The following is a 68,372-nucleotide window of genomic DNA, read 5'->3' on the forward strand; positions in this document are numbered from 1 at the left end:
TTTGACATTTCATCCGGGCTAGCTAAATAGGTTCCCGGTGTTGTAACATAAACTCCCTTTGACAGTAGAAGGGTCTCTCCAGTACCCCTCCCCTGTTAAAATATGAAGATCTAAATATGGGATCCAGGATGTTAGCCAGCCCCCCGGGCAATGTACTCTTATTATTATAGTATTGTACGTTTTTTCCAATTTTGATCGGACTAGCTAAATAGGTGTCCGGTCTTGTAACATAAATTTCTTTTGAGGTTTGAAAGGTCTCTCCCATACTCCTCCCTTGTAAAAATATAAGAGTCGAAATATGGGATCCAGGATATTAGCCTGCCCCCGGGTAATTTACTCTTATGTACAAATACTTATAATAGTATTTAACGGGTTATTTTTCCAATTTTGACCGGGCTAGCTAAATATTCATCATTTTGGTCAGGCAAGCTGCATTGGTTTGGGGTCCTCACTCTTCTTCTTTAAGTGATGTCTTTGCTTTTCTTCTTAAACATGGATTATAATGCGTTATTAAGGTTTTTTGAAAAAAAAAATTATTAGGACATTTACGGTAATTTGAATAGCGAACGGCAGACAGCCTGCGGTTCGCCAGTCGAAAGGCGAATAGCGAATAACCTTCCAACTTCTGATTGCCCAACAGGGTTAATGATCACAAATACAAATGCCATCATTTATTTTCATTTAAAGACTAGAAAATGACGTGAATTGTGTCTTTTAAAAAATTGGGAGGATAGGTGCTTTTTTAGAATATTTTTAATGTGTTTGTCTTTTTCATTCTAAGAAGAAATACACTTTAAGACGTGACGTTTAGTTGTAACGCGGCGACACCCCCTATGCTCTATGTTTTAAACATCTATAAAATAAATTCAAATACACATCATTAAATGAAAATTTCGATGTTAATTAGATTCGTATTTGTGAATCATTTGGTATATTGTATTTGATAATATAACGCAAAATATGAAAGATATTGACACTATGACATTACTTTTGGATCAACCCTCGTACATTTAAACTAACTGCCTACAGCAATTTATACTTTTTCAATCACTTCTGCTTAATTCAGTTCATGGTTGCGAAAATAAAATAACATAATGTTTTTTATCCTTTATTGTGCTTGTATCTAAGAGTAAATGAAGCTCGCTTTTATTCACATGTTTTTCCTGTGTTGTTTCTTCCTGTAAAACCGTTTCAATAAGTCTTTGTTTTTGTTATGTTCTTTGATGTGCTTCATTTGCAGTTGTTCATTGTTAATAAAAGTTGTTTAAGACATTCAAACCCCAGTTGTCGTCGTTATTGTATGGGTCGTTATTGTTGTCGCCGAAAAAGTAAGCCTGGCGAGACGGTCTAGGGAGAGGACGTCCACGGAACCGAAAGTAGTCGTTGAATTGATTATAGTGATCTACAAAAAAGTAGTAGCAATATATAAAATGAATATGTTTCCGTAACCATAGAATTATATTCATGGTCTATGAGTCAGTATATTTTTCCAGATATTTTCAAAAAAATGCCACACGGTATAATTGTAAAGTTGCACCTTCCTATTCTCGTATCAATTTTTTTTTATTTCATTCTATGAAATAACTCTTTTTCGAGGGGTCCATTTTCGTAATAACTAATAACTCATTTTAAAGGGGTTTAATTTTCGTAGGTAAAGAGAAAAATGACTGGTTCTGGGGATTTGAATTTGTGGTTAAAGAAGGTCCACTGTACTGTAGCATTTCCTAACTTAAACCCTAACGATAACAGTATATATATTTACTCGAATCCCTAAAAAATCCAGATACTTTTTTTGAATATATTTTATGAATAATCTCACTAGAAAAAAAATGAAAAACAAATGATAAATAATATATATATATATATATATATATATATATATATATATATATATATATATATATATATATATATATATATATATAATGATAATAAGAGGAATTACAGATAATTTTTTGGGGGTCAAGTGTCAGGTCTTTCATTTAAATGCTTTATATATAATATCAAAATTTAACCGAACGGAATGCATGTATACAGTGGCTGCAACTTTTTTGTTGACAACTTACACGAACAACTTACACGTTACATGAACGATTCCGCACGATTAACGCATGATTAAACCTGTTACAGGAACGGTCCTTAACTTCGATTCTTCACACGATTCTGCACTTATACGACCTTTCACGATTGCTAACGCTAACGCACAATTCATCACGAACGAATACGCACGCTACACGAATGATTCTACACGATTTTTTTTGTCAACAATAACGTTGCAGCCAAAGTATAAGTAAAAAAAAGTTGAAACTTATTCGGTAAAAAGGTATTTTATAAAGATTAACTTACAGGACAAGGCAACAGTGAAGCACAGAGCAAGGATCAACAAAAGACGCAGCATCATGAGAACTTCTCGATGAGGCTTTACACAACAGTTGGTATACCAGAATGTGTTTTAATCATTACCCTACTTCAAATTTCTTGGTATTTATAGACAGTTGTTTTTCAGTCATGCATGCTGCGTTTCAACTTTTGTCATGTTGTAATAAATCATTGAAAAAAAAAACATTGATTGTTCTTGTGTCATGGCTTAAAAATTCAAATAATACGTGATATGCTCATTTGATTTCATGCTAATTATTGGATAAGATGCGAGTTTTTAACGAGGCTCAATCGAAATTACGAAAACGGATTGATAAAAATGTTTAATTCTTGGAAATATATTTGTATGCATTATCAGGTCTGGACTATATCCAACTAAGGAAGTCAAGAATGATGACCGTGAATTGCTTTTAAAAAATACACAGAATAAACAAGGTGCTAGTCCTCCTGAACAATCAGATAACTGCATTTAAACAAACCCATGAGAAAATAAATAAAACACATGGTTCTAAAGTTCTTTGCTCAAAAGATTTTTTTAGAACAAACTTTTTGTAAACTTAAGCACATTTAGAATAATTTAATATTTATGACAAAACTACCGTGAACAAACAGGACTTGAAAGCTTAGAATACGTTTTAAGGATTAAAAGTCCGTCACTAGGAAGTTAAACTAACCTTAAAAATTTGATATAAATATTTTTAGATTTTTAGAATATGCCATTAATTTTTCACTATTTCAAAATTATCTCCCCTTTGAAAAGGGCATGGCCCTTAATTTAAACAAACTTGAATCCTATTCACCCAAGGATACTTTGTAACAAGTATGCTTGAAATTGGCCCAGTGGTTCTTCAGAAGAAGATGAAAATGTGAAAAGTTTACAGCGACGACGAAGACTTAATAAATGGTTTTACAGGAAGAAACAATACAGGAAAAATCAATGTGAATAGAAGCGAGTTTAATTTACTCTTAGATACAAGCACAATAAAGGATTAAAAATATTATGTGTTATTTTATTTTCATGGATTAAATTAAGCAGAATTAATTGAATAAGTATAAATTGCTGTATGCATTTTGTTTAAATGTATATGTAAATTAAAAATTCCGTTTGTGAATTTTTTAAGGACTTTGGTCTATATTATTCCGCAATACAATCTAATACAACAGTTGTTCATCTTTCGGCGGATGTTGATATGTTTAAACAGAAAAAAATTTAATTGTTGATTTCGCCTTACAAAAGTTACGTTTAATGTTAACACGATTGATTGATTGTATGTTGTTTTACGTCCCTCTCGATAATTTTTCATTCACCACCACTTGCCGATGCAATGTTTGTTCTATGCTCGGCACTCAGGACTCAGGGCTATTGAGCAGTGAGTGATCTATTTCGTGCCAGCACTTACTGTGAATCGGGACCCCAGTTTATGCGGTCTGATCCGAAGGACAGGTATCCTCGTCCCATAGTGGGATTCGAACCCGCGACGTAGTCTCTACGTCTAGTAGTGAATTTGAACCAGCAAGGTAAGGATAATCTCCTACCACTACGCCACGCATACAGCAGATAATATTTGCAGACGTTTATGATATATAAGACGATTTATAGCATTAAATGGATTTTTAATCCTTCCATTCATATTATTGTTGAAAGGACAAATTTTATTATTTCCAATATTATAAACGATATCTAATTTCGATAGAAAAACCTTTTATTTCAGATTCCCTATAAACCAAACAAACAATAAAGATGTTATTTTGCTTGTTTAATAGCATTTGACTCAATGACAATTTGTATTTGCTGACAAGTATCGACCATAAAAATTACAAGGAAAGGATAAAGTTTAATTTAAGAAAATCATATTCCCTACGATCAGCACCAGCAAAGGACGTCAACTAAAAGAGAAAGAGAAAAAATAACTGTTTGCTGTTGTGAATATATTTAGTATTTCTAAAATTGAGCAAAACTGCTGGCAGCATTGAAAATCAAATTAAATAACTAACATGATTTGTTAAGGTCTTCCGTTTCCAACGGAAGACCTTCTACTGATTCTTTTGGTAAAGATTATTAAGGTCTTCCGTTTCCAACGGAAGACCTTCTACTGATTCTGTTGGTAAAGATTATTATTCTTTTTTTTTCTTCTGCTTCCTAGACCGCAACTTTGAGGCCTCGTATCTAGCTCATTTCTCAACGGATTTCGCTCAAATTTTTAGACGCTATAGACGTTAATAAACTCTATCAGAATGATGTATAAAATTTCAAAAAGCCACTTCCGGTTTATTTTCCTTTAAAGGAAAATTTATAGGCTTTCGTTTCCAGACAAAGGCTCAGAGACGGCTAAAGCTGGAGCAGAAATTCTACTGATTTTAGATAATAGAAGGATTGAAGTTGTGCACATCGGTTTTTGTTTTTCGATTTCTCTATTCAAAATGGCGCTATATAGGGGTTAAAAATTAGAACGCTTAAAAGAACCAAAAATTACTCATATTTTTCTTTTTATCTTCTAAACTAAAAGTATTTTGTTAAAATATATAGGACATAATTTGTGCAGAATTAGAAGATCTTTCAAATGATATGTCGAAAAAAGGGCTGACCCCTAAATTAAGGGACCTAGAGGGGCCAAAAGTTTTTTCCAGATATCTCAAAAAGTATTGAGAATTTGTTATGCATCAAAGAAGCAAAGTTGTTCAAAATATCAAGCTCTATCTAATGGGTTCGTCAAAATACGTCCGGTGACGTCACTTCCGGTCGAACCGGAAGTAGTCAGAAAATGCATATTTTTGCCGTTTTTGACAGGTTTTTGGGTAACATGTCTCACTTGAAGCTTAAATATTAATTTTCCGTCCGTCGTCGTCACTTCCGGTCAAACCGGAAGTACCAAAGAATGGCTTAAGTTTGCTATACTTAACATAGATTTGGAGGATTAACCCATTTTTGGACTTCATTACTCCTTTTTTTTTAAAATGAAAGTTACTTCCGGTCAAACAGGACGGAAGACCTACTCGTTGCTTTGCAACGAGCTCGGCTCTAGTTATTCTTTTTTTTTTCTTCTGCTTCCTAGACCGCAACTTTGAGGCCTCATATCTCACTCATTTCTCAACAGATTTCGCTCAAATTTTCAAAGGTTATAGACGTTTATAAACTCTATCAGAATGCTTACTAAAATTTCAAAAAGTCACTACCGGTTTTGAGTTATTTCTCGTTAAACGAAAATTTATAGCCTTTCGTTTCCAGACAAAGGCTCAGAGACGGCTAAAGCTGGAGCAGAAATTCTACTGATTTTAGATAATAGAAGGACTGAAGTTGTGCACATCGGTTTTTGTTTTTCGATTTCTCTATTCAAAATGGCGCTATATAGGGGTCAAAAATTAGAACGCTTAAAAGAACCAAAAATTACTAATTTTTTGCTTTTTATCTACTAAACTAAAAATATTTTGTTAAAATATATAGAATATAATTTGTGCAGAATTAGAAGATCTTTCAAATGATATGTTGGAAAAAGGGCGGACCCCTAAATTAAGGGATCTAGAGGGGCCAAAAGTTTTTTCCAGATATCTCAAAAAGTATTGAGAATTTGATATACATCAAAGAAGCAAAGTTGTTGAAAATGTCAAGCTTAATCTAATGGAGTCGTTAAAATACGTCCAGCTTCCGGCCAAACCAGAAGTATTCGGAAAACGCGTATTTTTGCCGTTTTTGACAAGTTTTTGGGTAACATATGTTTCTGGGAGCTTAAAAAGTAATTTTCCGTACGTCGTCGTCACTTCCGGTCAAACCGGAAGTAGCAAAAAATGGCTTATTTTTCTCATTAATTAACATAGCTTTAGAGGATTCAAAGCATTTTTGGGCGTTTTTTCTCATTTTTGTTAAAAATGAAAGCTACTTCCGGTCAAACAGGACGGAAGACTTACTCGTTGCTTTGCAACGAGCTTTGCTCTAGTTTTATCCTATTCTACAAATTAATTTATACTTAAGAACCCTCTATACACTGACGAAAAATGTTTTTTGGACTTTTTGAGAAAATTGTGTAGTGTAAAGGAGGCTATTTTGAAATAAACTAATCCATTTCTAATATAGGGAGTGCACCTTCTTTATCCAGGAAAAATCTTTGAAGACCATGAAGTAATGACAAAGAAAAATTGCTTTTCAGAATTTAAATGGAGAAAATACATGCAAATAAAGTTTTCATTTACTCTATCTTGGTCTAACATAATATTTAGAATACATGGATTTATTTAAAATTTTGTCATACAGTGCAGATTACAATTTATTCTTTTTTATGTCAAATGCTGGGTGAGTCTAACTACACGCAAGTACCCTGAAAGTATGGTGCAGTGTAGAGAGGGTCCTTAAAAGCTATGGAAATAATAACATATCTTTAAGACTGTTATTGGTTTAAATCGAAGACATCTTACTATTTTGGTGCGGTATGAGCTTTATTAGTAGCCTCCCTTTCCACCTATTCCTCCTCCTCCTTTTATTCCTCCTCCTATACCCCCACCGCCACCAATGAATCCGCCTCCTCGCATACCACCGAATCCTCCAAATCCTCCTATAAAGCCGTGTCCACCATAACCCCCCATTCCGCCGTACATTCCTCCTGTGTCATCAATAAAACATGGTTTAATAAACCTTTTTAAAATCTCGAAGAAATATTATTTGTACAATTTCAAATTATATTTTGTATTAAATGCAGATAAAAAAACCATGTCTTTATTGCATGACTCGTGGTTCCTATTTGTTCATGGTGGAGCATAATGCCTCAAAATTTGTATAATTCAACCTTTCTTCAACATACCTATAAGTAAATCTATTACGAGAAATATTTTTCAAAATACGCGCAAAATTTGTTTCCTCTTATATCAATATTAATATGAACATTCTATTGTCTTTCTTATGACACAAATCTTAGTGTGCAATAAGAACATTTTTATGACTTGTTTTAAAGAGTTTGAGATAAGATAAAATCAAAAATTAAGGGGGGATCTTCCTTACCTCCGCCGCCATAATACCCACTGGCATGTACTGCTAGAGAAAAAAAAAAGATTTTACATACATGTCTAAGTCGACAAAGATTATATTTGCTTATATTTTAAACGAATGTTTTACTTCTTCGTAATTTTTTCTTTTTTTTTTTAAATTTATAAAACTGAATAAATATCTTACCAAAAACGAGCAAAGCAAGGAAAAGGAGAGTGCGGATCATGGTCACAATCTCAGGTTCTTGACCAGTGTGTAGAATTACAGGTTTTTATATAGGGTGCCCAGTGAAACATCGAACATTAAATAATTTGTAATAAAAGGTATCAAAAGGTTATGTCTTGGATTTAATGATGTCAAAGCCCTTTTTTATTATCAAATAGGACATGTAAAAATCATGGATTCCGTTTGAGCTTAAATTTGAACAAGGAGGAACATGTAAGTTCTTATGCTCAATAAAGATATAGAAAAGTTATTAAAATATTTTTATCCGGTACTTTGACACCTTCAAAATTACCTTGCTTTCATCTTCATACTTTTTTGGAAGAAAATAATATTAAAAGAACAAATATGTACCTTATTCAAGACAAGTTCACATAGGTACGTTAAAACGAAAATCAATTTTTTGGGGTATGCGTCGATTATAAAACATAACTTGGTTAATGAAATGAACAAATAGAGAAATTACTTTTCAAATTACAAAACCAGTTCAAACTGGTTACTTTAGTTGTAACTGATTGTGACAGTCATAATTTTCACATGATGTAGTTTAAAAAAATAATTTTTTAGACAAATATATAGCAGGATTGAAGTGTATGAAAAATAAACTTATCAACAAGAATGCCTACGAATAACGCAATTATTTTCCAATTCTCGGATACAGGATAAGAAGAGCATGCAATCCAAAATGTTATAGTACTTTGAAATAAGATTACACACTAAATAAAAATATAGGGAAGCCCGTTGAGGCCAGTTCATGGAAAGAAATATTTTGTATTGTGTTTTAATCGCAATAATTATTGCCTTTAATCACAAAAGATTGCGTTTTATCACAAAAGATTGCGTTAAAACGCAATAAGTTTGTGATTAAACGCAATACTTTTTTCATTTAATCATTCTTGCAAAAAATATTGCATTTAAACGCAATACTCTTTGCATTTTAACGCAATTATCCTTCCTTTTAAGGATTCATTTTGCATTTAAACACAATGATAAAGTGCTGTAGTTTGAAATCAGACTTCGAGTAGTTACAGATTATAATAAATATTATGGTCTGATGCTTTAAAAAAAGAACTGTTTTGTTCTGTGTCTTTTTGCAAAATGTTGCAGTTTTTGAGAATTGAAGTTAAACAATGACATTCTAACAACCAGAGTTTCTTAAACCTACTGGAATCCAACATTTTATACGAAGCCTTTAATCAATTGCTTACGTATGACAGCTAATTAAGAATGTTTAAGTGGTATTGATAGGCATATCTATTTAGTAGTACACATCGATCAATCTGTTTTCAATTGATTTTAATTTTGATTTTATATGATTCCATTTTGTAAGTTCTCGTGTTTACTGTATGTGATCAAAGGAAAGATTGTGAATATAGTGAATATACATATATACATGATACATACATATACACAAGTCTAAACATTTAATCAGTCGTTTCCTTAACACTTTTTACATGGTTTAAACTTTGTGACCGCAACGTGAGGTGATATTTTTTCAATAATTCTTTCTTCTTCAGTCTTTTATTTCGAAAGTCTTTTAAAATGATAGTATAGTTTTAAAGTTTAAAAGTAGAAAAAAAAACATCAATAAAGGAAGTGTAATTTGTGTTTTAAGCAACTGACCAAATCTTTAACAGGAATATAGAGGTTTGTGTTTAAACGCAATCTTATGAGATTAAACTCAAAGTGCTTTGTGTTTAAAAGCAAAGATTATTGCGATTATTCGCAATGTTTTGCGTTTAAACGCAATCTTTTTTTCTTCTCTGAACTGGCCTCAACGGGCTTCCGTAAAAATTACAGAAAAAAATAAATATCATTTTAAAGATAGAGTGAGTAACATAATTTTGACAATTTGCATCGCTTAATTTTTTTGTACTGTTTTCAGGACAAGGTAATATTTCATCTGAAATAACCTTACTTTGAATATTGTCTCTCGACTGTCTCATTAAAGATCACATTTATGGTTGTCAAATCACAAAACCACACAATTGACGTTAATAGCTGTAAAACATTTAATAAATCATCTCATTTTCCTTTTGCTGTGTTCAGTAAGAAATTGAACAAGATGAAAATTAGAAGGACCTTTTACTGGAAAATTAATTCAGAATAATGTTTCTTTTCATTTTTTTTTCCAAAGTGAATATCTGAAATTATCTATACACTGTCTTATATTTGGGAAAACTGTCTGGCAAGGTGCAAACCGATTTTTGCATGTTTATAACATTTTTATATGTCAGGGTTCCACGGGAAATGCTTGCATCAATATCATCTTTGTACGGCTTATTGTGATAAATGTAAATAAAATATTTTGCTTTTAATTATTTTTACTTTAACTTTGTTGATATTTTTAAAACGGTTAAAGAAATATAGAGAAAACGAACAGTGTTCAAGCATAAAAAACCATTAACAAGATACACGTACTTACAGAGATGAATAAACACGGACCTGAAAAACATCAGAGAGAGAGAGAGAAAGAGAGAGAGAGAATCAGGTGCCATGAAGGAGAGAACATCACCTTCCGACTATTCTGATAAGTTTTTCTTCTACATGTATTTGTATTTCGCCTTACGTCTTGCTTTATCATCGTCAAAATTTATAATAGTAAAGCTCTGTGGTCACCTAAAAGTTCAGATTTTGTTTTTATGACCCTGAAGAGTTTTTGCTATTAACGTTTCATTTTCGACTATATTATCGAAAACGAATTCAACGGGACGAGTGTAGTAAAAAAGAATAAAAACATCTTACGACGATTTCGTTTTCAATCTTCAGTATTTAAGTCCTGTAAAGTTTGTTTACAATTGAAATGTAAATAGCTGCTTTGGACTTTCTGTAGGTTATGCAGGTTTATACGTCAACTGAATTTTTCTAAAATTAGATAGATAACATTATAAGTACGTACTGATCCCTGTTGACAGAGCAGGTAACAACATTGTCTTTGTTTGTATGGCTCCTTATTTAAATTGTATTCTAGAAGAACTTTAATTCTAGAAGAACTTTTTAACTCTTCAAGTGGCAATCCTATACTCATAGTTCCCTTTCTAAGGATGAAATTCTGCAATATTTACATGTCAGTTTTGAATATATTTAATATCCCAAAGAACCAAAATGAATTTTGAACTACTATACATATATTGGATTTCGAAACTTCATAAGAATCCTTACAAAAAAAGATACATAGCGGGTTCCAGTGATGAAAGATATGGAGATGACGAACATTATATTCAATATCAAAGTCCGTAAAAGAATACAAAACAGGAGCAGAGCAATCACGGACCTCCGAAATATCAGAGGTGGGATCAGGTGCCATGGAGGAGTGAGTATCCCCTGCCGACTGGTCACACCTGTGCTCCTTGTCATGATCGGGAAATAACGCAAAAATCGGTCGTCAATTCAGTGTAATATATAATGGAATAACAATTAGTATGAAAAATGCCAGTCAGCAGTCAACTCAATGATCAACTGTATTTGTTGGTAAGGTCATTGTATCGACATAGAACTTACGAAATGATTACCATGTTCAATTGTTCAACCAAGCCTCTTTCTTTACTCCTCACTAAGATATTAACAATGGTAAATAAGGAGCTTAAAGAGTACTGTATAATAATGTTCAAGAAGTGGTGTAAATCAAATGTGGATAATTAAAAATTCCAATGAACGTTTGGTCAATTTGAAATCACAAGGTTTTACCAAAATCAACAGCGTAAAACATTACGACTTTTCAACTTTATACACAACCATTCCCGACGATAAATTAAAGTCCAGGCTTTTTGATATCATTGACAGAGAACTCTGCTTTTTAAATAAAAACGGAACTCAGAAATTTACTTACCTTGTCACTGGTCATTTGCAAAATTATTTTGTTCAAAAGCATTCTGATTGTACACACAAGTGCTCTGAAGTCGACACCAAAAAGATATTTCAGTTTCTGATTGACAATATCTATGTTTATTTTGGAGACCATATCTTCCAACAATCTATTGGAATTCCCATAGATACTAATTGCTCCCCGTTCGAGGGAGACCTATATTTGTATTCACTTGAAGAAGAATTTGTGCAGAATTGTATGCATGAAAAGAAGAAAACACTCGCTGTGGTCTTCAACTCGATATTTACATATATCGACGACGTACTGTCAATTAACACTGGTAATTTCCATTCTTATGTCGATACAGTATATCCTGGTTAGCTTGAGATAAAAGATACCACAGAGTCTGACACATCTGTTTCATAATTCGATATTTTACTTGAATCAGACGTTAATGGTAATCTAACAACCAAGCTCTATGATTAACATGTTGACTTAAACTTTTCTATCGTCAACTTCCCTTACTTAAGCAGCAATCTACCATCATCACCTGCATACGGACTTTACAAATCTCAGTTGATTAGATACTCAAAGCATGCTTTGTGCAATATCAAAATATTCACAGTGTATTTTAATAGTTATTCTCATGATTAAAACATGATTAACATTTCCCATCTTCTTTTCCACATAAACTTCTATTGAAATGTCCTGCCATTTAATTATTCCACCATCCATTATTGTTCCATCCGTTATTATTGTTCCACCAGTCATTATTGCCCCACCATCCGTTATTATTATTGCCCCACCATCCGTTATTATTGCCCCACGGTCCGTTGTCATTGTTCCACCAGTCATTATTTCCCAAGGGAGACCACCTTCTTCTCCCTTTAGATTTATAGAGAATGTGACATGAATTTGTTCAAATTACACTATTTTATACACTTGCCATTTTCTTGCATTTGAATAAAAATATAAAAAGAAAATTTAAAATCCTAGCAAGTAGAAATAGAGAATAAACAAAAACATTACTGGTTGTATTAATAGATGCTTTTTTAAAAAAAAAATTCACGGTTTTATAAACTTTTCACTTAATTTTAACTTAGTTCAAAGGTTGTTTATTGTCTAAATTGAGGTTTTTTTTTTCCATTGTATACCTTTGTTATGGAAAGTATTTATGGGTTTTTTAAATTGATTTACAAAATTAAATATTCTTAATGACTTAATCTTAATGACAACTTAAGGGCCTGGTATTTGCATGGACATAGAGGCATTCAAAAGATCAAATTGTTTATGTAATTAAAAAAAATTATATACGAAGTTTTAAATGAATGATACTTACATCCCTGAGACAACACAGCAGTGAAGCAGAAGGCTAGGATGAGAAACAATCGCAGCATTCTGAGAAGCTCTGCGTGAGTCTACTATAAAAGCGCCTTTCTAGACCAGAACATCTGTATTTATACGGATACTGCTTAATTATGCATATCAAATTTCTACTTTAGACAAACCTCTAATAATAATTAAGAATAAAATTAAAATACGTCATCATCAATCATTTTATAGAAAAAAAAAACAATTTTGAGATATCCTCCTTTCTTTTCTATCTATTAATTAATAGACTATGTGATACGCATATTTGATTTCTGTGTCTTTTTATATATTAAACAGTTTTGGGATAAAATTTTGCAAATGCATATTGTTAAGGATGCATGCAAAGTAAAAACTTGATGTATTTTCATCAGGTTTTAATGTGTTGGCATATATTTAAGACAAAACAGAATGTTTTGTATTTACCGGAAGCAAAGATAAGACACATGGTAGTTTGACAAAATATGATATACTATTTTGAAGTTTTGTTCCTTTATTTGAGAAAAATAAAATTTAATGGATATTAGAGAATAAAGAAATCATTGAGTCATCAATAGTAGTTTATAATCTGAAAATTCCAAAGACATGGTTTGCTACGGTTTTTTGTTCCTCATTTGGTATACAATCTGTTTTATCATAATACGAAATTTTATTTTTTTACAGATTCTTTTTCTTCAGAGAGAGAGAGAGAGAGAGAGAGAGAGAGAGAGAGAGAGAGAGAGAGAGAGAGAGAGAGAGAGAGAGAAGGAGAGAGAGGAGGGAGTTATTATTTCATTTTCATGAATAAGAGTTTTATTTTATAACATTTTATAAAAAAAAATAAACAATTGATTCCAACATTTCCAGTTGCTGTAAAAAACCTCTGAAAAGAGGTAAACTATTGACAGACAGGTTGATGGGGCAGGAGTGTCGACAGTCTCGTTTGGAGTCGTCATTTCGTAAGTTCTATGGTCGATGCAGTGGCCGTGTCGGCGAATGCGGTTTGTTGTTGGGTCAAATTCTGATATTTTCGTACTAATTGTTGGTCTATTATTATCTATACACTGAATTGACGATCCATTTTTTTGTTTTTTTTCCGATCATGACAAGGAGCATACGGCGGGTGTGACCGGTCGGTAGGGGATGTCTACTCCTCCATTGCAGGTGATCCAACCTCTGATGTTTTGGAGTTTCATGTTTGCTCTGCTCCTTTTTTGTATTGTTTTATGGACTTTTGATCTTGAATACAGTTCGTTATCTCCATATGTTTCATTGTCACCATATATATATTCTAAATATTTTTGAGTTTCATTAAATAGTTTAGGATGTGAAGTCGCAAGTCTGACATCTAATTTTGGTTGCTATTGAATACCAGGATCTGACATTTAGGTAATGTATACAGATAAATCATAATACTTTCGTTCAATTAAATATTTGTCAAACATATTGAACAGAACCATTTTTCGACATATTGGATCCGTGTCTTTTAATATGTCAGAAGAAAATGGTAATCTTGTTTAAATACGACCGTACAATGTATCAGGATGACCGTTTGATGGGTCTTCAAAAACATCATCCTACAGATTAATTAACAATATTTGATATACAGATCTCATAAAGGTCTGTAAGATACTTTTTCATTCTTGATTATTTAATTAATAAATCTATTTTAAATGTTGATAATAGAGCGTATAAGCTTCATTTAGGGTATGTCATTCGTGAAATGAGCTATAACGATGAATTTTTTTTAGAAGTTTATTTTAGATAGGTACTCATATAGCGTGACTCAAAATCGCAAATAAAATGGGGCGAAGGGGGGAGGGGGTCAGTGTACATCTTTACTGAGCTACGGTACAATTAAATTGACATTTTGCACTTAAATTGTCACTCTTGTTACTCACTTTAATTTCTATTACATATATTTTATCAGATGTAATTATGGCAATAATATAATCTTATATTTACGTAAAAAACATTGAATAATATTTGTCATTGAACAAAGTGTGCAAATTAATGCGAGTAAAGTATGCAACCCTTTTGCACTAAAAAGTACCAGATTTTGGGCATAAAAATCTAAATAGGGAATAAAATATTTTCTTATATCAAACTTTTTATGACTTAAGCGTTGATCGCTTGGAAGTATAAAGTTGTTCAAAATAATTGAAGAAAAATTTAGTTTCAGTCATGTCAATTTTTAGATATTTGTCAAAATGTGCGATTTTCAGGCCAAAAAAAAAAAAAGATATAATTTTTTTTGTCTCGACTTCTAAAACAGATCTTCATTTCTTGGCAAAATTTCTTAAGTTAAAGTATGAATTTCTTCTTAAAATGTAAATTGAGACCTATATTCAATATGCCTATCAAATCATTACGCAAAATATTCTCTGGGTTAAAAATATGTAGGACTAAAGTTCCTTAATGTTAAATTTTAAAAATATGCAGATTTGAAGAATTTTCTTCTAAATATCTTTCAACCACAAGAAAAAATCCCTAATTTAATTTGCTTCTTTATGATTTTGTGAGCAGTATTTTTATAGAATGTTAAAAAAATTCGCATTACTTAATTTTAATATGTCACAAAAAATTGAATTGTAATAAATAGTTTTGAAGTTAAGAACTATTCTAAAAGGTTGTTGAGTGACATACCTTAATTTGTCTTGGTCAGGATATTCATAATTCGGACAGATCTTTCATAAACGATGCAATTAACATTTCCTGATCAAAAAACCACATTTAGATGTCTTCAAAACAGTGCTTTTATTTCTATTTATATAAAGTTATCATTACCAAAAGTTTGTAATTAAGTGTTGGTTACTATTTTAAACAAGAATGATGTTTGACATTTATCCCAGAAATATTTAAAACAACGAAGTTGAAGGAAATTTTTCTAGATAAGATAAAAAAGAACAAAGAACGTATTCTCGACCATATACTTATTTCTAAGTGCAATCCCTTCATTTTAAGTTAATACTTTCAGGATATTTCACACTATTCCGTTCACTTTTGTGCATTTCATATTCTTTCGTTCATTTCTTCTGATGTTCCTGTTTAGACTGCTATTCAAACTCTTCATCGTTAAGCTAAAATAGGAAAAATAGAAATGATTGATTGATTGTATGTTGTTTACGTCTCTCTCGAAAATTTTTCACTCATATGGAGTCGCAACTACTTGCCGGTAGAGAGCTGTAAATTTTGTCCTATACTCGGCACTCAAGGCCATTGAGCAGGAAAGGATCTTTTTTCATGCCGGCACCTACTGCGACACGGGACCTCGGTTTATACGGTCTCATCCGAAAGACCGGTCTCTATGTCCCACGGTGGGATTCGAACCTGCAACGTTAGGATCACCTCCTTACTTTGCCACTCTAGAGCCGACGCTCTATCCACTGCGCCAAGCGGGCGACTGATAGAAATGAAATTAAGGTAATTAAGATTAGTTTCTGTCTCTTTTAGTTAAAGATTAAAGTCCATACACAGATCTAATTAAAAATTAAACTGGTATCATTTAATTAAAATAGACCAGCCAATTTATTAAGTTTCAGTCTTTTAATTTGGTCAAATTAGAGTTTTTAAAAAATGAAAAATGGTCGGTAGGAGAAAATATAATAGAAGGAATGTAAACAAAAAAAGACTTTTATTTAAAATACATACATCTTTTTCAATCGTATATCATAAATTTGTCTATTCTGATAAATAAGAACGATTATGGCTTAAATCAATGGGAGAATTATAACTCTCAGTTTATTCGATATGCAAAGTTCTGCTCTACAAGTGAGGTAAATTATTGACAACCAAGAAAAAACTAGAATATCAACAATCTCGTTTAAAGTCATCATTTCTTACGTTCTTTAATCGATACAATGACCTTGACAGAAAAAACAATTTATCATCAAATCAAATGCTGACTGACAATTTTCATACTTATTGATAAACCATTATATACACACTGAATTGACGACGAATTTTTCCGTTATTTCCTGGTCATGACAAGGAGAACACGGCGGGTGTGACCGATCGGCAGAGTATGGTCACTTTTCCATGGAACGTAATTCCACCTCTGTTGTTTTGAAGATCCGTTGCTCTGCTCCTGTTTTGTATTGTTTAATGGAATTTTGAGCTTAAATCACGTTTTGTCCTCTCCATCGGCTGCATGGGGGAATGGTTAGAGCGTCTGCTCTAGAGTCGCGAAGTAAGGAGTAAATCCTTACGTCACAGGTTCGAATCCCACTGTCGGACGTGGTCCTTCAGATGAGACCGTATAAATCGAGGTCCCGTGTCGCAGTAAGTGTTGGCACGAAAAAGATCCCTCCCTGCTCAAATGCCCTGAGTGCCGAGTATAGGACAAAATTTGCAGCTCTCGGTGGCGTCTCCATATGAGTGAAAAATTCGTTTAACAATATACAATCAATCAATCAATCGCCCTTTCCATATATTTCATTTGAAAGGTCCTATATCAAAAATATTTTGAAAATCAATACAATGAATTGTCGAATGTGCAATAAAGATTTTTTTTTTCATTCGTAACTAATAAACTAACATGAAAACATTGATGTAACCATGGAAAGAAATGAAGTAAACAATGGAAATGACTCTTGATCATCAAACCGCTTTGATATTTGAGAAAAAGACATGCATCTAAATGATGGAGACGATGGTCGAGAAGATTTTGAAAACTTGTAGTCGGATGAAAATCTAACAGAAACGATATCCTTTTAAACTTTATCAATTCCTCCAGCAAATGTTGGCTGCATAAAAAATAAAAAAAAAAATCAGACACATGCATCACCTACATGTATTTTCAAAAATGCATTCCACTTTAAGAATATAAAACAAGAAACCGTGTAACGTACATTTTTATGCGATAAGTAAAATTCTATGTTCTAAAAAAGGGACCTGTCGTTTTTTCCCACCAAAATCCGATACACCAACACTTAAACTTTTATGTACAGAGCAGCCCGGTCCTCCGGGCTGCAATAAATAACTAATTTTATCTGTTACATGTATTACAAATTTGTTACGTTTGGTATAATGAATTCCAAACAATGTTGTAACGAATTATACGATGCGTCGAATTAGACACATCTGTTTCATATTTGGATTTTTTACATGAAACAGACTTAATTGGTAATCTATCAACCAAGCCCTATGATAAACGTAATGACTTTATCTTTTCTATCTTCAACTTCCCTTACTTATGCAGCAATATACATTCATCACCTGCATACGGAGTTTATGTATCTCAGTTGATACATATGAATATCAGCATTCTCGTTTAAAATCATCATTCCGTAAGTTCTATGGTCTATACAATGACCTTGTCAGCAAATACAATTTATCATTGAGTCAAATGCTGACTAACGTTTTTCATACTAATTGTTAGTCCATTATTTAATAACCTAATCATTGTTATTTCCCAATCATGACAAAGAGCACGTGGCGGGTGTGACCGGACGGCAGGGAATGCTCAATCCTCCGTGGCACCTGATCATCTGATGTTTTGGAGGTCCGTGTTTTCTCTGCTCCAATTTTTTTTTATGTAGTTTTATGGACTTTTGATCTCGAAGAATGTTTGTTATGTCCATATGTTTCATTTTAGCGAATGTTTTAACCTCAATGTTTTATCTAGAAATGTGCGAAAAGACTTTGATGGGATTATATATGTACAATACGTAGGCCCATGGTCATTCCGTAATTACGAGTAGAACTTGTCGTTCAATTATTTCAATTATTACTCTTTGCTTTAACTCAAATAAGCAGCTAATAATATGTGTTAATTGTTTAAAAGGCTGTTTTAGTATGCAACGCTACATATTTCATCAGTCAAATCACGTGTCATGGATTTGATTACCAGTACCATATGTATATATTTCTAACCTGCAAGACAAGTAAGGTAACTTTAAATATATACTGATTTCTAACCTGCAAGACAAGTGAAGTAACTTTGAATATATACTGATTCCGCGAATTCAACAAAACGCGATCATGTGGGAGGAAAGAAAAACATGAAAATTACAACCCGTGAAATACAGATCCCCTATACCGTCATAACAAATTCAAAAAACTAATATAACGAGAAAATACTTTTTTTTTTAAAAATTGACAATTCGTTATATTGAATTCAAAAATATTTTGAGAGGTCCTAAATGGTCTTCCATAAAATTTCTACAAGGCCTGATTGTTGAATTTGTGGTTCATTATTTAAATTCATAAATTGTTATTTAGACGAATTGGATTTAATTCTACTAGTGAATATTCAGTTTAAAGCCATAACATCATTTCTAAGGAAAGAATTTTTAAAAATCTTATGCTGGTTATGAAAATTTTTAATATTCCTAACAACCAGAATAACTATGAATTACCACATTTATATTGTATTCCAAAACTTCACAAAAATCCTTAAAACAAAGATACATGTAAAGCAGATCCCAGTTAATGTTCAACCAAGCCTCTTTCTTTACTCTTTAACTACGATTGTGAAGAAAAACTTCAAGAGTACTGTGCAACAATATATTCGAGAAGTGTTGTAAATCAGATGTGAATACTAATAAAAATTCCATTTGAAAAATTTAAAATTAAATGATTTTACAAAACCCAACAGCTAAAAACCTTTCGACTTTTTCAACCTTATCCTCAACCATTCCGCACGATAAATTAAAGTCCAAGCCACAGCTACCTTTGCAATAAAAATAGATTCGTTAAGAGCTATTGTAAAGAGCTAAGTTCACTTTACGCATAAAATGGCCCTGTCCTTATAACAATTAATAAAGTGTCATTCTCCTTCCCATTTCATATATCAAAACAAGGTAGAAGACTTAGTTCTTTCATTTCCTTTTATAAATTTTCTTTTTGAGAATCAAAGTATTGGAAATCAGGCTTTGAGAAAATGCAATGTTCTTGAACTTTGCAAAAAACAGGCGTATTTGACTATCATCAGTAAAAAATGAAAATATGAGCACAGCAAAAAATTTAAAATCTTAAAATTACTTAGTAAAACATTTTTTTCATCTTCAGAAACAAATCTTTCATTTTGTAATTGCATGTTTTGATCAGATGTTGTGCTCTTTATGAAATAGTGGGGAAAAAACTTCATATTTAGGCCATTTTCAAAGGAATTTAAATGATATGGGAAAGATGGCGCATTTTATGATGTCATAATGCATTGACTACAGGGAAAATTACGTCATGTTCAATGGAAATATGGTCACCAACACTCCAAGTGATAAACAAAGCATTTTTGACCTAAACTGAGCAGTTTTGATTTTACAGAAATTCTTAGGGCCAAAAAGGGCTGTAAGTGGCTCTTGCTCTTTAATTAGCTTGTCATTGGTCATTTGTAAAAGTTTTTTGTTAAAAAAACAGTCTGTCACACAAATACTTTGAAACTGACATAAAAAAGATGCTTGATTTTCTGATTGACAACATCTATGTGGCTTTGGAGACTAGGCTTTTCATGCATATAAATTCTAAAAATTCCTTAAGTATATAAAATTACATATACTTAAATTTCTAAAGCATATTCTTAGCAACATGCTTACTGGTTATTAGCTAAGCATATCGTAAACTGCTTAAGTACACTGTTACCATGTCTGTAAAGTCACTTCCTCATTCACATTCATGAAAACAATTACAAGTCACGAAGACTTGTGGAAGTGAAAGTGCAAGTGGAAGACATTCAGAGATCTTGTGTGCTAAGTTTTGCATGGGGGATATTTCTATGATTTTTATGCAAATTGTTAGGCCATTATTTACACACTGAATTGTCGACAATTTTTTATTATTTCCCAGTCGCGACAAGGAGCACGGTTAGTGTGACCGGTCGGCAAGGGATACCCATTCCTCCATGGAATTTAGCCCATCTCTGATGTTTGGAGGTTCGTGCTTGCTCTGTTAATGGATGTTGAGCTTTAATACTTTCCATTTTTTACGTATGTATGCCTCTTGAAAAGACTTCAATTTTGTATTGTTTAAAAATGGATGTACCAAATAACCGGTAATATCCGCTTTAATTTTAACCATTTTCTAAAAAAGTCGAATATTATCTCAACAATTTTTTAAGTTTTGGCATGTTTGTGTCATATTTTGTGAAAATATCAGAGAATCCTATGTATTGGTCACTTTGGGGCTTACATTTTGTAATGTGTTTACCCTATCTAAGAGCAGTAAACAAAAGACTATAAAAATTAAATGCCAAAACTGATATTTAAGCATATGTATCCATTCTGTATGTACTATAAAGGTCAAGGTCATATCGAGAGGTCAAAGGCAGAATACTGATCCCTTTCAAAATATGCTTTATTTTTACACATTTTAAAATTGCACTGTTGATTTTTTGTAAAAATTGCACTAACATGTTTTCATGACGGATTTTTAGGATATTTTACCAAATAACCGGTAATATCCTTTGATTTAGATTTGAAAGAAAAATGAAAGTAATCCAGTTAAATTTGATTTATTGTTCGCCATACAAGTGTCCCGTCTCGTATTCCACTTTCAAGCTCACATCATATATATTTCAGAGTTCATCATTTTTGCTCCTTAACCTTTTAATGAAAAATCTTCAAACTAGACTGTTGACTTTTTAAAATAAACCATTTACAATTTTTTTTAAATTTTTCAATATTTAAAAGAAATATTTGTGCATTGCTTGCATGGCGTAATATTTATGTACAATAGATTCGATCGTTGTGGTACATGTTTCCTGTATTTCTCTTTCAGAAGTCTTGCTTAGAATTGTAACTTCATTTCTTTAACATGAAAGCTTAGCTGATTTTTTTAAAATTAAGAATGAAAATTAAAGTAATTGCTTAATGAAAAAATAGTAGGGGGAGTATTAAAGCAATTACTTATACGTCGTTTTCCTTTATTCTTAAATTTAGGATAATATTGTCACAAATTTAAAGACAGAAAAATAATAATCCATATATCATAGATTGTCGAAGCTTATAAAAATTTGATTGCTATTCCATGGTAAGTCAAATATTATAATTAAAAATTAAGTTAGATTGACTGATTAATTGTTTGTTTGTTGTTTCACCTACTATTCGAGATTTTTTTTTCACTTATAGGGCCTATAGAGATGTCACCATGGACCAAGAAAGGCTTAAAATTTAGACCTTTACTTGTCACTAAGGGCTTTTGAGCAATAAAGTATCTTGCAAGGTGTCGAGCACTGAGGATTGACGTAGCAACATTTTTTACATATTTTTTACCTATTTTACCGACTTATGTCAGTCGCGGCGGAGATTCGAACTAACGACCTTCTGATCAGGGAGCAAGGGCAATCAAAAAACATTAATTTTATAGTATTTGAAGAATTTGTGCAAAATCAAAACCTTCACAGTATATTTTTGATATTTATTCATTAAAAATACATATTGAACATTTTCCATCTTTTGTTACACCACTGTCCACATTTATATTAAAAAAACACAATAAATAGTTCCATTCATTAGCCTCTTCCTCAATGCATCTTTTTCACTTAAGCTTCTGTTGTATTGTCCTGTCAGTTAATCCCACCATCCGTTATTGTTCCATCCGTTATTATTGCCCCACCATCCGTTATTATTATTCCACCAGTCATTATTGCCCCACAGTCCGTTATTATTGCCCCACCATCCGTTATTATTGTTCCACCAGTCATTATTGCCCCACGGTCCGTTATTATTATTCCACCAGTCATTATTGCCCCTGGGAAACAACACTCTCCCTCCGACTGTAGATTTATAGAGAATGCAATATGAATTTCTTCAATTCACACTATTAAACACACTTGCCATTTTCTTGCATTTGAATAAAAATATTTGAAGACAATTTAAAATCCTAGCAAGAGAAAATGGTGAATAAATAAAAAAGTTCCTGATTGTTTTGTTGTTTTTTTTAATAAAATATGCGGTTTTATAAACTTATCACTAAATCGTAACTTAGTTCAAATATTATTTCTTTTCTTAATTGAATTTTTTATACATTAAATACATGTACCTTTGTTATAAAAAGTATTTATGTTTCAATACTTTTAAATTAATTTATGAATATAAAATATTATTAATAACTTGATCTGAATGATAACTCAAGGAACTGGTATTTGAGTAGGCATATAGACATTGAAAAGATCAATTTGTTTTTAACTAAAAAATTCGATTAATAATTTTTAAATAAATGATACTTACATTGGGACAACACAGCAGTGAAGCACAAGGCTAGAATGAGAAACAATCGCAGCATTCTGAGAATCTCTGCGTGAGTCCACTTACAGTGCCTTTCTAGATCAGAACATCTGTATTTATACGGATACTGCTTAATTATGCATATCAGATTTCCACTTAAGACAAACATATAATAATAATTTAGAATAAATTAAAATACGTCATCATTAATCATTTTATAGATGATAACAATTTTGAGATATCTTTTTTGTTTTCTTTTCTCTATGTAGACTACGTGACACGCATATTTGATTTCTGCATATCTCTTTACATATTGAAGAGTTTTTGTAATAATAATTTTACATACATATTTCTTAGGATGCAATGAAATTAAATGGTGTATTTATTATGCAATACTATCTTTGGATATATTTAGAACAAATACTGAATTGAATGTATTTACCGTAAGTAAAAATGAAATTTACCGTAGTTCATAATTAATATTGAAGGTCTGCTCCATTATTTGAGAAAAAAAAGTTAATGGATATTCTTTATTTATGGATAAAGAAATCATTGCGTCATCAATACTGTATGCAGGGAAATTTTCGCCCCGGTTTTATTTTCGCACAATTCGCCCTACTCACAGGAGGGCGAATTTAAAACGGGGTGAATTTATAAAATATATTACTAGGCGAATTAAAAACGGGGCAAAATATTTTGTAAGTGTGAAAGGGCGAAAATAACCCTGTATACGGTAGAAGTTTAAAATCTGAAAAATAAAGAATTAAGATTTGCTATAATTTACCACGACCTGGCATGTACGTAAAGTTAAATCTTTATACTTTCTTAAAACTTTATATTCGTTAATACCGAACTATTTTTTTCTAAATATTTGATCTTTTAATATGAGAAGAAATTGTAATCTTGTTTAGATATGACCTGATCAGGAAATCAGTTTGATGGGTCTTCATAAACATCATCGTATGGCTTAATTAACAATTTTTGATTGATAGAACTCACAAAGGTCTGCAAAATTCCCCTTTCATTCTTGATGATTTAATTAATACATCTATTTCATGAGTTGATAATAGAGCGTATAACCTTCATTTAATTTGCCGTGGTCAGGATATTTATAATTCCGCTAGATCTTTCATTAACGATGCAATTAACATTTCTTTATCAAAACATTGGTTTTATTTCTATTTATATGAAAAAAGTAATTTCAAAAACTTTGCAAATAAGTGTTGGTTGTACAAACCACATTCAGATGTCTTCAAAACATTGGGGGGGGGGGGTTATTTCTATTTGTATAAAATTATTTATTTTAGAAAGTTTGTAACTAAGTGTTGGTTACCATTTCAAAAAAAAAAAAAAAGTCTTTACTTGAAAAAAACTTTTGACATTCATTTCTGAAATATTTGAAAGAATGAGGTTGAAGAAAAATTTTCTAAATAATTAAGAAGAACAAGAAACATATTTTCGACCATATACTTATTTCTTAAATGCAACACCTTCATTTTAACGTTAATGATTGCAGGAAAATTTACACGAAAGACTCGTTCACTTTTGTGCGTTCCATATTCTTTCGTTCATTTCTACTGATTTTCCTGTTTTGATTGCCATTCAAACACTTCGACGTTAAACCTTAAATGATAGAAATGAAATCAAGGAAATTTGTAGGTGTTTCAGGGTTTTTAAGATAAAAATAGATACATAGTGTTATGTAATATCAATTCTATAGACAATGTTTTAGTCAAACATACCTTTTTTTACCACAACAATGAATGAATCTTTGAATTTAATGTATCATTTCGTTTCTTTAACTTCCAAATCAAGAACAATCATTACAGAACATGTGATACATAGCGGGTTGCAATAAATGTTCTACCAAGCTTCCTTCTTTCCTCCTCAATAAAATATTAACGCATGAGAAGGAGGAACTTCAGGGGCACGGTGCAACAATATTTTTGAGTAGTTATAGTGTAAATCAGATGTGAACACTTAAAAATTCCATGGGACTTTTGGAAAATTTGAAATTACAAATTCTTACCAAAATCAAAAACACAAAACTGTTTTAAACTTTCTATAGCACCATCCACCTCGATAAATTAAAGACCGGGCTTTTCGATATCATTGACAACTTCTTTTTTCAATATAAAATGGAACTCGTAAATTTGCTTACCTTGTCATTGGTCATTTGCAAAGTTATTTTAGATAAAAACATTCAGATTATACACACAAGTACTCTGGAGATGATATTGAAAATATTCTTGAGTTTATGATATACAATATCTGTTTGATTTTTTAAGACCAGGTCTGCAAACAATCTATTGGAATTCCTATGGGTATCAATTGCGACCCATTATTTGCAGACCTATCTTTGTATCCATATGGCGCAGAATTTGTCCAAAATATCATACGTGAAAAGAAGAAACACTTGTTGTGGCCTTCAACTTGACATGTCCATACCATATATATCCCACTGAGCTCGAAACATAAGATATCACAGAGTCTGACACACCTGTTTCAAATAAAGATATTTTGATTTTACAACCAAACTTCATGATAAACCTGATGAATTAAACTTTGCAATCGTCAACTTTCCTTACTTAAACAGTCATATACCTTTATCAACCTTCATACCGAGTTTATATCCCTCAGTTGATTTGAAACGCACAAGATCATCTCTAAGTATGAACGATTTCTAAAACGAGGTAAATTATTGAAAAACAATTTGTTGAAATATGCATATCAGAATTCTCGTTTAAAGTCATCATTTCGTTAGTTCTATGGTCGATACAATGATCTTGTAAGCAAAAACAATTTATTATCATGTCATCGACGGAAGATAACGTTATTTCCCAATAAGGACAATTAGGAGCATACAGCGGGAGTGACTGGTCGAGACGGGATGGACACTTCTCTATGGAGCCTATTCCCGCCTCTGATGTTTTGGAGGTCCGTGTTTGCACTGCTCCAATTTGTGTTGTTTAGTGGACTTTTGAGATTAAATTCTGTTCGTTATGCCTATAAAGTCCATGATTAAGTCATCCGTTTCACTTCAAAATAATCTCTTTTGATCTTCAGTTTTTTTTTTAAACCTTTGTCATTTGGTTATATATTAAACCAGGATCAAAGTAAAATAGTTGATAGTTTTTTACAAAAATAATTATCTGTAGTTCTAATGGTATTGCCTTTTGAATTGATATATACCGACCTTTTTGATGCCTATTATAAACAATCATTGCAAAATATTATCAATTGGTGCACAAAAAGTGTGAATCATCTACCTTTAATAAAAAAGGAACAAAATAATTTTAGCTTTACACAAAAAAAAAGAAGAATTAACTAAGTCATTTTTTTAATTCAGATTCAATTTATTTTGACAAAAGCTTTCTTCCGGGCATCCTCTGCAAAAAAAATTGCTTTTGTTTTAAAATGTTTTAACAGACATTGCTTTTTGATAAAAATAAATATTCGAACTTGTTAACTTCATCTTTTCATCATATAAGTCACCTTTCTTTTCTATCAAAGTTCTAATAGTAGCTCTTGCCACCACTTCCTCCGCCAAATTTTCCTCCTCCAAGGCCACCTCCTCCTAAACCACCGAGTCCTCCAAGGCCACCTCCTCCTAAACCACCGAGTCCTCCAAGGCCACCTCCTCCTATTCCACCGAGTCCTCCAAAGCCACCTCCTCCTATTCCACCGAGTCCTCCTAGTCCTCCCAGGCCACCAAGTCCTCCTAGACCACCTCCACCAAAACCACCAAGTCCTTTAAGACCACCACCTCCCAATCCTCCAAGTCCTCCTAGACCTCCTCCTCCCAGACCACCAAGTCCGCCAAGGCCACCACCTCCCAATCCCCCAAGTCCTCCTAGACCTCCGCCTCCGATGAGACCGCCTCCTCCTAGGCCTCCAAGTCCTCCCAGTCCTCCCCCTATTCCTTTACCGCCTCCGATACCACCACCTCCACCAATGAGTCCTCCTCCCAAACCACCAATCAGTCCTCCTCCTAATCCTCCGAGTCCTCCGAGACCGCCTCCTCCAATAAGTCCTCCTCCCAAACCACCAAGTCCTCCGAGACTGCCTCCTCCTAGACCTCCTCCACCCAAACCACCGAGCCCTCCTATCCCTCCTCCGAGTCCTTTACCAAATCCACCTCCATATCCTTCAGATAAAAGTGGCAAAAATTTATTCAATTATTCAACCTGTGTAAGATGTAAAATGTAAAACTGTTTCACTTTGGACTTTCTGACTAAAACTAAAACATGCTTAGTTAACAGGTGTAAATATCGAAACCACTCCTTCTACGCGAAAATTCAAGCGACTGAATCAAATGCCAAGGGAAAAAAGGTATCTTTTTATCGACATGAATGAAAATTCGCATTCTTTTTGCCTTCATATAAACCGCTCTCTAAGCAAATATCGTGTGTTTAATGTATTAAAACCATTCTTACCTCCTCCACCGCCGTAGGAAGTAGCAAGCATGGCTGGGGAAAAAAAGAAAGTTGATTTCAGAACATATTGATGTATCAAAGAAGTGTTACTATGCAGTGTAATTATAAACAAAATTCATTTACACAAAGTATACACTAGATTTAAACATTCAAAGTAGTAAAACTTACCAATATACAGTTTTTTAACCAATTAAAAGACAAAGAAAGAGGTTAACATTTCATTATTAATATTGTCAATTACAGTGTATATAGAACGTATCTTACCGCAGATGACCAGAGCGAAGGCAGAGATGTTTCGGAACATGGTGTCTAGCTCGGATGCCTGTTCGTGGGGGAATTGGCCCTTTTATATAGCATGTCCACTTAAAATATTTGGAATTTATTGCTTGTGTACAAACAATTAGCAAAAGGGTTTTTACATGTTTGTGAATGTCAACGTTCTGTTATAAATATGCAATATTAGAGAATTTTGAACTCGTCATTTTGGTCATTATTTGCACCTCTTAAAAATGTTATTCCGCATGTGATAACATATTTAACGCAATAAATAGAGGTAAAACAATTGAAAAGAACATTTTCCGATTTTCCCCATTTAGTAAATTGAGATGTTTTTTTTCATCTTTTACAATGCTTAAAATGTAAACATAAAAATTTTTCTATCCTGAAAAGTTCAAAAGGGCACACATTGGACACTTGGTTTGGATCATTCAAATTTCTATCAACCAAAAACCATATTAAATGTAGCTGCATTATTTGAAATTTGAAATAGATCTTCCGTGACGGACCATTCTGAAAAAAAGCAAATGGACAAGAAAAAAATTGTTTTGGTAACTTTAAATATTTTTTCTCGTTGTTTCTGCTATTTTCTTTTTAGTGTATGTGAAGATTGCTTTTATTTCTCACAAAGATTTTGGGAAAATGCATTACAAAGAAATTCTCCACTTCTGATATCTATTTTTTTTCCCGTAGCTTTTGTTGTTTTTTGCTTTATGTATGTTAAGTTTTTTGTTGGTGTAAATAAGTGCATTATGAAGGAAATCATTTCTTTAAATGATAAAAACTTTTCGCTTCATGTATGTAAAGATTGTTATTATTTTTGCCTTAACTTTGAAATAAATGCATTTTAAGCAAAACGTGAAAAAAGCATCACATGATCCATGATATATCGCCAGTCTTCCGTATCTTTGAAGAACTATACTTTTATCGTCTTCATATGGGGTCTATTTCTCCCAGTTCAATAGATAGACAAGAGCTTGCTCTACGTACAAATGTTCTAGAAACAAGTATTGTCGGCAGATACAATAACATGAAGTCAAATGTTGTCAGGTGGATTTTTTTCTCTTTAATTTGTTTGGTCATTATTAGTGCACTGAATGGTCGATGGATTTTTAGGGGGTTTTTTTATGCATTTTTCCTATTATCTAAATGACATAAAATAATTTTCAATCTGTGCCAAAACCACAATGAAAACAGTTTCAATATTTTTTCTGTTAAGTTTTGTTTTCATGTATTAAAAAAAATACTACATGTACTATAAATAAAACAAAGATGACCTTCCTTGATTTGAAAAAAAAAAGTTGGTCTTCCTTGTCATGAAAGATCACAATTGGACAAATAACACCACTAACATTTACAACTTAATTTAATGTAAAAACATCCTTTTTCAGTCCAATCACTCTGTTGATAACAATTGCTTACCGGTAAATGACTTTCAACATGCATTCAATTTATGATATGTCTAGTTATTAATCATCTAGTAAAGTCAGAGATCCCCTTTATTGTGAAGAAAACATGACAATAATTGCTTAGAATAATTTTACTGAAAACAAATTAATTTATATAAGGGAAATCATATACTAGTAAATATACCATTTCTGTGTTTTAGAAAATATAGAAACACAACTCATGGTTAAACTTTTAAATAAACCTGAGAAAGGTCATTTCATGTTTTTTCTTGTTTTCAGATTATTTCAAATCTAACTACCATTTTTCCTACTGTTTGGAATGAATGGGACTTAGCATTAGACATTTTTCCTACCTAAGCAAGGGTTGAGGAAACATGATTCGATATCGACACCACAGGGGAACTCCAGTGATATTATTCAAGCTACCCATGTTAAATAATACTAAGGGTTTTTAACAAAATCCATTGAAGAAGGAGATAGAGATAACGAACAGTATTCAATATCAAAGTCCATAAAACAATACAAAATAGGAGCAGAGCATACACGAACCTCCGAAACATCAGATTGGATCAGGTGCCATGTGAGCATCCCCTGCTGACCGGTCACACCCGCCGTGTGCTCCTTGTCATGATCGGGAAAAAACGGGAAAATCCGTCGTCAATTCAATGTATAAATAGTGGACTAACAATTAGTATGAAAAACGTCAGTCAGCATTTGACTTAATGATAAATTGTATTTGCTGACAAGGTCATTGTATCGACCATAAAACATACGAAATGATGACTTTAAACGAGACTGCTGATATTCTTGTTTCATCAACTTGCTTTTCAATAATTTACCTCGTTTTAGAAATTGTTCATACGTAGACCATGCTCTTAACAATCATGATTTGATATCGACACGATATCGTGGATATTAAAAGTAAGGACAATTTCGTAAAACAGAAAGTATTACATCATACTCGTATAAAGAAATATTTTAGCAAGCTATAAAATGGTAGGCTGTCGATATCGTAACTACATCGTGTCCTTGACATGACTCACAATTTGTGACCGGTCGAAAAGGGATGTTTACTCTTCGATTGCACCTTATCCAACTTGAGCCTTCTGGTGTTTTAAGAGGTCCCGATTTATAATGTCCCAATGGACTTATGCGCTTAAATGTTGTTCTTTATCTCTATTTTTAATTTCGCCAAGCTCAAAGTCGCAAAATCATACCGTCCTTAATCTAGGTTTTTATTGCTAGTATATGAAAATCCAAAAACAATAACAACTCCAACTTTAAATGTATTGTTTTATTTACTTTTAGTAAACGCTACATATATAGCACATGAATTTTAAAAATGCATGTATAGTATTCATTATCCTATGTAAATAAAAGTAGCATGAAATATATGGAGATGACGAACAGTATTTAAGATCAAAAATCCATAAAATAATACAAAATAGGAGCAGAGCAAACACAGACCTCCAAATCATCAGAGGTGGGATCACGTGGCATGGGGAGTGAGCATCCCCTGCCGGCCGGTCACATCCAGCCGTGTGCTCCTTGTCATGATCAAGAAATAACAGAAAAATCCGAAACAGAAACAGATGTGTCATACTCTGTCAACATCCATCGTTTCCTATTTCTTAAAATGTGCTGAATACATTATCTAACTTTTACTTGAATTATAAAATTATAAAAACTGTAGGAACTTATCAAAAAAAATCTCTTTCGTTCATGTTATGCTTGTAAGTGAAAGGAAAAACTAGAGAGAATTGATCATCAAGCCGACAAAATTACATAATAAGGCATTTTCTTAACACAAAATCTATCACGTATAATAATACATTTTATTTAAAAAATTAAAAAAGCCGGTTTGTTTCTTTCATCTGTGGTTAATTTGTGGTTAATTTGTGGCTTATCAATAATCATATAATTAGATTTCTCTGACAGCCTGATGGGGAAGCCATCAGGAAAGACTTTTTTCAGAAAGTGAACGTGTTGAGAACTGCGTGGAATTAAAAATTGACCATACCACTATTCAGTGCCTCAACATGGGCACTTGTTAAAAGGAGCAGTTCGCTTAAAGTCATCATTTCTTAAGTTCTATGTTTGATACACTGAACTTATCAGCAAATACAATTCATCATTAAGTCAATTACTGACTGACCTTTTTCATACTGATTTTTAAGTCATTATTGACGCACTGAGTTGTTTACAGATTTTCCCGTTTTTTTTTGACATGATAAAGACACATGGCAGGAGAGACCAGTCATCAAGGAATGATCACTCCTTCATGGCACCTGATCGCACCTCTGTTGTTTTGAAGGTCCTTGTTTGCTCCGCTCCTATTTCGTAAAGTTTAGTGGACTTTTGATTTTGTTGATTTGTTCGTTATCTCTACATACCAGGTATTTCATTAGTATTGCGGAAATTATTCACTTCAAGATGAGAGGGTAGCTTCTATATGAAACAAAAGACTGTGTACCTTAGGCGTGATATACTTGCAAGGTTTTTTGTAGTATTTGAAGAATTTAGATTCTAGGTACCTTGATGTTTTCAAGATACATTTTTTTTTACAAACATCTTTCAACTTCAATTGTTCATGAATTGCCAGGTGATCTGAAAAGAAGCATTCTTTTAGCAATTACAATTCTAATAATTCTATTTTTTTTGTTCACAAAAAAATAACGATGCCGAAAGTAATGAAGTTCTTTCTAACGATCATCTGTCGTGATCTTTAATAGATGTCCTGTCGTCAAGTCAAGGTCACTGACTCGATACACTAATCATATGATATTTCCCTCATAAAACCGAGACCTGTCACTCTATTTCACTTTATCGTGCATTAGTTCACCTTTGCCAAAATCTAGTCTTTTTAATCGACCTTTTCCCTGTTTGCATTTTTTATTCTATTGTAAAAATGATATTTTTATCTGTTGCGTTACCTACTCTACATCCCATTTTAGCAGGTAACGAAATGGCATTTGTTATGTAGTAGGAAAGTAGAAATGCATAAAGAAAACACATGGCTGAACCGGGAATCGAACCATGGACCCCTGTATTACTAGTCAGGTGCTGTAACCACTGGGCTATGCAGACCGATATCCACGGTCCGTTAAGCCCGATCTTCTACATTCCTCCCTCCTTAAACAGTCTTCGACCTTGAAGACACAAGTTCTAGGGCCCTGCCAGGAATTACTAATTCACACATACACTGTAACCTGAACAAAGCCCCCCCCCCCCACCCCACCACCACCACTGGCCACCAAATGTAGTAGGAAAGGAGAAATGCATGAAGAAAACGCACGGTTGGACAGGGAATCGAACACGGGACCCCTGTATCCCTAGTCAGGTGCTCTAACCACTGAGCTATCCAGGCCGATATCCACGGTCCATGAAGCCCAAACTTCTACAATTAATTTACTCTGTAAAAGAGTCTCGATTTTTTTATCTATATATTTAAAGCACTTAAATTAAACGATATTGTTTTGCAAAGATACATGACTCAGTGAATTTATTGACTTTCAACTTTGGAAACTTTTTCCATTTAAGATAAACATATTATATACAATATCAGTTATATAAATGTGAAATTTTTTAGATAAAAAAGGAATAAATTAATGTATGTTGAGACTGTTACTCCTTCATGGCACCAGATCCCTTCTCTGATGGTTTGTTTGTTTGTTTGTTGTTTTTTTTTTTGGTTCATGCTTTACTTTGCTCCTGATTTATATTGTTTGAATGGATTTTAGAGTCTGAATAGTGTTCGTTATCTCCATTTGTTTCACTACATCTCTAAATTTCACCCCTCCAGAAAAAGGTGTAAAATTGAAAGCTGCTATATCCTTTCTCGTTGAAATAAAACTTAACTGTCAATACCGGGCAGTTTACTCATTTACTCTCTTTGAAACAATAGAGTTTTACTAAACAATGAGTATCTAGGCAGGTGGTTTCTTCGTAATAATGAATACGCGCTCCCACATCAGTCTGCACAAATCAGCCTTGTTATTATTTGGAAGCCTATCTCTAGATCAAAATGATAAAATTATGTTCTTTAAGCCATTTAAGACTAACAAATCTCGGCGTATTGATCAAAGCACTATTATTTACATCAATACAGAATACTTATTGTTTATGTCTGAAGCTTAGTCATAAATGCCTTTTAAAAGATGTGTTCCCTTTGACAGACCGGATGGTCAAATCAAATGTTATGTAGACCCTTTAACAACATTATTATGTAAGGTGGACTCGTCTCAGATATTTCTGTCTTAAAGGAAATAACGGAATGGGAATTTTCCAATTGGCATTTATATTTGCAGTTTTGTGGTAGGGTGATTTATGAATCATGATGTTCGTGCAAGAGTATCATCAAAGGTGTTCGTGAATAGAATAAAATTCTGATAAAATTTGGAAAATGAATTTCATAGAGGTTGGGCTGCCGCATACAGAGTTTGTACCAAAGAAGAAGGAATTTACCCCAAGGCGCCCTATTCCGATGTCTGGGCTGAGTAAAAAGTACATGGGTTTAGAGACACTGTCCAAATCTGACCTGGGCTCTCTAATCGAAAGACTTTCACAACCTAAATCTTCTTCAAGTGTTCATAACCCTGCCATTGATACCAACGCAGACCAAAGATGTGGTTCGGGCACTTCCGGGGGTAGATTTGCAGGTAACTTCATAAATTACAGGTATCTATAGTGAAAAATTTCGATTTTTGATACTTTTTTCTGAAGAATGACGACTATGGGTGAGGTAAGATTTAAGACACTGTAGTTACCGAAACAGTACTGTGGAATAAAATGTGCCTATTATTAAATATTTTTTATTTATTTTAGGTAAATGTACATGTGATAAAGATAATTTTGAATTAAAAGATACGTTAATCTTAATTTAAAATAAAACAAGCAATATTTTAAAAATATCAGAGATCATCAATTCATTTCAAAAGAGTATAAATATATAAAAATAATTCTAAATTTGATGAACATTTTTATTTTAGTAAATAAAATCATCCAAGTGCTAAAAAAATTAACATAGTATATTTTAATTCCCAATAAAGATTTATTTTCGGAAATGTTTACATTTTAACCTAGCTATTTTGACAACAGGTAACAAGAAGATGAAAAAGTCTGATTTAAACAGTATGATAGCTAGATTGTCAAGCGCCAAATCAGAGAGGATACCGGATTCTAGGCGGATCCAGACAGCTGAGGAGCGGAGCAGACGAGGGGTGACGGCAAGCTTCGCGTGGCAAGGAAAGGGTCCCTTAAGAGGGGGTCTCTGTACATCAAGTCATCACACGCACTATAGAGATCTGCTCAAAAAACACTCTGATAATGACTGGTGCAGAGAAAGAAATTAGTCAGACAACAGATGTGTTTCTATAACCGTTTTATTGCATTGATAATTACATTTTACTGATATTCATTGAAGTTAAAGTTCCCCGTGTCTACATTTTCGTGAGATTCATACTTATCATATTTGCAATTGTTTTGTTAACACAGTACATGTAGCATATTAAAACTTTATTAATTTATTATTAATCTTCCTCATTTATAATTAATCGTAATTAATCATCTTAATTTTAAAATTATAATTATTGTTTTCTACATTTAATCAGTCCCATATTTTTTTTTACAGTTGATCATTGATTTTGACAAGGAAGATTTAAACAATTATTTCTATTTATTTTAAAACATTTCAATGGAGATTGCATAATTAATATACCTATTTTTGCTACATTTCATAAATTATTACGTTATATAAGGAAATCCAATTATTCATTTTAAAGCAATAAACAAAAAGCATTATTTATATATTGATGTAACTGTTACCATACAAATAAAAATCTTTAAAAGTCGTTCATTGTACTCTTTTGACAAATTGAATACAATATTCCCGCCATATCAAGTCTTTTTTGAAAATAGACATCCATTGCTTGTTTTTTTTCATAAGTTTTATTGTTTGCTACCTTATGTGCAATAAACATTAAATTCCTTTCAATATCACGAAGAACAATGTTTTCATAAAATCGAATACAGTATTTCATTATTGCTTTTTTTTTAATCAAAATCAAATATTAAGATTAACTTTTTTCTTGAGATGGATCAAACAAAATAACAGAATGCTAAGATGAGGCAGTACATTTCAATAAATTACTTGGAAGAATAATTATTAATTATATATGTACATTGATGCTTTAAACAATGCTCGTCAATTATTGAAATGCAACCCCAGTATTTCTTAATAAATCATTCAAATTTATATGCATCAAATTTCAATGTTAATCTTGATGAGAAATAATTCAATCCAGCCTGTGAACTGTACCAAAGTGATTTATTTACACAATATCAAACCCCTACGTTTATAATCAAGCTTTTATAATCATCTGAATTTATTAAGTGTTTTCCTTAACATTTGTTTAATGCATTCTTTCGAACACATGATTTAAAAAAAAAAAAAAAAAAAAAAGATAACTTCTAATTACTAGTCACTGCACACTCATTCATCCGGTGTTGTAAAAGACAAATTAATATTGGACAACATTTGTTGATTTATTTAATTTAATAACACAAAAACCTTTTTTCCTTAAAATTTCAGAAGTGAATCCACAGATTTCTTTAAATAACTATGATTTTGAAATCTGATTGATTACATTCTTTCAAATTAATCAGTGTTGATACATGTACTTGATGACGTTTTAATTAGAACTTGTTTTAAATGGAATATGGCCTTCATTGTCGGATTAAAGTACACAATCATAACAAACTGATCTAGACACATAAGACAAAACTTCAAACATTAAAAAGAATATTGACATTTTATACCCTGGGAAAATGTCAGCTTACCCAGTACAAATTAAACCAACATAACTCAACTCAATATTCTGTTTTGTCTTTCATGTACTAAATCTTTAGGCAATATGAATTCGAAAAAAAAAGGTTTATCAAGACAAAATAATTTTTAACGTAAAATTGATGTATATATATTAAGAGATTTCAGTTTATATATATCTGCTGATTTATTAAATGATTAAGGTATATTGCTATTTATCTGTGATGTATTATATGTCCCTCCCCTGCTTTGTCAATCAGATTTGATCAATATCCATCACGCCTTCAAACTGATTAAAAGAATTGTATTCATATTTTTTTTCTATATATGTTGATTGTTGAAAAGTAATCTTAATTGCTTTTAAACAATAAATTCGTTTTAAATATAACATGTAATCATACATATTTTTCTAATAATATATCCAATTTCAATCATGACGTGATTTTTGGACATATGCATTGAGAGGCTAACAAAGAGTTTAGATCTTCTTGTTGATAGCCAGATAAAACACGGGTCTCAACCGTCTCGTTTAAATAAACATTTTGCAAATTCTACAATCAATATAATGACATTGTTAGTAAATACAATCTTTCATTAATAGAATGTTTCCTGACCATTTTGATAGGAATTTCCAGGAATTCCTTAAACTTTTCTTTGCCAAAATACAGATTAGAACTATATAATAAATCATTCATACTGATACTGTTAGAAAGTGGAATTCCCTTAGTCTTAAAACAAGGGAGACAACTTCTATCAAAAAAATTTTGCACATCAGTATTGTAAACCTCAGAAATATTTTTCATGTGGTAAAATGTTTTTGAACATAATTCATACAAGGTTAAGACATACATGTAATTGTATCGGTACTTTAAATTCTGACTTGTATCGCTGTAACCTAATAAACAGTCCTAATTGTTCTTGTGGACTACAAGTTCTAAGATGCATATCATTTGTTTTTCGCTTGTAAATATTATGTAAAAGCAAGGAATTCCTCAATGAATAATTCCTCTTTTGTTTACGCTTATTTTTTTTCTCCACCAGGGCTTAACTTAAATCTTTTATCATTTGGATATGTACCCCTGGATTTTGCAGATGTGGGATCAAGTGTCTGGGAAAAGTGAGCATCCACTGATTCATGACCGGTCAAAATGGACGCTCATGAGTACTCCTGTTAGGGAAACAATCCCACCTCTGCAATGTCCAGGGGTACGTGTTCAAATATTTGTACTGTTAATTTGTATTATGGATTTTTAATTTAGATCGACCAGTTCATTATCTTTACCTTTACATTCAATGGACTTTGAGCTTGTATATAATAGCTGTTCTCTATATATTCCATGTACATGTATTTTGTTCAAATTTTAAACGTATCTAATGTCTAAAGTTTGAAATAAAAAGTCAAGATATTATAAAAAAATATATTTAATACCATTTAAACAACTGTAATGCATAACAAAAATGTGTTCATGAAAATATGGAAATAACTAACCGTATTCAATACGAGTTCAAAAGTCCATAAAACAATACAAATCAGGAGCAGAGCAAACACGGGCCTCCTAAACATCAGAGGTGAGATCAGGTACCACCGGTGTGTGTTCCTAGTTATGATCGGAAAATAACGGGAAAATCGTCGAAAATTCAGCATGTAAATAATGGCCAATAGCTAACAATTAGTAAGAAAAAGTCAGGCAGCATTTTTGACATTATGACAAATTGTATTTGAATATCGACTACAGAACTTTCGAAATGATTACTTTAAACGAGACAGCTAAAATTCTTGTTTTATCAACTTGTTTGTCAATAATTCTTAACTTACCTTGTTTAAGAAATTGTACAAAAGTAGAGCATGCTCTTGTGAATCGAATCAACTGGGAGATATAAAGCCCCATATGTATTTGATAAAGGTTTATTGCTGCATATTATAAGTAAGGGAATTTGTCTATTGAAAAGTTAAAGTCATTGCGTTAATAATAAAGCTCTGTTTCTTTAATAACCGTATTCTAGTTAAATATTCAAATATGAAAGAGATTTTTCAGTCTCTGTGATAGTTTTCATCAGGATATATGAACCCGACAGAATGGAAATAAAATACTTCGTCGATAGATCTAAATGTCGAGTTGAAGGCAACAGCAATTAAGCTTTCTTTTTCTCCTTTTCACGAATAAAGGGACTCAATAGGTACCCACAGATTGCTTGAGATTTAAACTGAAAAAGAAATTAGATATTTGCTTTATGGGATAATCGTAATATAACAATTTGTGCACATACGCTGCTGAATGCATATTCTAAGCGAACTATTTTCAATAGCGCAGGCTTTCGAAATGTTGAAACTGTTGAAGAGTTTCGTGTTTCATATCGTTCTCGTCGATGTTATGTTAGTAGTTATATTCTCGTTTTGATTTTTAGGAAATTAATAGTATATAGTGAATTGGAATTTTAAGAATTAAGATATATATGTGCATTATTTTAACTATTCCAAGACTGAATTTTTAAATTATGAGAAAAAAATGCTTATTGAATAGAAAATATGCGATATTTTCTTGGAAATATGATTTATTAAATTTTAAAATCATAGCATATCTTGGGGTCTGGACTGTTATAATTTTAATTACTGTTATATGGGATATTGTTTTGAATCATATTCATACAAACTCTACCTGTTAAAAATTAATGGCCAAAAGGAAAAAAAAAAATAAAGTATGTACTAATTTCGGACCAGACGATATACTCGACAAATTAAAGCCCGGCTTTCAGTTCTTTCAATACTTTGATTATGTTCTTGGCTTTGGTTTGTGATTTCAATTTTTTTCAAAAGTTCCTTGGAATTTTTAAGTATCCATATCTAATTCACACCATGTACTTCTCGCATATATTCTTGCACAGTACTCCTGAAGTTTCTCCTTCACTGCTGTTAATAGTGAGGAGTAAAGAAAGAGCTTGGTAGAACATTAACTCAACTGGAACCCGCTTTGTATCTTTGTAAGGATTTTTGTGAAGTTTTGGAAAAAAATATGGATATGGTATTTCAAATTCATTCTGGTTGTTGGAAAAATTAAAAACATTCTAAGCTGACATATGATTTTGAAGAATATTCTCCTTAGAAAGGGAGCTATGGGTAAAAGTTGGATTACCACTAGTAAAATTAAATCCCAGTTCCTTTAAAATAAAATTTAGATAATGAGCCTTACAAACAGACATACTTGACTTGTCAGCAAGGATCAGTACATGTACATACATGTACTACATATATTTTTTTTAACTTCTGAATTGCTGACACTATACTCAGAAAAAAGGGGCAGTCCCCTCCCCCTTACAGGTCAGGTGAATAGTTTGAATTATGAAAAGAGAGACAACTCCTATTTGATAACATTTTCATCCAGGTATAAAAGAAAGCATAGGCGTATGGAAAGTGGGGGGGGGGGGGGCTAATTGAAAGGGGGGCTAAACCAACAAAAGAAAGGTAAACCCCAATTTCCAATGCCTATATTACATCTATCTTTGCAAAAAAAAGTAGAAGGGGAAGCCCCCTCCCTCCTGGTTCCGACGCCTATAGAAACTGTTTTAAAATAAGAAATTCTAAGACCATTTTTACTTCCATTTCTATTACCGCCCTATATTTATCATTTATTCAATTTGACAAAAACCACATGTGGCGCAAGTCATACATACAGTAAACAAATATAAAATATATAGTCACATAGATTTTCTTATATTACATGCATCACGTATGAAGTTACAAATATTTCTTGTAGAATTAACATCTGCTGGATTAAGAATTTCATAAGATATACATGTATTATTAAAAAGTGTACAAAATTCACTTCTTAGTTGTTTATATAGAGGACATACAAATAAAAAATGATGTTCATCTTCAACCACATTTTTACAATTAATACAAAATCTTTCATCTCTTGGTATAATTGGGTTACAATATATCTGCCAACCTCTATCTGTAATTTGTGAGCACTTATTCTCAATCGAGTCAAAAAAGAACGAAGATTCTTGGAAATGGAAAAATTTAAGTATGGTTGAATTTCAAGTTTGTTTAGATTCCCTTGACTTATTAACTGGCTGTAGAATGATAATTTACCATTACCTTTTTCTCTGATATTTATTATATCCTTAAAAACTATATTCTCAAAATATTTTTTCAAATTATTTTCAAAATCATTTATTGATAATGCATTAGCATTTAATTGAACCAATAACTTCATCAAGTATAGTTTGTATACAGTTTTGCCAACATGTTTTTCCACTTCCTGCAAGTTTTTCATCCTCTAAATATGCATGTTGTAAAAGTAAGTTTGAATTCTCTTGATCTGCAACAAGTTTTTTAAATCTATAATAATATCTAAATATTAATTTATAAACTCTGAAAATAATGGGAAGTGCACCAAACTCTACTCTAACTGCTAAATTAGAAGCTTTATTATGGACCCCTAAAATGTCTTTCAAGATGAAATTTTGAATTTTTTCAAATGGAGTTTTATCAAAGTCTTTTGTAATTTTCTTAAAATCACTTATCCAGATTTCAGAAGCATAAGTTAAAATTGGTATAATGCATGATTCATATATCTTATACTGATCCTTTACTGAGAGTCTAACATTGTTTGGTAGTTTTGATTTGATCATAAAATATGCTTTCCTTGCTCTACCTGCTAAATTCTCGCATGCATATTTCAATTTACCATTATTTTTTAGGACAACACCCAAATATTTATATTCATCAACAAAATCAATAACCTCTTCTTTAAACTTCATTGTTTTACAACTCAATTTTTTAAGGTTTTTACTAGAAAATACCATAGCATTAGTTTTTTGTGTATTTACTTCTAGCTTCCATTCACAACAATATCTTTCCAGTGAATCAAGACATTGTTGTAGCCCATCTACTGATTCAGATACAAGTAATAAATCATCTGCAAAAAAATAAGCTGTTAAAGTTAATGTTGTTCAATTGAACAGGGCATGTTTTCGAAGAATCTAAATATTTTATAAAATCATCAATAAAAATGTTAAAAAGTGTTGGACTCAAATTATCTCCCTGTTTTACTCCACGATTTGTAGGAAAAAAATCGCTATGAACATTTGATTGTTTAACAGCACATACAGTGGTAGAATATACATGTTCAATAATTCTATAGAAATTACCTCCAATACCTTTATTTAAAAGCTTATGAAGAAGACCAGGCCTTGGGGCCATAAAACTTAGATGAGCTCACTTTTGATCTCAGTCTCACTTTTTCCAAAGGAACATATAGTGGAAAAGTGAGACTGAGATCAAAAGTGAGCTTGTCTAAGTTTTATGGCCCCCAGGCCTGGTCTCCACACAGTATCGAATGCTTTTTTAAAATCAACAAAGCAAGCATATAATTCTGTTTTTTTGCAGAAAACATATTTGTTAATTAATGTTTTTAAAACAAATATATTATCAGTTGTACGACGTTGCTTTCTAAAGCCAGACTGGAAAGGGTTTAGAAGAGAATTACTTTCTAGATAATCTGACAATCTTGTTTGCAGTAGTCCACTAAATAAGTTTCCTAAACAACTAGATAAAGGTATTTAAAGACCCAATTTTTTTACCGTACGGTTACCTGAGGAGGGGGAGTGGTCCAAGTAACAGTGGTGTTATTTACCTGGAGACCCCCGATACCCAAGATGTCAAAAATCTATATACACGTAGCATTACACAGGAAGTCTGTGTCTGGTGATCAGGGTCAACATTCCGTGTTTCATGTCTAAATTTGAGTGAAACTACTTGAAATAATTGAAATATTTCAATATAAAATTTATTTATAAAATACTTTCAGCGATATCTAATGAAGAAAAAAATTATAAAGAAATATCGGTTTTTTTTTATTTAGAAAAAAAGACAAATTAAAAAAAAAGAACACAGAGTAAAACTACAAAGTACACATCATTTTTTAAATTAAACTTGTGTAAAAAAAAAAAATAATAAAATATTCCATTCATTATAAGGTAGGCCTATGCGTCGTGTGAACATATACAATGCACCGTACCGCGATAGGAATATTGCCTAGGCCTATACGTTCTGATCAACAATAGTGTCGAAAATATTCACAATTTCCGGGTGTTCGTGTGTTTAAATTTTTTTTTTTATCGTTTGCAAGATTTCTTTTATACTTTTAAGAATTGATCTTTGGTTGTATTTATTCACTTTTTAATTCCGAATATTGGGTATTGACAGATGTTAGGAAATTCGAACTAAAAGTTACAATCTCGAAACTCCTATAGCTGTTTCGGACATTTCAGAACTTTACAACGGAACATGGTATAGATTGTATTCATATATATGTAGATAAAACATGGGATTTTTTTTTTTCATCCGTGCCGTTTGTGCTAAAATCTTTTCCTATTTATCATATTCCAATTTTAATCTGCAAATAGCGTTCCTGTGCACGGACTGGTCTAAATTCTACAGCAGATATCTTGTACGACATATCGCCTAAAATATACAATATAGCCGTTGAGTTTAAAAGCAAATATTTTATAAAGTCATGTTTTAATTATCTACTCTCAATTGTTTTTAAAATAAAATTTTACCAAGATTCTTTTTTAACTTCTGTGTATACAAGGCGGCTACATGAAAGTGTTTGACGCGTGACCAGGCAATCGTTTTCAAAGGACACAAACTCAGACTATCATGTAGCACGGGTGGCTGACCTGTCAATCAAATCAGAAGCTATTGTTTTTTTAATGATTGACAGGCGGTAAATTATTGATCTTGAATCAGGTAGATTTTGGGGGCGTTAACATAAAATTGGGTGTTTAAATAATACACGTTTCCTTTATCTCAAATATTTTTTAATGCTGGCAGTATATTGAATTTGTAAACGTTCTCTTTTTTCTTTTCTTTCTTTATTTAATTTTTTTTTTTTTTTGAGCTTCAGTAATGAATTACCTACCTGCAGACCCAACGTCTTCATCCTGAAAACAATAATTAATTTTATATTTCCATTTATTTATTTATTTTTAAACAGTTTCTAAGCGCCTAAATATAGTAAAATGCTACCAGAGTTCTGCTTTCTCTCATTTTTAAGGACCTGGGATCCGTTCTACAAAAGAACTTACGACTAAGACCACAAATTTTAAAAGTTGATACATGTAGTAAAATTCTGTGGTAATAACTAATGATTCTGTTTAACAAAATATCTCATCTCATTTCTTTTAAAAAGAATAGATGTAAACCATTTTCAATATGATGTTAATTAGAAAATTATTAACAGACTTACGTGTTGGTCTTAGATTGGTTGTTTATAAAACGAGCCCCTGAACATGACGAATTAAATTACTTGCATGTGATTCGTTTGACACAGAGTGCTTTCGTGTTTTAGCAGCACCTCTAAGGTTATGTACATCCGGTGATGAGCTGACTGTCTCGAGTCTGCAGTGGATTTTGACCATTGGTCGGATTGGTCGAAGTTTTTGAGGTTGACAGTTTATGATGGTAATTTTTTGGATGATGTTTTTTATGCGAACAACCGTATTTAGTATACTCTAATGTAAAGTGTAGAGACATAAATAACGTTATTTATTTATCCATAATGACTTGTGACATGCACTACGCATCAAATGTTTATCATTTGATCTGTAGGCCTATAATATGTTGCCGGTGCGATCGTTAGGGCGAGCGCAGATACTTATCCAGTTTTCATTAGATCGGACTCGTCAAACCGCATGTGACATTTGGTGCGTGTAAGACTCGGACGTCATATGACGTCGTTTGCATGTTGCTTTACCAAACCGAAGCCTGAACAGTGCTGATTTCAATCACTTTATGACTATTTTTCTGCAATAAACAGATAAATTCATTAAATCAAGGCAAGTTTATTATTCGTTTAGCTTTTGTCGTTATTCTCAAGAGAACGTTCACGGTTGCCAGTGATTGGGATAAGCTAGGGAGTAAATGTGACAATGGCGCACCCCAAGTCAGTGTCAATGTGACATTTCAAAATTCAATGCGCCAAACAGACTTTTTAATGGGACATTTCCTAGTTACAAATTTGCAATTGATTACTTGCTGTTTGAATTTCAGTTGACTTTACTTAATTGAAATTGTCAAATTATTGAATGACGACATTAAAAGATACAAAATTAATTAGTATATTTGTATTCACAAGTGTCAGAAAATAAATAAACACTGCAATTTAATTTCAATTCTTTATTTTTTGTGTCCGATGTTTGACATCTTTAAAATGATTTAAAGCCTGGTTTAGATCTATACTGCTTCCCTCCAATTTTCGTTTTGGTTTTTCCTTCGAGACTACATCATCAGTCTTACCGTCAGATTTATCTCCATTCGTTCTGTCAGCATGTTATACTTCTTCCGAGTCATTTTGTAGCGATTAACTTAAATTTGTTTGTTATGATTGTGAAAATTAAGAAAAGTCTGTCCTTATCGGTACGAGGTATTTTCTTAGGCAGCATGCTGCCAGGGATTTATCTAGCTATTTTGTTTTACTACCGTTTTATATGTAAAGGGGAAAAATGAGAGCCGCAGGCTCGACCTGAGCGCCGGAGGCGCGAGTAATCTAGGGGGATCCGGGGGCATGCCCCCCCGGAAAATTTTTAAATAAATGGAGCAAAATCCTGCATTCTTAGAGCTTCTGAGGGCCATTTGTATACCTTTACAAAGGCCACAAAAACTTCACTTTTGAGACAAAATATTAAATTAGAGAAAAAAAATTTAAACTAGGTCAGTACTTTATTTAATTTTTTCTCTCAATATGTTTCACAAATCAATTCCGTTTTTCATGTTTCACTACTAACATTGTATTTGTTGTTACTCCATTCTTCCGATTCATAGTGATTTAAGCTCCATCTTACTCATCTACACTTTTCTTTTTAACTCTGCAATCGCATACGTATATTTTGACATCATGGACATGGCACATGTTTACCGATTCAATATCAAATAGAAGCTTTACTACTCTCTCTTTTAAAAGCGTTCGAATGACTAGGATGGTGAATTAGGATATGCTGTTAAACTTCAATCGGACAAAAACGGAAAATCTCAGTACGATGTTTTAAATATTCTCCGTTTCATCGGAGAATTTTCTATCTGAAAAAGGGGAATTTTTCAACTTTTTCAAGAGGGGAAAGGTACCGTTTACCGGTAGTAAAAACAGCCTTGATAAATCCCTGGCTGCACTCCTGACACCAGTTTATTTCGTGCCCGTTAGCCAATCAGAAAACACGTAACTGTTTGATTAGATACTGGAGAAACAAAAGTCATACGAACGCTTTAACTGAACGATGTAAAACACTGTTTTTATTTCAAGCGTAAATTGACAGCGATTGTTATGGGAAAGACTACAAGCGCTTGGGGGAAAGCTCAAAGTTTAAAAGTATGCAGTACATTATATGCGCCACGATGGCGCAGCGTTTTTAATTTTAATGTGACATTTTAAAATTTAATGCGACTATGGCGCAGGGCGCGTGCTTATCCCAATCACTGGGTTGCTTTAGCATTGGTGTATGAAGCGATGCATTGTGGGTCCAAATTACTGCGGAAAAAAATTCTATGGAATGAATGTGCAGTAGTCCAAATTTTCTCTTTGACCAGGCATTGTCCTAAGAGCTCGCAGTTACAAGCGTCACTTCGCTTATGGTTAAATAATGATAATTATATTCACGCATATTGAAAACAGGAATGCCTAGTCTAATCACAGGAGTCGGCAATTTTATCAATAAATAGTAAATAAATGGTAAACAGGCATAAATCCTATCAGTGAGCTTCGCGAGCGTAGCGAGCTCGCTAAGCTCACTGATAGGATTTATGCCTGTTTACCATTTATTTACTATTTATTGATAAAATTGCCGACTCCTGTGGTCTAATCCAGTTAACAGGTGACAAACTCCAAAAAAGGCGTGACTCCAAAAAAGGTTTTTTTTTAACTCCATCATGCTTTGAGCCAAAATGATGTTTGTTGTAAACAAACAATAGATTGTCGCTCGCCTTCTCCAAATGTATGTGACAGCTAAATTGAAGTATTTAGCTGCTTATGTTAAATTTAGAGTATGAGTTTCCTACCGTATAGGAAATACAGGGCGGGACTTAAGGCGAGAGCGATAGCTGAAGCCGGGCCCCGCACTGTATCTCCGATACAATAGGAAAAGAGTAATCTTAATAACTTTTGACGTGACTTTTCTTATGACCTTAATAATTTACATATGTTTTTGGGTACATACCTCTCAACCAATCAGATGATTTTGAAGAAAGTTGATTTAGTATCCTATTTTAAAGCAATTGCGACTGAAATGCCGAGTGAGGTGGACATGCAGGTATCATTATACATATTGTAGTTATGAGATGCATTATACATAAATTAATGATTTTCCCCAAAATTTTATTATACCCCCCGCTTGAAAAGTGGGGGTATATAGTAATCGGGATTTCCGTCCGTCCGTCCGTCCGTCTGTCTGTACGTCCGTCCGTCTGTCCGTCCGTCTGTTACGCTTTATCTCTTATCCGCAACTCCTCTTATACTACTGAGTGAAATTTAATGAAACTTTCACAGAATCTTTATTATATATTGCCATTGTGCACCTCCTATTTTACTTTTTTATTCCACACGTATTTTAGGTTTCCCATAGCAAAAACATGAACATTGCCATTATATCTTTACCTATGACGTCATATGTATAGAAGCTTCTGGATAACATTTAAGGGACGAGTTATTCCTCTTTACACATTACCGTAAACAATATATAGCAACACATGGACATTATGGGAGGCGGGGGGTATCATTTAGTGAGCTCATTGCTCACAGTACCTCTAGTTTATATTTAATTGCATAGGTTTTTTCCTGTCTATTTAGCTCTTGATGACATTTTTTTTTAATTATTTATGCTACGAATTTAGTGCTGCATTTTGATACTTTAGAATCATGTGGGAATGGTATTTGAAGAAAAAATGTTTTGGGGAGGTTGTATTCGAAGAGAAATTCAAGCAATGTCTGACTCATCACCTTCATGTTTGAAACAAAATGTAAACTACTCTAGTAATTGAAGGCGAATCCAGGATTTTTTTCCTTGTGGCTTTCATAAATTAATACTTGTAATGTTTGCTTAACTTGTGTGCACTTTTAATTTATCAACACGTAATGATCATGCACATAGTGTCAGGCCTGATTATGATTCCCAATTTTCCAGTTTGGGCATTTTATGCAAAAAAAAAAAACATTTGTGCACTGCCCCCATTCCCTCCTTTTTAAATATTTTAAATCTGCTACTTGTAACTTTACGTTGTAAATTTCTGTTCTCAATTCATCTCAAATTTGAATAAATACTAAAAGCGCCATCGTGTAATTTGAATGACTCCTATCAGGCTCTATGTCTATATCATTTAAGATAAGGATTCAGTTTTCCGTCATCACTAAAAATAAATTGTTTTGTATCATTGATATTTTGCAGATAAAGTATAGTTTCTGCTCATTTGCATAAGAAATGCCCACAAAAAGTTTTATTTAATCACAGTTGAATGGTTGACTTAAAAAAAATATCTCTGGGTCATGTCACAGTATGACTTTCTTTTTATTTTGTTGAATGAATAATTGCACTTGCAAAATTATTTGGTAAATATTCTAGGGCTTGGACAATTAAGGGCTCAGTAGATTCTGTTCAACTTTGGTTCAGAATGATATGGTTCTTTTTTTTTCAGTTCAGTTTGATTTAACCCAAAACAGTCTAAATATTTCTCATATAAATGTAAAGAAAATAAAGGATCTCCCATGATTTGTAGTTGAATATGATTTTTATCCAACAAGTTGTGTGTTTTTTCCCGGAGCCTTGGCAAGGGGATAAAAACACACCAGTTGTATAAAAATCCAACCTCAAAAGTCAAATGATAATATCTCTGTAAAACAAATTTATTCATTAAGGAAGGGAAATGCGATTTTGTAGATATATCTTAAAGTACACAAGGTTTCCTATGTCACATACTTAAAATAAAATGTATCACTGTTCTTACTGGGAACTATTGTAAAATACTTATAATTGCATCTTGTGCATCGAATTACACTGCATGGGCTTTTAAATTTTGTACTGAAGCCAAGAATACTTAGTCATTATCTGGAATACTAAGTGTATTGATCTCAATATGGTTTTAAGCATATTTCTCACACTGCAGTTTGTTTATGTATGTATGTATAAGTAGTTATAGATGTCTTAGTGTACACTGTCCATGCTTTAGAATTATGATGCTATATGTATTGTAAAATTTTGCTGTACTAAGAAGAAAGTAAGTGTTTGAAGTCAGTTTTTAGTTCTGTGAATGCATGAGTAAATGGTAGGATCTGAATTCTTTTAGTGAGTCAAATAAACAAGAAAGTATCTGTGCGTGATCAATATATATTTAAATCAAATTATAGTCTTAGATGGAATTATAAGGGTCATTCCAATTTCCATGTGTTTACGATGTGGAAAAAAATAATATTTTTGCAGAAATGTGAAAGCTATTATGTGTAGAGACAGCAATGACTGACCGATACCAGATAATTTTCATTCAAAAAGCAGTTATCATGTGAGCTAAAAGACTGTTGAATTTGTTTAAAAGATTAAAATTACCCAATTAATTATTTTTTATACAAATAAAAAGGAAGGTTTGTAATTATCATATACCACCTAACTTTAATTGGTTGAAGTTTGCCAAAGTTTGAAGTACATGTACATATACTTGTAGTGTCTTGAACAAGAACCATAAATTCTGATATGGAGGAGTGGAGATGAGTTAATATATCACTTTATTTTTAGGTAGTGTAAACAATGGCAGTCCTGGGTCTTTCTCTCCTGTCCTCCTGGTGGTCATGGATCAGTTTTGGATTCATGGCTGTCCTGTTTTATGTCATCTTCAGAGTGACTTTGGCCTATATGGACTATCGTACTTGGGCCCACTTCTACAATGATCTCCCTGGGGATCCCTACCCCAGCAGACTCCTAGGGCACCTGCTGATGGTAAGATCAGTCATAACATTAAATAGTCTTTAGTTATTAGGAAGAAGATTTAATGCCAGGCATTATGGACGTTCCTCTTGTTCTGTAGTATCCAGGGCCTAATCATTTAGATCAGTTAAATGAAGATTTAATGGCAGGCTTAATGGTTGTACTTGATGTTCTCTAGTATCCCGGGCCTAATGAGGAGGGACTGAAATTCCAGATGGAGCGCTGTGACAGGTACCCCATGTTTCACTTACTGTGGATTAGCTTCAGACCAGTGTTAATTCTTCATCATCCAGAAACAGTTAAAGTTCTTCTAAAATCTACAGGTACTTGTATAGCATTTCTGTAGATGTAAGTGATGTTCTAATAAGAAATTGAGGGGATTATCTCCAATTAACCAAAGTGTATTCTTACCTCAACCTTTTTTGTACATAGAGCCAAAACCTCGCCAGCTAGGTACAGTATATATCTTGGGTCTGGATTGGCTGGGAGAGGGTTTACTTATAGCTAATGGACAGAAGTGGGCGCGGAATCGCAGGCTCCTGACCCCAGCATTCCATTTTGATATTCTACAATCTTACATAGGCCTCAAAAACAAAGCTGCTTCCGTTCTGGTGGTAAATATGTTCATGTCCTAAGCTACTGAATGAATTTAGGGTGTTTGTTGAATATTAGAGATATATCGATGCAGTATCTGTTTACCAAATATCAGAACATTTCTAACATATATAAATCAGTTTAATAAAGCATGGAGGTTAATTGTTAGCATTTAATCTGTGTATATATGCATATTGTTCCATATTGTGTTGAATTTTAACTTAGTATGGGAGTTGGTGTTTATGACAATTTCAGGACAAGATAGATAAGCAGGTGGAAGCAGGGAAGAGTTTTGAGTTGTTTTCTTTCATTGGCCTGGCCTCTCTAGATATAATACTCCAGTGTGCATTTTCCTTTGAGAGTAACTGTCAACAGTTAGGGTAATATGCATTTTCCTTCAAGAGTACATTTTTTGTCAACATGGGTAATGTGCATATTCCTTAAAAGAAATAACTGTCAACAATAGATCAAGCAGCCTTCACTGTTTTTGCCAAATATAATTTAAAAATAAATAAATAAATGTTTGGTTATCGAAATAATTTGAGCTGATTCTTGCATGTTTACTACATAAAATAGACATTTGATTCTAATACAATAAAATCATCAATAATTTATTGAGTGTTCTCTCTGCTGGGTTTCAGGGACACACATCCATATGTCCACGCTGTTAACGTGCTGTCTGATATCTGGGTGGCTAGGTCTTTGTAAGTTATCTACATACAGTAAAACAAGCTACATACAGTAAAACATGTTTATAACCAACACCACTTAATTAATGAATTGATGCTTACAGCAAAGTAATTTTTATTACCTGTAACTTTAAAGTATATTCATTTGTTGAATTAACAAATATAATAAAATACTCTTCCAACAAAGCAAAATTGTCCATCTTTTGCATTATGTTTTAAGTGTGTTTTACAGTACAGAAAGTTTATGCATCATTTGTTATTGCTCTAATTTTGATATACATATATTTTTCATATATAGATATAATCCAATTCTGACTAATCAAACACAATTATGCAAATATCAACATTTAGTATTATTTTTGCATGTAATATATAGATGCATGTGTATAGAAAATTATTAATTATTATATTTAACATGATCTTATCTTGTGCAATATGCTTGAGGTTTGATTTGTATTAACTATATATTTTCCAATTAAAATACAGAAGAAGCTGATGTGAAGAATTTTTTATCTATTACAGAAAGCCTTGGTTTTACTCTGACTTTTTGTTCAGTTTGTCACCCAGTGGACGAGAGTTCAGAAAGAACTGTGATTATGTGCATAAAGTGGCAGAGAATATTATTAAAAAGAGAAGAAAAAGTTTAGTGAGTTGTCCATGCCATCTCTTTTATGTAATGGGGGAACCAATTTATGCATGCATTATTAGGAAAGGAATTATTTCTAGTGTATAAAAGAAAAGACATAATTATTTTTTCTAGACAAATTTTGCTTTCATTATACAAAACCATATGCACATGAAAGATGCACTACTCTCGTTATTGATAATGTTTTGAATTATGAATGGATTTGTAGAAAGAAGATGGACCAAATCCAAAAACTCGTCACCTAGACTTTCTGGACATTTTATTGACAGCAAGAGATGAAAATGACAAAGGACTGACCTCACTAGAAATCAGGAATGAGGTGGATACATTCCTGTTTGAAGGTACAAATTATAAACAATGTTCCATTTAATTAAAGTGAAATTGTTATGTTTATAATTACAGTGAAAACTGACCAATCAGACACCTGAATAATCTGACACATTGTGAATTCCTACGTTAAATATCTTTCCCATTTTACCATTTTTAACACTGTGCAAACTGACACTCTGTCAATTCTGACACAAAATGTGTCAGATTAGACAGGTTTCACTGTATTATATAAATGGTGCCTGTTTTGGAGGGTAACAGTTGAAATTGACACCCCAAGGAAAAGGTTTTCCGCGGGGTGGCAATTTCAACTGTTACCCTCCAAAACAGGCACCATTTATTTTATTATACTGAATGTCTTCTTAAATTAAGTCAGCAAAAAAAAATCGTCGATCATCTTTACGTTCACGTTTAGAAAGCTTTCAAACTCCTCGCTACTTCTAAAAAGATTTACTGACCTTTTTATTGTTTGTTTGATACTCTAAGAGTCTTTTATCATATAAAGTTTCGTTATTTTTGCACTCGCAAGCATGTTTCGTCTGTCCTTTTTTGTTTTCAAGTAAACTACATCGGACACAAGCTTTTATTGACATCAAGTTTATTCCAGTTCTTTCAAACGTGCAACTGATGTTTTGAGAATTCTACCGTGAACCATATGTACATAATATCCCCGCATGTGGCATTACCATTGTGTTACCCGTTGTCACATGCGTTGCTAAGGCTGAGGGTAATAGAACAGATTGTTAACTGCGTCTAAACCAATCAGATTTTAGTATTTAACATGAAAGTATAATAATATCAATTGTAAGTTTAATTGATGAATTTCTACTTTTTCTACTTATTAAAAATACATGGATTTATCATCAAGTCAGATTTATACTTATTTTGATACATGTAACAGCATATGTATTGAAGGAGCACTATCCTTTTACATTTTTATCACTCTCATGGGGTGGAGATACCTCAAGGTTGTAGTAGGAGTTGCTTCCCTTTATACTGCAAATATTTTCTACAGGTTACATATTGATATTTGATTATCAAAGGTTAAAAAAAAATAATCTGGGAAATCCTTTTTTCACTTGTGCAATTCATTGCACAATTAAACTATCCATCTTAATGCTTTAAGTACATTTCAAGGAGATGTCACAGCAGTACTTTAAATATTATTTTCAATATTACATTTCCTGGAGAACCAATTAAGTAGTCACTTTGTTTGCTTAATGCTACCAACTTCTTGTTTTTTTTAGGCCATGATACAACTACGAGTGGCATGTGCTGGACTCTGTATTTACTGGCCAAACATCCTGAGCACCAGGATCTCTGTCAGAGAGAGACAGATGATCTTCTGAAGGGTCGAGACAACAAGGATTTAGAATGGTGAGGGCACCTGCCTCTGTGTTGTCTTACTGAATATCTCAGTTCCTTAGAATCTGTGTTAATTGTTAAAATCATATTGAAATATCGGTGTCTTTGGAGGATGAATATCCACTGCAATTGTAATGTTTATAGAAATGATTCTCAACCCCCTTGCCATATTTTGACATTTAAATAACAATATTGAAAGTATTTAATTTCAATCGAATATAGATTTAGATGAAAAAGAATATAGAAAACTTAAGATTTTTTGGTTCAATTGATATATGCTGTGATATGTTTCCTAATTTTAGGGCCGACCTATCTAAGCTTAGTTACCTGACTCAGTGTATAAAAGAGAGCATGCGGCTCTACCCCCCAGTGACCTTTATACAGCGGGTCACAACTAAGGAGACAGTGTTAGATGGCCATCCCATTCCAGAAGGCACCACCATGGGAATTCAGATTTATAACCTCCATCATAACAAGGCAGTCTGGGAAGACCCGTACGAGTTCCGCCCCAATAGGTTCTCCCCCGACAATGAAAAGAATGACAGCTTTGCTTTTGTACCTTTCTCAGCAGGTCCCAGGTAAGACCATGAAAATGCAGATCATTCAGTCTCTATAGATAAAACATTTGATGATGACATATATACTTGAACTGTCTTGTCTATTGATCAATCACAAAATCAAGATTTTTTTTTAAAAATTGTCAACTGTATATAGGCTTATTTATACCTTCTTTTTTCCCTTTCTCTTTACAAACAATTCTGCACTTTTTTTAAACAGCTCTGATTGGGAAATAAATTTGATCTTTATACCCCCCGCAAACGAAGTTTAGGGGGGGTATATTGGAATCACCATGTCCGTCTGTCCGTCTGTCCGTCTGTCTGTCTGTCTGTCTGTTTGTCTGTAGACGAGATTTTGTCCGGACCATTACTCAGAAACTATTGGAAGGATTTGTCTGAAAATTTGTACACATATTATTCACCATATGAAGTTGTGCACCTGATATTTTCATCTTGATTCGATTATTATTTTGAATTTTACAGGTGTTTTTTCATTTTTAGGTCACCTGAGTAAACTCAGGTGACCTATTGCTATCCGTTTTCGTCCGTCGTCGTGCGTCGTTCGTCGTGCGTCGTTCATCGTGCGTTAACATTTGAACATTTTCAGCTTCTTCTCTGCAACCACTGAACCAATTTCAACCAAATTTGGCACAAAGCATCTATGGGTGAAGGGGAACAAAAATTGTGAATTTCATGATCCCTGCCCCCCTGGGGCCTGAGGGGTGGGGCCAAAACCACTAAAATTAATGCAGTCTTTAAAAATCTTCTTCTTTACTCCTTGACATCAAGCAGTCAAACTGTTTGCATGATTGTAATCAGCAATGAGTCCTCTACCAAAATTGTGAAATTCATCGCCCTGGGGTCAGGGGTTCTAGTGCTAGGGTGGGGCTAAATAAGTAGGTAGTGAAAATGCATTATTTCTTCGAAAATCTTCTTCTCTGCTCCTGGGTATTAAATAAACCAACTAAGTACATAGTTATGATGAGCAAGAGTGCCTCTACCAAAATTGTGAATTTTATGGCCCCAGGGTAAGGGGTTCTGGTGTTAGGGCGGGGCTCTATTGATTATGTAGTGAAAATACATGAATTCTTTGATAATCTTCTTCTCTGCTCCTGGGTATTAAATAAACTAACTAAGTACATAGTTATGATGAGCAAGAGTGCCTCTACCAAAATTGTGAATTTTATGGCCCCAGGGGCAGGGGTTCTTGTTTTAGGGTGGGGCTCTAATGATTATACAGTGAAATGCATGAATTCTTTGAACATCTTATCCTTTGCTCCTTGTTAATATACTAATGATCTAATTACATATTTAAGGCTAGGATTTATTTTATTTTCAGTTTTACAAACCCTCAATTCAAGGTTTTGAATTTTCAGAAAAAATAAAACAATTTTTTTTCTTTCCGATGTCAATTTTGAGTCGGGATCGAGATTTCAAATTTACGAACTCGCACTTCCGATTTTAAGATGAAACTGCGGGTAAGTAAAGATAGCTTGGTTTAGGGTAAAATTCATCAATACGAGTGCCATTCACAACGTTTCACCCGTTCAAAGGACAAATAAAATGCTGACGACTTTGTTGCACAATGACATGCTGGTGAGATAATTATGTATTCGTTTCAAAAGTATCTGTCGGTAAAGTATTTTCCTCCCCAAGGTTTTAAACTGCCCGTGGTAGCTATTGCATATTGCCAGTGACATTGTTTAGGTCTCTGTTATAGCTTACAGTCAAAGCATCATGTGTCCAGTGGTAAGGAGCCTATTAGAATAGCAAAATGTACAAATGTTAATAATTGATTTATCCAAAAATTTTTTTATTTCCTTCTCCTTCGGGGCTTTTTTATTCTCATGTTCATAACTAAACCTACACATAAAAAAAAAATGCTGGCCTTATAATGAAGAAAGGGGCCTCTTTCAAAATAGGTAATTTCAGGGCCCCTGGGTCAGGGGTACCAGGGGGGTACTTTGACTAAAAATAAATTAATGCTTTGAAATCTGCCCTTTGATAAGCAATGGTGCCTCTTTCAAAATTTGTGAATTTCATGGCTTTTGGATTAAAACACGAAGCAAATACAATCGCTGGAAACTTGTTACATGATACTCAGGTGACCTATAAGGCCCGTGGGCCTCTTGTTATTTTGTGGTTTTGTCCGGACCGTTTCTCAGAAACTATTGCAAGGATTAATCTGAAAATTTGTACACTTATTATTCACCAGATGAAGGTGTGCACCTGGAATTTTCAACTCTTTTTGTTAATTTTTTTGCATTTTACAGGTTTTATTTTTTATTTTAATTGACTTCTTTATTTTGGGCTCATGTATAGGGTTTGAGATATAGAATCTAGAATATCTGTTCAAAAATACTACAGCTTAAAACTACTCATAAAAACTTAAAAAAAAGAAACATCATCAAGTGTTAAAAACAGTTTTTACATTGCACAGAAGATAATGTAATTTCATTTGTCTCTTGGGAATAATGACTGGACATGCATCCAGTTAAAGATAAATTAATGAGTTTGGTGTTGGAAGTTGTTAAGGCATATCTCTTATCAAGCGTGTGTGTTATCTAATCTCCAGGGAATAAGGCACAAGAATTAAAGATCTCTCTTCTCTTATTCTGTAAATTGTAATTTATTGTCTGTCAAAGCACTTCATTACTGGATGACCAGCTCTTTATTTTCAAAATGCATTTCAAATTGATATATCAAGATTAATTAAATTTGATTTTGTATAATGTTTTTTTTTAACAGTCAGTTTGCAGAGTGACATAACACATAATTGCAATATATTTTTAGGTCACCTGAGTAAACTCAGGTGACCTATTGCTATCCGTTTTTGTCCGTCGTCGTCCGTCGTGCGTCGTGCGTTAACATTTAAACATTTTCAGCTTCTTCTCTGAAACCACTGAACCAATTTCAACCAAATTTGGCATATAGCATCTATGGGTGAAGGGGAACAAAAATTGTGAATTTCGTGGTCCCCGCCCCCCTGGGGCCTGGGGGGTGGGGCAAAAACCACTAAAAATAGTGCAATCTTTAAAAATCTTCTTCTTTACTCCCGGACATCAAGCAGTCAAACTGTTGGTATGATTGTAATCAGCATTGATTCCTCTACCAAAATTGTGAAATTCATGGCCCCAGGGTCAGGGGTTCTGGTGTTAGGGCGGGGCTCTATTGATTATATAGTGAAAATGCAGTAAGTCTTTAAAAATCTTCTTCTCTGCTCCTGGGTATTAAATAAACAAATTAAGTTCATAGTTATGATGAGCAAGAGTGGCTCTACCAAATTTGTGAATTTTATGGCCCCAGGGTCAGGGGTTCTGGTGTTAGGGCGGGGCTCTATTGATTATATAGTGAAAATGCATTATTTCTTTGAAAATATTCTCTGTTCCTGAGTATTAAATAAACTAATTAAGCACATAGTTATGATGAGCAAGAGTGTCTCTTCATAAATTGTGAATTTTATGGCCCCAGGGTCAGGGGTTCTGGTGTTAGGGCGGGGCTCTATTGATTATATAGTGAAAATGCAGTAAGTCTTTAAAAATCTTCTTCTCTGCTCCTGGGTATTAAATAAACAAATTAAGTTCATAGTTATGATGAGCAAGAGTGGCTCTACCAAATTTGTGAATTTTATGGCCCCAGGGTCAGGGGTTCTGGTGTTAGGGTGGAGCTCTATTGATTATATAGTGAAAATGCATTATTTCTTTGAAAATATTCTCTGTTCCTGAGTATTAAATAAACTAATTAAGCACATAGTTATGATGAGCAAGAGTGTCTCTTCATAAATTGTGAATTTTATGGCCCCAGGGTCAGGGGTTCTGGTGTTAGGGCGGGGCTCTATATTGATTATATAATGAAAATGCATTAAATCTTTGAAAATCTTCTTCTCTGCTCTTAGGTATTAAATACACTCAGGTGACCTATAAGGCCCGTGGGCCTCTTGTTTTAATGCAGAAATAAAAAAATAAAATGAAAAAATAAAAAAAAAATGTCACAGTGGAATTACAATGTATTAGTATTGATGTTTCATTTGGTTGCACCTTTGTTTCATTCATTAAGAAACATGATGAGCAATTATATTTCACTGCAAATTTTTGTAAGTGAATTGTGAACACCTCTAGATCCATAAAGTATTTTTGAATTGGCACCTTCTCTGAAAAACCCAGCGGGGGGTATTTGTCCCTATTGGACAGTTCTAGTTTTAAATTCACTTTGTTTAAAATTTAGATATAAAAATTATAAATCACATGTTTTTATACTACATTTACTTTTCTCTTCTTTTTTCAGAAATTGTATTGGCCAACACTTTGCAATGAATGAAATGAAAATCATTCTTGTTCATATTTTACAAAGGTTTGTAACATGAAAACTGATTGGTCAGAAATCAGATTATTCATGGATTTTTTTTTATTCGATTCATTAAATAATTTCCATATTTTTTATTATAGATTTTGATCGTATTCTTTTCTGAAAAGTAAAATATTATCATCCACAGTTTAATTTTTCAACAGATATGAGTTGACATTGGATCCAGCTCATGAAGTTAATATTAAGATCGGGGTTGTATTACGAACAAAGAATGGAATAAAAGTCCAAGCAAGGAGAAGGGATGTATGAAAAATCGGAAGCTTGCATGTATCTTTGTAAGTTTTTCGGGGGTTATGTTTTGAAATTGAAATTTGGATTTCAGTTTCATTCAGAATAGAAAAAAAATGTAATATACGACACTGATTATTTTTATTATTCACAGCAGGGAGCAGTTATACATGGAGTGTTACTTCACCAAACAAGACTTTCAGGCTTTATTACGACAGATTTGTTATCTATTCCTCACTGGTAAATTCATGTATTATTGTTATTACATGGGTTTAAATTCACTGAATAGTTATTTATATCTATTTTATTTGACCCAGTTATCTTTAAATTTGAGCTAGTTTTTATTATGACTTCAGTGTATACTGTTCTTATATGTATGATCTTTCCATGTTTGTTAAAATTTTATGACTGTTGAGTCAGTAATATTGAACTACATTTAAACTTCAGTTAATTTAATTAATTTATTTGACCTAACAATAAGGTACATCTATTGACAATTCCTTGCCATATCATATCAGTTCCATTCCACTGTTAATGAACCTCCAGTTATATAGCTAGTCTAGATTTTATTCATTCCATTATTTACTTAAACAAATACGCAGTGCTGTTATTTATTCATTTTTGTTTTGTATTTTTTAAGCAATATTCCATGAATGATTTTTTCCTGAAATATTTATTATGAGATTTACAACAATTTTAGTTTTGAATGTAATTTTTTACATTACTCAACAATTTATCCATTGATGAGAATTTTATGTACATAAACATAATTATATAGGTTCTGAGTTCATTTTGTGAGAGATTTACAATAAGGAAACTGAGAATTTACAATAAGTAAAGAAATCTAATACCTTTATTTAGGAGCTTCTGTCTTGGATTTTCAAAAAATGTGCTGAAGTTCAAAAAAAAAATGTGCTAAAGTTAAAAAAAAAAGCTGACACAATTTTAACCAATAGGCAACTTACCCATAGGGAGATTTGAAAAGTAGAACAATTAGAATAATTCATTATTACAAATTCTAATCATTTATACCTGTAGAAATATATTTTGAAAGGTGCTTTGTCTATGTAAGAATAAATTCTTCGCTGTGTGTGAGGATATTTTTTTTTGAGGGCATGTTCTAGTCAAGTAAAATTAGTTGTTTTCTCCAAATCCTGTCATTTTTAAATAACCATTTTTTTTTTCAAATTATGGATCCTTATTAGATTTGGCTAAAATTTTACATAATGAACATATGTGCATAAAAAAAAAAACTTCCTAAGAAGCATATGCATTTTTTTTTTGGTATTTTTTTACGACTTTGAACTTTATACTGATACTGAGGCAATATCTTGTTATTCAGAGACATCTTAGAGCTAAGTTTTGTCCAGTATATGAAGGCACAATTTTCATTGGAATTTAAAGGATAAAAAAAACTTTCAAGAACAGAAGGGCTGAAGTTACTAGGGGAACATTGTAAAGTTTTTGCCATGGTTACAAAAAAGTGGAGTAATATGAATTTTTTTAACTGTTCAAAATTGGTTTGTAGCATGTCTTTTTTGTCAAATACTGTATCTTTTAAGTTTCATCTTGACATACTCTAGAAGTTAATTTTAGTTTTACCATGCATAATTAACATTCACTCTATTGTGCAACATTCACTCTTTTGTGCCAAATTATTTATATTGATATGTGATATAAAGGAATAAAGAGTGCTCAATCAGTATATACTCTTAGGTAAATGTTTTGATGCATATATATACATGTAGAATACGTTTTTATTGTACTCGGAAACGATTTAATAATTTTAAAATGTGATGGTGCGGATGTTTCATTTGGTAATATTTCGAAAAAAGGAGTGACAACTTTAAAGCATTGCCATATAATCGCATAGAGTGGGAGGCCACCAAGATGAAAAAAAACATGAAAGAGTGCCAAACATTCGTTTTGGATGAGGTATTGGAGATGCTTGACCGATGAAGAGAGTAGATAAATACATTAAAGCAAAACAATAAAAAATAATTTTAACATAAAACAATGAAATACAAAACAACATGGACTTTAAATCAACAGCCCCCTTCAAAAAGAACAAGCAAAACTAACAAACATCTAAATAGTCCATAGATGGTGACAATGAAAGAACGCAGATCGCTTTTGTTTATTGATCCTTTGCACTTGGTTATTCAATATCATGAAATAAATAATACAACAGAGTCTGACATATCTTGTATCATATTTGAAATTTTTACTTGAAATAGACATTAAGGGTGAAAAAAAAGCTTTCTGATAAAGTGATGACTTTAACTTTCCTACAGTAAACTTTTCTTTCTCCTGCAGTTATATATACCTGCTTATTTATAAGTTGATTCGATACGCAAGATCATGCTTTACTTACATGTGTAAACAATATCTAAACCTAGATTACTTATTGACAAGTTTATGAACAAGAATATCAACAGTCTCGTTTAAAGTCATTATTTCGTAATTTCTTTGGTCGATAAAATGACCTTGTTAGCGAGTCAAATGCTGACGGGCGTTTTTCAAACTAGTGTCCAGTATACAAAAATATGAATTTTTCAATTAAAATTTGTATAAATATCAATTTCAATTGAAAAAAAAAATCAAATTTTTGTAAAGGACACTAGTTTAGATAACAAAAAATTTTACACACTGGATTTCGAAGAAGTTTTGTGTACTTTACTGATCATGACAAGGAGCACACCGCGAGTGTGACAGGTGAAATTCCTTAAAAACGCTACTCCTTCTACAGTTTTGGTCTGATTTCAATATAACTTGCTCACTCCTCCGTTTTTAATTTCAGCGGTGTTGCCTGAATTTTCCGACCTCGTGTATTTAGCACACAAGTAGACTATAAGATACATAGAATGGTGCATCGGTTTTTAATTTTGATGAACGGTGTTGCCATGGTTACTTAAAATAGAATTTTCTGTGAAATTCTTTAAAAACGCTACTCCTTCTACAGTTTTGGTCTGATTTCAATGTAACTAGGCACACAATTAGACTACACTAAGATAAATGAAATAGTGCAATGGTTTTTGATAAGTACAAACCAGTAGAGCTACAGTCTCGACAGAGACTTCTGGTTTCAATTAAAATTTTATATATATATAAATTTTAATTGAAAAAAAATCAAATTTTTGTAAAGGACACTTGTATAAATAAACATTTTTTTACACGCTGAATTTCGAAGAAGTTTTGTGTTCTTTAATGATCATGACAAGGAGCACACCGCGAGTGTGACAGGTGAGCAGGGGATGCTCACTCCTCCGTCATACCTGATCTGACCTCATGTTTAGCAGTTTCCTGATTACCTTTGTTATCTTTAAAAAAATCATTCGAGTGATTAGTTATAAATTCAAGGAATCATAGGATAAGACTATACATATAATTATATTATCTGAATTATCACTAGCTGGTGCGCTAGCCTTTAAGTTATAGAATGCCGAAGAACTCGGTCTTTATATTTTTATGATTTAAAATGATTCATATTCTGAAGGCCAATGTATTTGACCCCGTAGGTCATGAGTTCGAATCTCGTCCGCGACTGACCTAAGTCGATAAAAAATAGAGTAGCAACTGTTCCTTCGCCATGCGCTCGGCACTTGAAGTGAAAGTTGCGGGTCCTTCGAATGAGACCTTAAAAACCGAGGTCCCGTGCCACGGTAGTAAATGTCAAAACTTGAAGCGTAGGAACGCCCCAAATATTAAGATCCGCCCCAAATATTAATCTGACTAATCAAGCAATGCTCAATGGACCAAATATTAATCTGACTAATCCGAGTAAATGTCAAAAATTTGAAGCCCCTCTGACTAATCAAGCAATCCGCCCCAAATATTAATGACTAATCGTCAAATATTAATCTGACTAATGAGTGAAACATTCTCAAATATTAATCTGACTAATCAAGCAATCCACCCCAAATATTAATCTGACTAATCAATCCACCCCAATCCACCCCAAATATTAATCTGACTAATCAAGCAATCCACCCCAAATATTAATCTGACTAATCAAGCAATCCACCCCAAATATTAATCTGACTAATCAAGCAATCCGCCCCAAATATTAATCTGACTAATCAAGCAATCCGCCCCAAATATTAATCTGACTATTAATCTGACTAATCAAGCAATCCACCCCAAATATTAATCTGACTAATCAAGCAATCCACCCCAAATATTAATCTGACTAATCAAGCAATCCACCCCAAATATTAATCTGACTAATCAAGCAATCCACCCCAAATTTTAATCTGACTAATCAAGCAATCCACCCCAAATTTTAATCTGACTAATCAAGCAATCCACCCCAAATTTTAATCTGACTAATCAAGCAATCCACCCCAAATTTTAATCTGACTAATCAAGCAATCCACCCCAAATATTAATCTGACTAATCAAGCAATCCACCCCCTGACTAATCAAGCAATCCACCCCAAATATTAATCTGACTAATCAAGCAATCCACCCCAAATATTAATCTGACTAATCAAGCAATCCGCCCCAAATATTAATCTGACTAATCAAGCAATCCACCCCAAATATTAATCTGACTAATCAAGCAATCCACCCCAAATATTAATCTGACTAATCAAGCAATCCACCCCAAATTTTAATCTGACTAATCAAGCAATCCACCCCAAATTTTGATGTGACTTCCCATCACAAACCCACACCACTACTTTTTTTTTCATTTTTGTACATATAAATGTACTATTAAATATAGTCATTATATAATGTAAAAATCTAATAGCAAATAAATTAATATCTTAATTATAATTTTATAAAATTTAATAAAAATTATGATTAATTGTAATTTTTTGTTACAATTTTTGATAAACTAACATTTTATATTGCAAGTTTGTAGGGGAAAAATTCTTGATAACCTTTTCTTCAGAGCATCAAAACTTTGTATGTTGTTTAAAGATCTTTTGATTGCCAGTTTGAAATAGAAGAAATTTTTGTCAGAAAGTTCATTTTTGGTTTCAAAACCTTCAAAGTGAGGTTTTCGTTTAGGTTCCAAAAACAGATTCAAGAAAAACAGAGAGAGGAAAGAAAAAAAAAAGAAAGAAATGTACAATCAAATTGAAAAGTTCAATGGAAACCGTTGCAAACAAATTGGATTCCTGTCAATAGTTAGGACTTTCAGTACGTGGTCATAATGCTTACGTAAGTATGTATTTACGTCACACTGAAGTGTCAAATTGTTGCGTGTATTGTACATTTCACGCCAGTATAAATTAAGGCGGAGGAATTCGGGTAGATATCGAGTTTAGTTTGTGTAAGAATGTTTAATTGCTTACCTGTTGCTCGTCAGTATAACGTAATTTATGTCTAATTTATTGGTAGTAATATTGTAAGTTTTTAGTTATTTTTATCTTGATTGATGTAAGCATATTTGAATTGTATTTCTCAGAAAAGTTGGGTTCGAAAGTTCTCCGGAAACATAACGAATTTAATCTATTTTTAGCGGTTCATCAGTGATTTTCTAGATACGTAATTCATATGTATTTGTTGACTGAATTTGTACAACATTTTGATCAATGTACATATAAATCATCAATATAATCGTTTGGATTTTAAGTACTTATTCTCACTAAGTCAAAGATTTTGGAATCATCTTGTGTCCAGTTTCCAATAGTATGTTTTGTTTATTTATGATAAAAATTTGAAATTTCTTATATTGCATTCAGGAATGGAAATTAAAAAAATGAAAAATAAATCCAATTAGGAATGTAAAACCGAACAAGTCTTTAACAAATATTCACGTATATACATTGTATCTCATTCTCTAATACTTTTGAGGAAAGACGGAAACGGTGCAAGGGGTCATTCTAAAGATCAGAGAGTGAGACTATTTTACATCAAAAGACATCATTGAAAAATGGAACATGCAAATATAACTGATGGGTAAACATTAAGTACTGCTCTTTACATGCTTTAGGTATCAAGAGATGGTGTGATATAGTGTACATCCCCACCAAAGCTGAGTATTTGAGTATTTCCATCTCCTCTCATTACTAGCAGTGATTAAATCATGGTCACAGAATTTCAGTGAAGATATTTTGCTTTTTTATTGATTTTAATCATTCTTAATTTTTTTGTTCTTGTCAGCACGATTCCCCTGTGAAGAAATAAAAATCTGTAGTTTATTGCCGAGATGGTTATTAGCTAAGCCTATCCCTTTCTTTGTTTTGTATCTATGCTACGTCACTACAGTGCATACTAATGTTAGATGATAATTTAGTAATGCAGAAAATTGCTGAATGCTTTAAATAGTTATTGTAATGTTACCGGTGTTAAATGATGGAAACAGAGTCAGGTGTGACCGTCACAAGCATTGGTCAATGCTGTAGCCTATCTTTTATCAGTAGAAGTTTGATATTATTAATCACACGATGGCAAAACCAGCTGCAAAATTCAACTGCAACAGCCAGACTGATTCCGGTGCACATGAATGGAAATAATGATTATTAGAGTTATATCTTTTACAATTTGTTTGTATGAAATATAAAGATAACGATGTAATCTAGCTCAAAAGGTTGAAACAATGTAAAAAGGGAGCAGAGTAAACACGGACCTCTAAAACACTGGGAGTTGGGATCAGATAACAACATCCGCCGATTGTTCCTTGTCATGATCGGATAAACCAAACATTCTTAGAAAATTCAGTGTGTACTAGTAAATAATGACCTTACGACTAGTATCATTGATTGATGTTATAGGTCACTCATATAGAGACGACACAATATACAGGTCAAGGGCTTCAAGTCTAAACTATTCGGCACTCAGGGCCATTGAGCACGCAGAGCTAACGCCCGCCCAGACACGATCGCGAGACATTGGTTTTAAAGGTCTTATCCGAAGGACCCACAACTTTAACTTCAATGTGCCGAGCGCTTGGCACAGGATCAGTTGCTAGGTATAGTGATAAAAACTCATACTCATAAAACTACAAACAAAACAAGGAGACAGGGATAGTTTTTCAAGCATGTTCCAAGGTTGAAGTATGCATGAGATCAATAAAACAAATTCATAGGGGCATTTTCTTCATGGGGCTAATTCATTGCACTTTATATATACCCATTACTCGAACAATATGTGATCTATATATTAGAATGCACATGTACAAAAAAAAATGCACATGGGGCCGTCCACAATTTTGACTTAATTGTTTTTCCAAGATTTGGACCTCGGTCACACCCGAGCAACCCATTCCAGCTAGTCCTAATCGTGCGGGATAACACTGGTAATGAAGACCAATGTATGTCATTATAATGAAAATTCATCAATTGATCCTGGACCATTGACCTTTCCTTTGAGATAGACACTTCTTCTACTTCTTACTTCCTCCAGCTGAATTTTCTCTGCAACTGACCACGTGTCTTAGTTTTGCATTGACAACTCTGTATAGGGACACTTCGGGAAATGGTTGAAGATAACTAACACTGATCAATCTCAAAATCTATAAACAAAACAAAATTGTGGAGAGGACATAAACCAGACTTTCGAAAGTTCAGAAGTTGGGATCAGGTATCATGAAAAAGTAAGCATCCGCTGTTGACCGGTTTTACCCGTCGTGAGCCCCTTTACATTGATCAGGTGGACGGAGCATTCCGTAGTCAATTCAGTATAAAACAAAGGCATAACAATGGGTATAAATCAAGTCAGCCAAACTATGACCCAATCATGGGTGATAATCGTTAACAAGGTCATTATAACGACCATAGAATTTACAAAATGCTGACCATAAACAAGGTTGTGGAAATTCTTGTAAGATCAACTTAACTCTCAGTAGCCTTCTTTGGTTTAAAAACAGATCGTACTTGGATCGTGTTATTGAATACCGAATACCCTGGGAAATATTTACGTCATAAACAAGGAATAGCGGGATCTTACTACATAGCCTAATTAAGGAAACTTGACGATGGAACACTTTTAAGTTGCAAGGAAATACATGTACCGGTACACTGTACATTGAGTAAAACGCAACGTATTTAAATTAATTTTTTTACTCTGTTCTCAGTTAATGGTTTTGGAGCTAGATCTTCTTACGACAACTTCATATGGGAAGGGCGTCTCCCTTATCATTCAATCATCGAGAAAAGGCTCTGATTAAGATAAATTTCTATACCAAATCGACAGACACATTACAATGAAGTTGATGGTACATGGATTTCAACAACATCAGTTAAAGTTGTATACTAGTATTCCAGTAGTAGTTACAATGACCTTGTTAACAAATATATATAAAAGTGATGACTTTAACTTTTCAGTCATCAACTTCCCTTATTTATGCAGTAATTAACCTTCTTCATCTGTATACGGGGTTTATATCTCTCAGTTGACTCGATACTCGAAAGCATGTTCTACGTATTATTATAAAAATTAGGTTCCGCATACCGTTGAGCGTTACATTTTTATCCCCCAAAACCCATTGTCAGCTTAGTGCAACTAAATCGTATTGATACCCAAAGTATAGTTGTTTTATTTTACTATATGCTTAACAATAATACACATTTAATCCATCTACGTTTTGAAAATTATTTTTTGAAACTTAGAACAAAAAGATTATCGATAATTCAATTAGATTCAAAATGAAACGAGGAAGTAGAATCTAATTAACTTCTGATTAAGGTTCTATTGCTATCAAGGGTATACTCTTTTACATCACTGTTCACAAAATCAATTTTAGAAAGTCGTTATTAATAGCAAAGATATGAAAAATTGATGCAAAACCTTCTCTTTTCTGAACCCAGAGAAGAAACCTGTAATGTGCCGAGTCTCTGAAGTGCCCAATCAACTTGATTTTACGCGCTAATTCTACAAATCTGCAAACACTCCACGGAATATTTATGTCCTTGCAAGGAGTGAGTACCAAAATTGATTTTTATTTTATTTTATGATAGTAAAATTAAATCCTTAATGAAAAAAATACGTATCCTTTGAAAGATTTATTTTTAAACTGTTTGGCATGTAACTTGGTTTATCAATTGCATATGAAAGTCCTTTGTGATTTTATTACTGTCTTTTTAGAAAAAAGCCAAGATGATAAACGGTCATGCTGGGTGAGTTGGTAATGGGTAATATGTGTGAACGAGGTGACTTTTCCAAAGTTCTCTTTGTATGTAACAATCAATGCTATCGGTATTAAAATCATTTAATATTTGGACTAGAATTGCTTTTTCCATCTCTCGGAAACCTGTTTTCCATTTTTTTAAGCGTTGGCTAATGGTATTTAGGAATCGTTATAAAATTTATATTTTGAAAGAAATATATAGAGATGAAAACATTATTTAAGCTCAAAAGTCTATTTAACAATGCAAATCAGGAGCGGAGCGAACAACAGAGGTGGCATCAATTGCCATGGAAGTGTGCATATCTCCTGCCTACACCTGCGGTGTGTGTGCTCCTTATCATGATCGGGAAATAACGGTAAAATCCGTCGACAATTTAGTCCATGCCCATGAGTCTTGAACAAACCTGTCTTCTTTATTTCAATACATACAGCTTGTAAAGTAGTTCACTGTTCCCTGAAATTCTTTGTAAATATTTGTTCTCCACTAGTGTTGTGGGTAAAACTTCAGGTATTTTTTGAAGTCTTTTACTATTGAAATTGAGTAATAGATTCTTTCAATTCTTTGAATTAAGGGTAACATACAGGTAGTATCACAATTTTCTGGCGCTCTGGGAAATATTCGTTCACTCTAAATTATTATTTTAAGGTTTTAATTATTAAGTCAAGGTATTCAAGATAAAATTGAATCGATTGTTGAAATTGGAAATTTTGACATTGAACTATTTTAGGTAAAATTGTATTTCTTTAGCCTGATTTTGATATAAAATAATTTCACTATATTTCCACTTCCAGCTTTTTTCTCTGTGAAAATTCTTTGAAATGAAATCTGGAGATACTAAACGGTATTTAAGCTCATTGAAACAATAAAAATCAGGAGAGGAGCAAACAGAGACCGTTTAATCATCAGAGGTAGGATCAGATGCCACTGAGGAGTGAGCATCTCATGTCCACAAATCACGCCTACTGTACTCTCTTTGTCACGATCGGTAAAAAAAATTTTGAGACAATTTAGTAAATAAACAACAGCCTAACAATAAGCATGAAAAACTGTGAAAGTCAACTGTGTTGAGCTCTCTGTAAAAACAAATGAATAAAGATGTAGCAAAGTGAAAGGTCAAGTCACAGTTAGAATATGATCTGAATTTTTTGCAAAAAGAACCCTCAATATTAAAAACCTTTTATTTATCTCTTTTTTATTTCAAATGAAAACAATTTGGTTATTTATCAGTACTTTTACGCTAGTAAGCAAACCATCTTCAGATTTCTTGAGCAGTATCCCATTAAGATATACAATGAAGTACATATAAATAAGACAATTTAGGAAATATATGTAATCATACGTTCTATATGATCGTTTATGCAGCATAGATATAAACAATTAACGTCTTTGATATTTAAAAAATTAATTGCTCGCTTTTGTTGTAAAGCATCGAGAATAATTTTCCAGCTTTTGCAGAAAAATTACATAAATACAGAATGCAGATTATGATTTTTTTTCTACAATAAGGAAACAAAAATAAAAGACACTAAAAGATAACATTATATAAATAATTATCATAAAAAGCATGATCCAGCGCATTATATATTGTAGTGTTGGAATGTTTCATTGATGTAAGTGCCACTGCTCAAGACGGCTATGCAGGTTAAACGTGATTTTCATAGAAAGTAATTGAGATATGATTCAGTTAATGTAAACATATATAAGAATGGACGTTTCGAGTATTGCA

At 32.7% G+C, this 68,372-nt stretch overlaps 2 protein-coding genes and 3 long non-coding RNA genes across 5 annotated transcripts; 2 read left to right on the forward strand and 3 right to left on the reverse strand.

Moving 5' to 3' along the window:
- Positions 1-1,095: 1,095 nt before the first annotated feature.
- Positions 1,096-2,441, reverse strand: LOC134238908 (uncharacterized). Its single transcript, XR_009986118.1, has 2 exons — positions 2,347-2,441; positions 1,096-1,402 (listed from the first exon to the last, which is right to left on the reverse strand). It is a non-coding gene; the product is annotated as an uncharacterized LOC134238908 (long non-coding RNA).
- A 9,547-nt stretch (positions 2,442-11,988) lies between these two features.
- On the reverse strand, positions 11,989-12,794 carry LOC134238909 (uncharacterized). Its single transcript, XR_009986119.1, has 2 exons — positions 12,718-12,794; positions 11,989-12,263 (listed from the first exon to the last, which is right to left on the reverse strand). It is a non-coding gene; the product is annotated as an uncharacterized LOC134238909 (long non-coding RNA).
- A 9,271-nt stretch (positions 12,795-22,065) lies between these two features.
- On the reverse strand, positions 22,066-23,005 carry LOC134238910 (uncharacterized). Its single transcript, XR_009986120.1, has 2 exons — positions 22,892-23,005; positions 22,066-22,437 (listed from the first exon to the last, which is right to left on the reverse strand). It is a non-coding gene; the product is annotated as an uncharacterized LOC134238910 (long non-coding RNA).
- A 10,135-nt stretch (positions 23,006-33,140) lies between these two features.
- LOC134238911 (uncharacterized) lies at positions 33,141-34,634 on the forward strand. Its single transcript, XM_062721029.1, has 2 exons — positions 33,141-33,667; positions 34,107-34,634. Exons 1-2 carry the CDS (start codon positions 33,412-33,414, stop codon positions 34,358-34,360), a joined length of 510 nt encoding a protein of 169 aa, XP_062577013.1. The 5' UTR covers positions 33,141-33,411; the 3' UTR covers positions 34,361-34,634.
- A 13,974-nt stretch (positions 34,635-48,608) lies between these two features.
- Positions 48,609-59,271, forward strand: LOC134238892 (leukotriene-B4 omega-hydroxylase 3-like). The gene is made up of 12 exons (XM_062721004.1): positions 48,609-48,807; positions 48,974-49,118; positions 49,228-49,409; positions 49,645-49,769; positions 50,031-50,093; positions 50,601-50,724; positions 50,933-51,065; positions 52,299-52,428; positions 52,719-52,994; positions 57,258-57,323; positions 57,482-57,613; positions 57,721-59,271. The coding sequence occupies exons 1-11, from the start codon at positions 48,619-48,621 to the stop codon at positions 57,585-57,587; spliced, it is 1,539 nt and encodes a 512-aa protein (XP_062576988.1). The 5' UTR covers positions 48,609-48,618; the 3' UTR covers positions 57,588-57,613; positions 57,721-59,271.
- The last annotated feature ends 9,101 nt before the right edge of the window (positions 59,272-68,372 follow it).

This window comes from Saccostrea cucullata, unplaced genomic scaffold (assembly GCF_032062105.1).
Source record: "Saccostrea cucullata isolate Sc308-1 unplaced genomic scaffold, CSIRO_AGI_Scuc_v1 ctg383, whole genome shotgun sequence".
Taxonomy (NCBI): Eukaryota; Metazoa; Mollusca; class Bivalvia; order Ostreida; family Ostreidae; genus Saccostrea; species Saccostrea cuccullata.

Coding starts and splice junctions, on each gene's coding strand:
- LOC134238911 (XM_062721029.1), top strand. CDS start 33,412: ATGAATTTCATAGAGGTTGGGCTGCCGCATACAGAGTTTGTACCAAAG. Junction 33,668..34,106: donor TTCCGGGGGTAGATTTGCAG/GTAACTTCATAA, acceptor TTTTGACAACAG/GTAACAAGAAGATGAAAAAG.
- LOC134238892 (XM_062721004.1), top strand. CDS start 48,619: ATGGCAGTCCTGGGTCTTTCTCTCCTGTCCTCCTGGTGGTCATGGATC. Junction 49,119..49,227: donor AGTTCTTCTAAAATCTACAG/GTACTTGTATAG, acceptor TTTTGTACATAG/AGCCAAAACCTCGCCAGCTA. Junction 50,725..50,932: donor AAAAGAGAAGAAAAAGTTTA/GTGAGTTGTCCA, acceptor ATGGATTTGTAG/AAAGAAGATGGACCAAATCC.